This window comes from Camellia sinensis, chromosome 12 (assembly GCF_055761805.1).
Source record: "Camellia sinensis isolate YWXY chromosome 12, ASM5576180v1, whole genome shotgun sequence".
NCBI classification, from domain to species: domain Eukaryota; kingdom Viridiplantae; phylum Streptophyta; class Magnoliopsida; order Ericales; family Theaceae; genus Camellia; species Camellia sinensis.
Genome location: NC_138972.1, coordinates 60,908,802 through 60,980,890, shown reverse-complemented (window position 1 = coordinate 60,980,890; position 72,089 = coordinate 60,908,802). Strand labels below are relative to the sequence as shown.

At 37.8% G+C, this 72,089-nt stretch overlaps 2 protein-coding genes across 2 annotated transcripts in view; both read right to left on the bottom strand.

The window, feature by feature from the left end:
• Nucleotides 1–25,509: 25,509 nt before the first annotated feature.
• LOC114313557 ((-)-alpha-terpineol synthase-like) lies at nucleotides 25,510–59,191 on the bottom strand. Its single transcript, XM_082896921.1, has 7 exons — nucleotides 59,156–59,191; nucleotides 59,022–59,073; nucleotides 38,700–39,078; nucleotides 37,312–37,383; nucleotides 37,173–37,201; nucleotides 35,772–36,019; nucleotides 25,510–25,809 (listed from the first exon to the last, which is right to left on the bottom strand). Exons 1-7 carry the CDS (start codon nucleotides 59,189–59,191, stop codon nucleotides 25,510–25,512), a joined length of 1,116 nt encoding a protein of 371 aa, XP_082753047.1.
• Nucleotides 59,192–71,818: 12,627 nt separating this feature from the next.
• LOC145803605 (uncharacterized) overlaps nucleotides 71,819–72,089 on the bottom strand; it is a 5,746-nt gene continuing 5,475 nt past the window's right edge. Inside the window, exon 3 of the mRNA XM_082896920.1 lies at nucleotides 71,819–72,089. This exon is cut by the window's right edge and continues 465 nt beyond it. Coding sequence (XP_082753046.1) covers nucleotides 71,819–72,089 — 271 coding nt within the window.

Below are 72,089 nucleotides of genomic sequence, written 5' to 3'. Positions count from 1 at the left end.
TCGAGTAAAGAAGCAAAAATCTGGGCAATCAACTCTTGGAAAACTAACTTTCCAACATGTTTCAAATGCAACCAAAACTCTTAATAGCCAATGTCAATAAACAATAAGATGGAAATAAGATAAACAACATTTAGGAACACAGGTCCTCGAATTCAAAAGCAAGAAAATGGGCCGGGTCTAAACCAGAATCGTTATAGATTCAATGTTGAGAAAAAAAATTTTGAGGTGAAAATGGTGGTAGAAGAGGCACATTAGGTTCGGTTCAATTCAGGCATGGATTCACTAGGTAATTGAGGGTTCTCATGTGTAATTCTTTTTTGTCTTCTTAGTAGATTATTTTATGGCTTTGGCCCGTGGTTTTTTATCATAATTGGAGGAGTCCAATTGTGGTTTTTTAAAAGTTAAATCGTTGCCGATTTATTGTCGATTGTTAGATTGGGATTGTTATTCATTATTTAAAATTGAATCATAATCCCAAATCAATATCTCAGGGGGGAGGGGGTTTAGATTTTTCAATTGGTATCAAAGCGGGTCGCTCAAACTTTGTTTTTCAAAGCTATAAGTAGCGAGATATTGTTCGATTTGAAATAATGGATTCAATTCGTGAAAGGAATTTTACAGTGCGACCACCCTTACTTGACGGATGCAATTATTCTTTTTGGAAAGCTTGGATGAGGACATTTTTAAAAGCTATTGATAAAAAAAAGTTTGGCAATTCGCCACGTCAGAGTGGACTGAACCTACGATTACCATTGATGGAGTAATATTCCCCAAACCAATTGACAAATGGAACACAATCGATTACCAAAATAGTAGCTAGAATAGCAAAGCTATCAATTCCTTGTTTGCCCCATTACACCCAAAGAGTTTAGTCATATTTGTAATTTTGAAGTCTCAAAAAAGGCATGGGATATCTTAGAAATTATTCATGAGGGCACTTTTTCAGTTAAACGCTCAAAATTTCAAAGGCTCATTTCTAGTTTTGAAAACCCTTTCATGAAAAATAGTGAGACCTTTAATGAATATTATGCGAAGTTGAGTGACATTGTGAATTACAACTTCAATTTAGGCGGGAAAAAAAATGAAATCCAAGATTGTTGACAAATTTTGAGATCCTTACCCGATCAGTTCCAACCAAAAGTTACGGTTATTGAGGAGGCTCAATATGTTGACAACCTCAAGCTGGATCAATTGGTTGGAAATCTCTAAACCTATGAGGCTCATTTGAATTTCAAAAATAAAGAAAATGATGTTTTGGCTTTTAGTAGTACTCTTAGTGTTGGAAAGCATTTCGATGAGGATTGTGAGTTTGATTCCAAGATTACAGATGATTTTGTAAAAAAGATCAAGAAGTCTTTTCAAAAAATGAAACTTAATCTTATAGAATCAACTCAAAAATTCAAAGGAAAAAAAGAAACTAAAAATTGTTCCTACAATGGAGAAGAAAAAAGGAAAAATATAAAGGAATCCTCGAAGAGTCCAACACTATAAATGCCAAGGTTTTGGCCACTTTGCTCAAGAATGCCCTAACTAGTTGAGGGAGAAGAAAGCCTATGCTATCACTTGGGACGATGAATCAGAATCAGATAAGGATGAAAATGACAACGAGGTTCAAGGCAAAGAGGGGTATGAGCAATTTCTTACTTTCATGGCGATTTTTGTAACTGAGGGATGGATGGTTTATGCCGAGGGGCAAGTTGAGTATGCTCATGGTCAGAATGTTTCCACCCTTCCTTACTTTGATGAAGTTGAATAACCGTATTGGAGTGCTCGAATGAGGGTGTATTTATTTGTATTTAATGTAAGCCTGTGAAGGATCGTAGAGAAAGGATTTGAGATGACATATGAACTTGACTTGGCAACAAGCTTGAGAAATTTGAAGCCTCAAGGGCAATGGAGTGAACTTAAGTTGCAACGCTTTGGATACAACTCAAGAGCATTAGAGGTAATACGTGGTACTATCTCGGAAGGTGAGCGGACTCATAATTCTCAATGTGAGATAGCCAAAGAAGCAAGGGATTTGTTGAAGTTTATCTATGAGGATGCAAGTTCTAATGGTGAATCTCATGGTACCTCTATCCCTTATCCATCGAATGTTGATTCTTCAAATAAAAATTCATCTTTGGACAAGGGTGAGAATGAAAGCTTCACTTCAGGGTCTTCAAATGGTAGTAGTGAGTCTTCAAGTGCAGAAGAAGAATTAGATTGTGTAACTCTTTGTGAAGCATATGAGATGTTGTTAAGCGAAGTTTCACCTTCACAAATATGAAAATCAAGTTGTCCACTAAGCTTAGGCTAAGTTGAGTGTGGAAAGAGAAAGTAGAGCAAAAGCTCATGGAAGTTCAAGCGGAAGTTAGTGTTCTCTCAAATGAGTCTTTGATTGCCAAACTTTCCGTATGTGGAATAGAGAGAAATCAATTGCTTCATGCTTATGATGCGTTGAAAGAGAAAAACGGTGATCTTGAAAGAGAGTTAAAGACTTGTTCAATGTTCGGAAAAGAGCTTGAAGCGAAAATTATCTCCTTGGAGTTGGAACTTAAAAGTGTCAAAGCTTCAAGTGCACAAAGTATGGATACGGCTCATTGTACTCAATACATGGCTAATGATAAAGGAGGAGTTGGCATTATCAAAAGACATGTCTTACCATCCAAAGCCTTAACTTCTAAGGATAAGAGCACTCAAGAGTTCATGGCAAGGGGTAATATCATTTTATCTTCTTCTTTGTCTCATAATTGTGTAGCCAAGAGTAAATTCATTTCTATTTGTCATCATTGTGGGCTTAAAGGTCACATTAGACCTCATTGTTTTAAATTGCTTGAGATTAAACATGAAACAAGGTTGTGTTTGCCTAGACCTAGGAATAGGAGGTTAGAAACCAAGTCGAGATAGGTTCCCATCAAAGGGGAAGGAAACAACAACATCAAGACACCACCCAAGAACCGTAATTCGCCCAACATGTTCATACTAAAGCAGTTTGGGTGAGAAAGTCTGACTGTGGTTAATTTGTTCATTTATTTATTTATTCTTTTTGGTTTGAGTTTCTGTTTGTCTTCCTTATTTTTGGGTCATTTGTGTGTATTTGTTCATTTCTTTCTTGCTTTGTTTATAAAAAATCCAAAAAGATTTTCTTTATATGGTTTTGCAAGCTTGAAATTTTCGAGAACTTCTTGGTGCATATTGGTATTAATGAGAATATCCATAACTTGTTAACAAGTGTGTGCTAGATGTGGTTATTACTCATTTCAGATTGTGTGTATTTTGATTAGTATGTCTCATTCTGTACAAACTCTTGGATTAACAAATACCGGCATCTTCTGCATAAGTGATCAAAGTTCTTTATGGACTTCTAGCGGTGTTTCTTGTGTTTTTCTTGAGAAATTGACCAGTGCTAGCATATCTTAGGTAATGTTGAGTCTCTTAACCCCCTACCATCTTTTTACACCTCCATTACTTTCCCCTATGTGTTTATCTCTCATGGCATGAGAAAAAGGCTACCTCAAAGTCACTAACTAGGCTTCACTATCTTTTTCATCCTTGCTTGGTTTGGTTTCCATACTCTTGAGCATGAAAGTAGCCAGTGAGTGCCCAAGAATATGTTGCATTATTTAAGGAAGAGCATTCGCTTTTACTCAATAAATACCCCTTGATCACTAGAGGTTTTACTTTTCTCATTCATTCGCAGATTCTCTTGCTAGAGCTCTAGCCATCAGATTACTACTAGGATTTGAATCTAGTGTTTGTCGAACTCCAATAGACACACACACTTTTCTCATAAGATCTATGCTTTTCACATGTTGCATCTAGAGATTGTACACATTGTGTTGTCAAGTAATTGTGTTTCTTGGATATTCTTGTCTGTTTTGAGGTACAAATATGAAATTCCTTATTTGCTCCACCATATATGATTTTTTTTCTTTCATTTATTTATTTATTCATTTTGGATCTTGTTGTCCTTTGATAAGGAGGTTATTTGTTGAGGGGGAGCTTGTTGAGCATGGACTTATGTTAATTGTTTTGAGAGGGAGTTAGATTCTTGTTGGTTTGCATATTGCTATGTGTTGCTTATTTTATCGCATACTATTGGTTACTACATCATCCTATCCTTGCTTATGTGGCTTTTGTCTTTATTTTTGAAAAATCTAACCCCCCCTCGAGATATTGATATGTGATTATAATTCAATTTTAAATAATGAACAACAATCTCAATCATACATTCAATAATAAATCGGTACAACAATTTAACGTGGAAAAAATCACAATTGGACTCCTCTAATTGTGATAAAAAATCACGGGCCAAGACTAGAAAAGAATCTACTGAGAAGACAAAAAGAAATTACACACGAGAATCTTCAATTACCTAGCTAATTCATGTCCGAATTGAACCGAACCCGATATGCCTCTTCTACCACCGTCTTGACCTCGGAATTGTTTTGCCCAACATTGAATCCACAATGCCAATGTCGAATCCATGACAATGAGCCACTCTAGAATCCACTAAAGTTTGAGGCCTAAGTTTTCTAGAATCCACCGATGAACACCTCTTCTCTTTTTGTGAACGAAAAAATAAAATCAACCCTTGATGTTTGTCAATATATAGTTCGTTGATCAATCAATCATCTTCTATACATCAAGGAAATTCAAATATAAATACCCTCCAATATAGAACACTTTATATTTTACTCCTCTTTGAGAATCTGAAAGGGTTAAACCTTAAAAATAACAAACAACGCACTTTATATCAAACAGAGCTACAAAGACCTCAAGTGCAACATCTACTACTCGAGCAGTAAAACATATTTCCCAGAAATTCAAAATTCAAGTAGAAAGATATTGGATAGACCTTCACCTCTCAAGCACAAGAAAGACCACTCGAGCGGTTAATCAACTTTAACTTCGTTCTTGGCTTTAGGGGCATTGCCCCTCGATCCCACCTGGGCGCTATCCCGGACTCACCAGGGTCTCTGCCTCATGGAGCCCACTAAGTTGACTGGGCAGCTCGATCCTCGTACTTAGTTAGCGAAATGGCAATCAAGGAATACTCAAGTCAAGATATTGAATGTCAACACAAACCCCTTGACACAAGCACATCTTGGGTTGGATTCGTATCTAAACTCCCATAACTCACAAATGTAGTAAAGTGAATAAAAATACAACTGAACAGAGTTTTTTCCAATGGGATTGCCAATTACAAAACTTAACAATCTCCTCCTTTGGAAATTTCATGACAATACACACATAACAAAGAAAATCTTAATCACCCCAATCCATTTCAACCAACAAAGGTCATGATCTGCAAAACAAATATTAATGCCACAACAGTATATGATAGTATGAAATTTGTGACAATATGAAAATTTGAAAAAAAAATAAAAATAATCATGTTATCAAACAACAAAACTTCATAAATCTCCCCCTTAAACACAGATATTTATAAGAAGAAATTTACGTGAGGTGAGATTTTACATGTTAGGCTTTACATGTGAGATGGGTGCACCATTAGGATCTTCGATTTAGAAAATTACAGTACACATCCTTTATGCTATTCAGATATCCATTGGTTTGAATTTTGATTCTTCACATTTGAATCTATATTAACTTTCGCAATTTCTATTTTTAAACATCACTTTCTCTTAGTTCTCATCCTTTGTTTTACTTCGAAAATCAACTTTTGAACAAAACTATTAAGGTCCAAAATCCATTTTCAAAAGCAGACTTATACTTCAACTTACCTTTGGTTTAAAAGTTTATTTCTCAACTACAAAATTTTATTTGAAAGTCAATTTCCAAACCCTATAATTTTGTTCAAAAGTTGGTATCCAAACTAAATTTTTTGAATTAACTAATAAAAAGTAATGTGCTAAAATAGAAGCCATCGAAGAGAACCCAAACAGCCATATGCCACCACGCTAATTCCTAGTGAAGAAACTTCACTGTTAAAAAGAGTAAAAAAACCATATGCCCAAATCACCTAAGACAGTTTGCAATGTCTGTATCTCGAAAAAAAAAATACATAAAATAAATTTTTTTTGGGGGGGGGGGGGAGGTCCAACAAATATATGTATACAAAGTTGTGAACATTAAAAGTTTTGAAGAAAGAAATTTCACCACCAGAACCACAAAACACCGCTGCAACTATCACCACTGCACCACCACCAAGCACCACCACCACTGCCACATCAACCAAATTTACGAAACCTAAAAATTTAACAAAAGAAATGAAAACAGAGAGAGAGAGAGAAAGAGAGAGAGAGAGAGAGATTTCAACTCTGCAACCAAAAAACTATGGCATCTCATTTACAATTTTTTCATTTTTCTTCTGAAAAAGATCGATCATGTCAAGCATAACATATGCATCAAAAACTACAATAATTTGAAATGGAAAACCATTCCACAACCAATTTCTATCTTCCTACCCCAACGACTGTCATGTAAAAATATATCAAAACATCCCCAAAACTTCATGTTAAAACCCCCACGTGAGCAAACAACTCAATTCTCAAAATAAACCTTTGCAATACATAATTTTCTACTTGTTCCTTCTCTTCTCTTTTGGTTGGATAGGTAGGGTTAGGGGAAAGGTGTTATACACATAGGTTTTGGTTGGGTTCTAGGTGAACTTGTCCTTCTTCGTTTCCAAGCTTCGAGAGATGTCTTCCATAAGTTGGTCAAAGCACAATGAAAGATGCTGTTGTTGATCCACTAGCTGTAACAATAATAGACACAATAATTATCTTGTAATAATTATAGATACGAAAGTCTAAGTTACATCTATTGTTAATGATTTATCCAAAGGAGTGACTTCAGCTTTACAATTTATAGCTTTTTCACAAGTTAAAAATTTCCAACAAAGAAATAGTTAAAACCCAATAATTGTGGGTATGTCATAGTGGAATGTTTTAGACACAAGTTTCACTACAGATTTCTTTTTTAACCCCAAATAAGTTTCAATAGAATTTCAAAGTTCTCACTAGATTCAGTTTTAGGAAATTATACGGCTACTTACATTTGAATGCGCATGATGTTAGTTTCATTTGATACCATGTTAAAGCCACCAATTATTCCAAAAGTTTAAGTTCTTACGAATAGGCCTAACAATGTGTATGAAGCTAACATCTCTTCACATGCGACCCCGTCTCATACATAGAGAGACAAACAGGTGGAGAAACAAGGTACAAGGAGACTGTTAGGACCCTTAGTTTTGTCAATCCTACGAACAAATATCGTTTATTGAGTTGTAAGTTTCCTGGTTGTTTTGCCTTGCTTGCTCGAGCGAAGAAGTCCTGGCTCGAGCGAAGAAGTTGTGCTCCCAAAAGTTTCCTTGGTCTGTAAATATACTGGGAAGGAGGATTGTGCGCTCGAGTGAAGGAAGCTTGGCTCGAGCGACGCCACTTAAGGAGTACACGCGTAATTGGTTCATCGCTCGAGTGAGAGAGTCTTCACTCAAGTGACCTCGCGGCCCTTGTTTTCTATAAATATTTGTTTCAGTTCGTTTTAGGGTTTATGCTTCCAGATCTATTTGGAGGGCTCTAGGGTTTCTTTTAGGGAAACTTTACTAGTTTTCCTTTGATGTTTACTTGAGTATTGAACTCACATGGTTTGACAATTCACATCAAAGGGCTGTTTGAGTGATCATCTTCAAGAGTGTTCTTCTTTGGTGGAATCTAGAGATTCAAGCATGGAGTGTTCGAAGGTGTTTGAAGTTGTGTGCAGTCGTTGAGTCGACGTGGATGTTGTGGAATCAACATCAATCTAATCAATTTTGAGATGAATGTTACAGTGGAAGAAACACAAATCGTTGAAGACAAATTGACAGAGTTTGGATAATTTGTTTGGTTGTTTTGTATTCTTTATTTCCTTCATAGTGGATTGATTTGTGGCATTTTGCCCGTGATTTTTTAATCACAATTGGAGGTGCTCCAATTGTGGTTTTTTCACGTAAAAATCGTTTGTGTTAATTTATTGTTTTTTGAAACAACAATCTAAATCACTTTCATACATGCTTGATGATTTAGATTGTTAGTTTTAATTGTTTGGGCACTGGTACAATTAATCTTGAGCCGAATCACGAATCACTTAGGTTTTTCAATTGGTATCAAAGCGGGTCACTCTTTGTTTTTATCAAAACTATAGGAGTGTGATTTTGTGTGATTGGTGATATGGATTCAATTCGTGAAGGTAACTCGACCCATAGACCTCCGTTACTTGATGGTACAAACTATTCTTATTGGAAAGCTCGTATGTGAGCGTTTTTAAAATCTATCGATGAGAAAGTTTGGCACTGTGTGATCTATGGGTGGAGTAAACTTGTTGTCATCATTGATGCTGTTGATATTCCCAAACCTCTTGATAAATGGGACGTATTCGATTATCAAAATTCGAGTTGGAATAGTAGGCTCTCAACTCCCTCTTTTGCTTCATTACACCTGAAGAGTTTCGTCATATTTGCACTTGTGAGATAGCAAAAGAGGTTTGGGGTATTCTTGAAACTATTCACGAGGGTACTACTTCTGTTAAAAGGTCAAAACTTCAACGTCTCACCTCCTCTTTTGGAACTCTTTTTATGCGTGACGATAAGACGTTTGATGATTTTTTACTAACCTTAGTGACATCATGAATTCCTGTTTCACACTCAGTGAAAAAATCCTTGGAGCTAAGGTTGTTGGAAAATTTTTGAGGTCTTTACCCGAGAGGTTCCAATCAAAAGTTACAGCTATTGAGGAGGCTCAGGATGTTGATACCCTCAAGCTTGATCAGTTGGTTGGAAACTTGCAGACTTATGAAGCCCACCAGATTTCTAAGAAAAAACAAAAAGATAGTGTGGCTTTTACTAGTGCTCATGAGACTACTAAGACCTCTGAGATTGAGTTTGATCTAGAGTCCAAAATGACGGCTATGTTTACCAAAAGTTCAAAAAAATTTTAAAGAAAAAGAATATTAATTTCAAGGATCCTAGTTCAAAAGATAAGGGTAATGAAAAACCCAAAACTTTTCCACCAAAAGTTGCTCCAAAAACTATATAAAAAAAAAAGTTTGTGAAGGGGCAAGGTGTCAAGTGTTACGAATGTCAAGGGTTTGGACATATTGCTCTTGAATGTCCATCGAAAAAAAATGGGAAGAAAGTCTATACAGTGACTTGGGATGATGAAAGCAGGTCAGAGCAAGAACCCGAAGAAACCGAATCCGGTGAAGACGGAGATAGTACCTACATGGCATTCTGGTCTACTGTCACTCAATCATCTCCAAAGCCAGTTGAGTTTGCTCGTGGTCAGAATTTGCACCGTGCTCCTACCTTTGACGGGAGTAATTACTTGTTCTGGAAGATCAGAATGAGGGTGTTTCTGAGAGCTCATGACCTTGAGGGCTGGCAAGCCATTGAAGAGGATGTTGAAAGCGTTGACAATCCGAGCAATCACAGAGTTCTGACTACTATCCGTGAAGCAATTTCTGACGAAGAACAGCAACGGGTTGCTCATTGCACAAAGGCTAAAGATGCATAGGACATTCTGAGTCAATTCCATGAAAAAGGAGAGTCATCGTCACCACCATCCACCAACTTTCATGCCTTGGTTGCTCGACTGGATGAGGTCAAAGAGAAAGAGGAGCAAAACAAAGTGAAGATGATGAAACCTTGGAAGATAATGATGAGATCGATGGTGATGATCTATAATAAGCCTATGAAAAGCTTTACAATGAATCTCTGAACTTGTCCAAAATCATTGACAAATTGACTTGCAAGCTCAAAGCATGTAAAAACGAGAATGTCAAGCTAAATGAGAGATTGCAATAGCAAAGCAGAATGTTATCAAGATCTCTAATGACAGGAAAGACCTATGCGGAAAGCTTCTATCTTGTGAGACCAAAAGGAATGAACTTCTAAAAATATATGCCACATATGAAGAGAAGATTGAAAACCTTGAGATGTCAAATGCTGCATTGGAAGAGATGGTTGGTCAGAAAGATGAAGAACTTAGAGATGTTAGAGCAACAATTGCTATGTGGAACAAAGGGTCAAAGACATTAGAAGACATCCTTGGGTCTCAACAACTGGGTTGTGACAAAAGTGGGCTAGGCTATGGTAATGCGATAGTTCACAAGGGACATGCCTTTACATCACATAATATCAAGACTCAAAGAAAGGGAAAGTTGAAGGTGCAACAGGGTGATCCCTCTCTTCATTTGCCTAACGGGGTAAGATCAACAAAAGAGAGGTAAAACCTGTTTTTGTTTGTCATCATTGTGGTAGGTATGGCCCCATTTGTCCTTATTGTTTTGAGTTGTTTGGTAAGGTGTCTCAAAATGGTAGAAATTCTAATACTCTTTGGGTTAGGAGACGACCTTATATATCTCGGCGGGACACCAAAATTCATAAGGGTGTTCATAACGCTAAGACATTTACCAAGACTATCAGTCCTAATTTTGCTAAGACTAAAAAGATATGGGTGAGAAAGGGTGACTTGACTTTTTTTGTTGCTCACACTACTCTGAAAGCACGTGACTCACACATGTGGTATCTTGATAGTGGGTGCTCTTGTCACATGTCTGGTGACAAATCCTGTTTCACTTCTCATGAAAAATATGAAGAAGGAATTGTTACTTTTGGAGATGGTGGCCCTTCTAGATTCATTGGTAAAGGCTCTATAAGTGTGGCTAGTCTTCCCAAGCTTGAAAATACATCACTTGTGGATGGCCTTAAAGCAAATCTTTTGACCATTAGTCAAATGTGTGATTCCCACCATGAAGTATTATTTTCAAAAAATAAATGTGAAATTTTAGATAAGAAGGGAAATACTATCATGCATGGGGTTTGCACATCTGATAATTGCTATGGGATTGTTACAACTAATGATCTCATTTGCCAGTCAGCCATCGTAAGTAATATTGATCTGTGGCATCAAAGATTAGGTCACATGAATTTGAAAGACCTAACTAAGATAGCCAACAAAGAGCTTGTGAGAGGAGTACCTAAAACGGGTGAGAATGTGAACCATGTGTGTGGACCATGTCAACTTAGGAAGCAAACCCGTGCCCCTCATAAAAATGTGAACAGCTTCACAACCAAATGTCCTCTTGAATTGGTTCATATGGATCTTATGGGACCCACTCGCACCGAAAGCATTGGAGGTAAAAGATACATTTTTTTAACTATGAATGATTACACTCATTTTTCATGGGTTAATTTTTTACGAGAAAAATCCGATACGTTTAGTGCTTTCTAGACTTTAGTCCTTAAAATCCAAAATGAACAGGGTGTTTATATTGGACGTGTCATAAGAATCCGAATTGATCATGGTCGTGAGTTTGAAAATAGTTCGTTTTCGAATTTTTGTGATATGCATGGAATTAAGCATGAGTTTTCTGCTCTTATTACTCCACAGCAAAATAGAGTTGTTGAGAGAAAAAACAGAGTTGTTCAAGAGATGGCTAGGGTCATGCTCCTTAGCAAGAAAGTTCCTCCAAAGTTTTGGGATGAAGCCTTAAATACTGTGGTTTATGTTGTTAATTGTGTTTATTTAAGGCCCGACACTTTACAAACTCCATATGAATTGTGGAAGGGATTGAAACCTAATGTAAAATATTTCAAAACTTTTAGGAGTAAATGTTACATTTTTAAAGATAGAGAGCCTTTGGGCAAATTTGACTCCCGAAGTGATGAAGGTGTTTTTCTAGGGTATTCAACCACTAGCAGAGCTTTTCGTGTCTATAACTTGCAAACTTTGTCCTTAATGGAATCGATCAATGTGGTTATAGATGACACAGGTTCTCCTACTTCAGCGATAAATAAGGAAGAAAATGGTGAGTCTCTAATCCTGGATACTCAACCTCAAAGTCAAGGAGAAACAGAGGTCCAAGCTGAAGAAGGTGAGCAACACCAACTTCTAAGGTAAGTCCGAGTCCAAAGAGTGCACAAAGAGACACCACTTCTAATGCTCCTGTCACTACAAGTCCAAAGTTCAAACCATCAGCAAGGATAAAACTAATTCATCTGGCTCAACAGGTGATTGGAAGTGTCTTAGATCGAATGAAAATCCGAAGACAAATTCGGGAGGAGGTATCTAATATGTGTTATGTTTCATTAATTGAACCTAAGAATATAAAAGAGGCCTTGCTAGATGATAGTTGGGTCAATGCTATGCATGAAGAGTTAGGTCAATTTGAACGTAACAAAGTTTGGACTCTTGTTCCCAGACCTAGAGACATGAATGTGATAGGTACCAAGTGGATATTTAAAAATAAATCTGATGAGAATGGTACTGTGGTTAAAAGTAAAGCTAGGTTGGTCGCTCAAGGCTATACACAAGTAGAGGGTGTTGATTGCGATGAGATGTTTGCCCCTGTTGCACGTCTCGAATCTATTCGTATTTTACTTGGTGTTGCATGTTTTCTTGGGTTCAAATTGTTCCAAATGGATGTGAAAAGTTTCTTTCTGAATGGGTACTTGAAAGAAGAGGCGTGTGTTGAGCAACCAAAAGGATTTGAGGATCCAAAATATCCATAGCATGTCTACAAGTTAGACAAGGCATAATATGGGTTGAAACAAGCTCCTCGAGCTTGGTATGATAGACTTACTACCTTTTTGCTTGATAATGATTTTCAAAGGGGTAGTGTGGACAAGAGCTTATTTGTGAAACATACTAAGTCTCATATACTTGCTGCTCAGATTTATGTTGATGATATTGTGGTCGGGTCCACTGTTGATTTTCTTGTGAAATATTTCTCGGATTGCATGACACATGAGTTTGAAATGAGCATGATGGGGGAGTTGTCTTACTTCTTGGGTCTTCAAATTAAACAGTCTCCTTCGGATGTGTTTGTTTCTCAGACTAAGTATGCCAAAAACCTTGTGTCAAAGTTCGGTCTAGAGTCAACCAAACATGCTCATACTCCCATGAGCACCAGTCTTCACCTTTCCAAAGATTCATCTGGTACTAATGTTGATCATATCCTTTATAGAAGTATGATAGGGAGTCTTCTTTACCTTACAGCCAGTCGACCTGATATTGCATTTAGTGTAGGTGTCTGTGCCTGTTACCAAGCCAATTCTAAAGAGTCTCATTTTCTTGCGGTCAAACACATCATTAAGTATGTTAAAGGGACACTGGGGTATGGGGTTTGATTTTCTACCAACACTATAATCAAAATTACTGGTTTTTCTGATGCTGACTGGGCAGGGTATGCTGATGATAGGAAAAGTACATCCGGGGGGTGTTTTTACCTTGGGAATAATCTGGTTGCATGGCATAGCAAAAAGCAAAATGCTATTTCTCTCACGACCGCTGAGGCCGAGTACATTACTACAGGAAGTTGTTGTGCACAAATGTTGTGGATGAAGCAAATGCTTCGTGATTATGGTATAGACCAGGACACTCTCACCATTTTCTGTGATAATACAAGTGCCATTAACATTTCTAAAAATCCTGTCCAACACTCTCGCACCAAACACATTGACATTCGTTATCATTTCATTCGAGAGTTAGTGGAAGAGGGCCTTGTTGTTTTTGAACATGTACCCACTGAGCATCGAAAGGCTAATATTTTTACAAAACCCCTTGATCTTCTCAGGTTTGAGTTTCTTAGAAAGACCTTAGGTGTAGTGCTCAGTCACTAGGGTGTGACTTGTTATTTGAGTGGGTGAGTGTGATTGGCTTTATGTGTACTTGGATGCTATAATCTCATTGTCATTGATTTATGTCATCTCTGCATTTAGACTCATATGAACACCTCTCATGCTGTTTGCAAGATTTCATTATTCTTTGTTCATAGCTCATTTTGGATGCCCATGCTCATTGACTTTATGATTTCATTCTGCACACATTCTTGAGATAAATTGTTGTAGGGGTTTCCGCACAAGTGATCAAAGTTCTCTATGGATCACTAACAGTGTCTTTTTTACATTTTTAGAGGAATTGTCCTATATTGGCATATCATGGGTGATGTTGAGTCTCTTAACCATCTACAATCGTTTTTACATCCACGGTTCCTTCCTCAGCTCATTGAAGTCCGGGCATTAGGAAAAGGCTACCTCAGAGGCACCAACTAAGCTATCCTTATTGATTTCATGCTTCTCTGGTTTGGTCTCCATACTCTTGAGCGTGTATGCCACCAGTGAGTGCCCACAAGCAAGAATAGTCAAAATATAAATAAAAAAAAGGGGACTGATTAATTGAGGGAGAGCCTCCGCTTTTACTCAACAAATACCCCTTGATTTCTAGTAATTTGACTTTTCTCTGTGATGTTCAGTAACTCTTGTCGGAGGTCCAATCATTCGATCACTACGATGATTAACTCTAGCTCTATGGTCTCTCAAGGATTGTACACACACACATTCATTATGTGAGCTCTCATGATTGTCTTTGAGTTGTGTATTCTCGTGGTTCATGAATATTGTGCTTTATAATGTCAAAATTGTGAGTTTGTGGGCTTCATGGCTTGTGGATTATCTCATCTTAGTATCACATTCTTGCTATTTTGCTAACCTTTTTTTGTTCCAGGTTCCGCTTGACAGTGTGAGTGTCTTTATTCTACTCAGAAGGGTGTTTTTTTTGGGAGCCTTGTTTTTTCTCATTCGCTTAAGCAAGGGAGTTTATGCTCGTACGACAAATTCTTCAATCTAGTACTTTTGCAGGTTTCATAGATTCTAAGAGTTTGCTTTTCTGGCTCAAGCGATCATGTTCTGGCTCGAGCGTGTTCATGCGCTTAAGTGTCTTAGCTCGAGCGAATCACTTCTCGCTCGAGCGACCTGTCATGGTTTAAATACTCCCACCCCGTCCCTTTAGTCCATTTTTTCCCATTTTGCTCGTTTAATTTCTCTCTCCTAGGGCATTTTCCTCCCCATTGTTGCTCGTCCCTTGGTGATCCTTGGATTTGAAGGTTCCTTTCCTCCATCAAGCTTCTCCTTCTCCATTTTCTGGTGAGTTTTTTCTTCTATTTTTTTCTTGTTTCTTCTGTTCTCTCTCTCTCTTCCTCGAATGCTGATTTTTGGGTTCTTCACTCTAACATTAGAGTTTTGTTTGTTTTATTTTGTCTCTATTATTTTGCGCCTGTTTGTCCTTGTCTGTTTGTTTTTTTTTTTGGTGTGCATCCTCCTATTTCTAGGATTTTACAATACAGTCCTGTGTGTTTGCTTGGGTTTGTTTATGACCTTATGGTTTTGCTATGTCTCTTGATTTAAGTATGTTTAGAAGTTTGGTGCATTATTGCTAGGGTTCATGCATAATGTTAGGGTTTTGTTTTTAGGGCTTTAATTTTTGACTTACCCTTGTTTTTTCATGAGTTTCAATTGATGTTTTATGATTTTTTCAGTGCATTGTGTTATTGTTGGCTTCTTTATTCTACTGTCTTCATATCTTTTATCCTGCTGCAACACTTATTTTCTATTGCTACATTTATTTGGTTTTGGGACTTGACCTAGAAATGTATGTATGCTTTCCCTGATCTTACAGTATTTGATACAATACTTTGGTTTTGTGAATTTTGGTTTTTCTAACCCTGTTGCACTAATTTTTTGTGCTTTGCTCTTATATTTCCTTTTGGGGTTACTATTGGGCATTGGGTGTTCCTTGGTTCTGCCTTAGTGTGTTGGGGTGTTGTGGTGGTTTTTCCTTATTGTCGATCAGTCATGGCTGAGTCCTCTAAACGTCGTAAAACCACTGTGTCTTGCCTCACTTTCAATGCCGCCAAATTCCATTCTAGGGAAAAATCCAACCTTTATCAGGATTTGTATGTTTCTCGAAAAGTTCACTTAGAACGTAATGTCCATCTTAGAGCATTTGAATCTATTCCGATCTGGTCTCTGTTTGATGCTTTAGAGTGTGACCAGATCTTTCTTTTCTCCGGTCCACAAAATCTTAGCTGGGTCCAAGAATTCTATTGCAATATGCACTCCATTCGCAAGGGGAGAGCCCCTTCTTTTCACACTTGGGTTCGTAACAAAGCCCTGGTCATTGATGACGAAGTCATTCGGTAGTTTCTTAATCTTTCCGAAGTTCGAGATTGTCATTATCCGTTTCTTACCAGTAGCTTTGCTGATTTTGATATGGTCGCCACTGAACTTTGTGGCACTCCCCAGACTTGGGTCACCAGGGCTCTCATTCAGCAAAATGAGCTTCTTTCCGATTTCCATCTCCTAAATATCATAGTTTGTGCCAACATCCATGTTATCTTTCATTCTTCTCACATTACCCAAGATCAGGGCTATGTATTGTATTGCATTGACCATCACCTTTCCATCGACCTGTCTGAAATGATTGTATCCAAAATGATTAGTGTGTTTGAGGGTCGCAAGTCTTTGGGTCTTCCTTATGGGTGTTTACTCAATCGATTTCTTACATCCCGTGGTGTCCCCACCTTTGATGATGACAAGTTTGCCTCTCCTATTAAACCTGTCATCAAACTGACCATCTCACAGAGTCAAGCCCATGTCAAGGGAGGTTCGTCGGGAGTTGGGGTGTCTGATGCAGGTGATGATCCATTTGCTGAGGAGGCTAAGCTTGATGCAGCCGCTACCGGTGCACCCGAGATACGTCCTTGTTTTCTTCGTGGTCAGCTGCAGTAGTTTAAGCAGTTTGTCACACGTCACCTTGATCAGTTGGATGCCCGGCTCGATACACTTGACGGCTGCCTCGATTAGCAGACTACGATGCTTGCTCATATCCTTTCTCTATTACAGATGCAGCCGCAGCCTCCACCAGTCTCGCAATGATTTTTTTTTTCCTTGTGTTTTTTGGACAGTTTTTTATTGTGTTTGGGGTGTATATTTTTTTTCTTTTGTCTCTCCCGGGAAAAAAAGGGGAGTATCTCTTTTTGCATGATGGTTGGGGTATATAGTCTTGGGGGATACCGTTTTGATATTGGGATATTGGATTTTGATAATGAACTAATCAATTTTTGGGATTTTGATTTAGTTTGGATTCATTATGTCTTGATATGATTTGGTTTTAATTAATTACTCTATCTATTCCCATGGTTTTGATTTTGATTAATTACTCTATCTATTCCTATGGTTTTGTTTATATATTTTTGCAGGATATTTCGTCAAGGTTGTTGTTTTAGATGAGGTGTTTTTGTTTGGTTGGTTGTTTAGTTAGTGCGTGTGTTTGCTAGGAAACTGTGTTAGAATATTTTGTCCGGAAATTGACAAATGGGGAGATTGTTAGGACCCGTAGTTTTGTCAATCCTACGAACAAACATCGTTTATCAAGTTATAAGTTTCTTGGTTGTTTTGCCTTGCTCGTTCGAGCAAAGAAGTCCTAGCTCGAGCGAAGAAGTTGTGCTCCCAGAAATTTTCTTTGTCTGCAAATATATTGGGAAGGAAGATTGTGGGCTCGAGCGAAGGAAGCATGGCTCGAGCGACGCCACTTAAGGAGTACATGCATAATTGGTTCATCGCTCGAGCAAAAGGGTCTTCACTCGAGCAACCTTCGCGGTCCCTGTTTTCTATAAATATTTGTTTTAGTCCATTTTAGGGTTTATGCTTACAGATCTGTTTGGAGGGCTCTAGGGTTTTCTTCTGGGGCAACTTTACTAGTTTTCCTTTGATGTTCGCTTGAGTATTGAACTCACATGGTTTGACAATTCACATCAAAGGGTTGTTTGAGTGATCATCTTCAAGAGTGTTCTTCTTCGGTGAAATCCGGAGATTCAAGCGTGGAGTGTTCAAAGCTTTGCCCAGTCGTTGAGTCAACGTGGATATTGTGGAATCAACGTTAATCTAATCAATTCTGAGACGAAGGTTGAGGTGGAAGAAATACAAATCGTTGAAGACAAATTGATAGAGTTTGGATAATTTGTTTGGTTGTTTTATATTCTTTCTTTGCTTCATAGTGGATTGATTTGTGGTATTTTGCCCGTAGTTTTTTAATCACAATTGAAGGTGCTCCAATTATGGTTTTTTTACGTAAAAATCGTTTGTGTCGATTTATTGTTTTTTGAAACAACAATCTAAATCACTTTTGTACGTGCTTGATGATTTAGATTGTTAGTTTTAATTGTTTGGGGACTGGTACAATTAATCTTGAGCCAAATCACAAATCACTTAGGTTTTTCAGAGACAAACAAAACAAAGAGCACAATGACAGAGATAACGGCGGTGACAAGACTTGAACATAGGATCTCTTGGAACCCTAGAGCTCTGATACCATGTTAGATCACCAATTGTCCCAAATAAGCTGTTAGCTGAATCAAACTACAACTAAGGACAAAATCATAAAACACACAATTAAAGCATTGGTAAATCCTATCATCTTTTATAAGCTATCCAACAAATATTTTAAATAAAATCCTTGCTTTGTTAATGCTTTATTCTATAAAGCCACCTAGCAGAGAAACACTATTTAAATTTAGAAAGTAGCATGCTGGAGAAACAAGATCACTGCTTGGCTAGTAGTCTTTAGTTCATAAGCAAGACCTAATTGGTTTCACCTACAACATGAGCACCTAACACCTTACAGTTGCACAACCCAATGGAAGAAAGAAAAACACTTTATAAACAAATTCCTAGGCAACATCCAACAAATCTTAATCAATAGCAATCATATAGAGGACATCCAACTTACTTGTGAAGCCAAAATATGCACTTTCAAATTGGGTGAGAGTTTAGAGGGAAGGGAGAGAAAAGGGAAGTTAAAGAGAGAGAGATCTAATTTGAGTGAAAAGAGCACAAAAATCGATCTCTAGACGTGCAAATTCCGCTTGTGCGAATTTCAAAACCGCTCGTGTTGATCAACTTAGGGGAAAATGGCCTTCTCGCGAATCTGCACGTGCGGAATTCAAATTTCAGCTCATGCGGATTTGACCAAACAACTTTTTCTAGGTGACTTTAAACAAGCGTATCTCTCTATTTTGGAAACGGAATATGGTCAGTTTTGTGTCTAAATTGAAGCCTCGAAAATAAGCTTTCCAACAGTTCTAGTCTCACATCAAGATTCAAAATGTAGAGAAATAAAAAGGCAAAAGAGTGAACACTACTGTAGACCACCCGAACTCGCTCCATGCGCGAGGGCGCGAATTGTAGTTCTAGCTACTACAGTTCGTACTCCTATCATGGTTCTGAATCTAATCTCACAAAGTGCAATGTAAGACTGATAAATCACCAAAGAGTCCAAATCCGACAAATCGTTTTGGAAAATCGATTTTAATCAAAAAAAGCGCCAAACATGAATTGCTTTGTCAGATTACAGAGTCGCCATCTAAATGTTTTATTTTGGAAAATTTAGGAAATCCTGACTCATGCCAAAGGCCACGTGTCCGTCATTACCAAAGTTGCCTCGGCTCGGGAACTTGGGTACGAGAGGGGAAGTTCATGCAATGAGCACCCCGCTCAACCGATCAAAGATCAGCCTTTACTAATATAATATGTTGTTTTTGAAAACACATGCGCTCTTATTTCGGTTTATTAGCTAACCTACTATGTGATGCGCATAGCATACAAGTATAGACTAAATCACTCGAGTTGGAGCAAAACATTTCATGCTTGTTTGTGAAAATGGTTTAGAATTGCTACTCGCAAGTAGGCTAAGTCGTGGATTTGCCACCTTCAAGTGGGCTTAGAAAAACATGATTTTGCCACTCCGCAAAGTGGGCTTAAAACTCGCATTTTGATGAAATATTCCAATCCAGGCAATGAAGCCTTCATCCACAGGCATTCATGCAGTTATATCAAGTAAGCAAATAGCCTCATGGCAAGCATGCTATCACGGGAACACTTACACATATGCAAGGATGCTAAAGCATAAACACTCACAGTGTACTCCGAGCCAAAACAAAAGCTAGTTAGTAATCATGCATGATCCTAGCTATGTCAAGAATGTCTAATGTAACACATGCAAAAATGCAACTAAAATAGGCTCGGCTATCTAGAATGGCATATGAATGCAACACTTGGTAACATGTATTCAAATTGGAATTGAAATACAATGCAGTTTTTATGATGCGCCGAGGCCGGTGCATGCGAGACAAATGAATGATGCACGCATGCAAGTATAAGGTATGCTAATTGAAATATGCCCTAAAACTAACCACTGAAAGTATATAAGTAAAAGGGAGAAAGAAATGGGGGTTGGAAGACACGCATCACACACACGCACCCTTATTACAACAATACGCCCTCTTGACGGAGGGTCTGAATGAATCAACTAACTAGCTACGCTAAGCTAATTAATTACAAACCAACTAATTAATCAAATTAATTAAATTCAAAACCAATTAAGTATGAGAAACATCTAAATTAGGCTGCCACAGCTCTGCCTTGAACAATGAAGGATGCATGCTTGGTCGTGTCCTCCCGGAAATCCACCACCTTGCCTCAAGATGCCTCTGTTTGCACACTCCCTATACCTCTGAAAGTTCTGACCCTCCTTAGGAACATGGGAGGATGGTCGGCCAGGAGGGATGGCCATTGGCCAGAGTTTATGGCTATCGGCCAATTTTGATAGTCGATCGGTAGCATTTTATGGCCGGTCGGCATCTTTGATGGTTGATCGGCCACTACTTCCTGCAATTTCCTCCTTTTGCTACAACAGAGCACAAACAAGGGCATGGCAGTGTATTTGCAAGGGAATGTGTGTGCAACCACACTCCTTATCATGTTTTAAACTCAAATGAGTGCAGTGTTCGGCTCTCAAGCCACCAATCACGCATTTTGATGCATGATGGCCAAAGAGGCCAAATTGCACAATTCAATGTCAATGAATGCACAAATAGACTCGATGAGCCTCCACCCTATTATGCACGATCAAGGGTGTCGGTGACTAAGAAATGAGGCACGTTTCATCACTTCAAGTATGAAACGTCTCTCATTTCTTGTGTTTGGATTAACGTCCGATCCAAACACATGCAATCGAACATAAACATGTTATCTTGGCATGTTTTACTTTGATTCATTTTGTTTACTCATTTTAGATTACCGATAAGTCCTTTAACCGGTTAAGTCCAAAAGTGAGAGTCCTCTAATGAGAGGAAGGCCAATCAAAAGAATGGTTTAAGGCATAAGAGAAACCATGCCTTTGACTAGGAGGAACCCTCAAAAGAGAGAGTTAAAGCCATTTAAGCACAAGTCTCAATCCCTTGCATTAAACTCAAACTCAAGACTAACCAATCCTCAAAACAAATCAAAAGTGAAGAAATGAGGAGGATGGCAGATTTTAAGTGTTAAAGTGGCATGAAATACAAGACTCTACTATGCAAACACTTCATATACAATATGATAGAAGGCTTAAACATTGAAACTAGTGAAGGACACAACACTAGAACCATGCAACACAATGCTCAATGGACTAAACCAGCCCTAAACAGACCTCATGTATGCCAAGACAGTGGAAAAAATGGACTGAAATGATAGCATGATAAGCAAGAAAAAGCATGCTCAAATGATGGCTCGCAAGCAAGGCACAAAGCTCAACTCTCAAACACAAAGAAAGAGTAGAATATGTGCGAGTGTGACGATGTAATAAGATCTGAAATTACATGCTACATGATGCCAAGGCATGCAAACATCACAAATATAGCATGCTAGTGGTCTCAAAACTCAAGACTAGTCAAGGCATTTGTACTATAGCTATGCAAAACATGAGTCATTTGACCACGGCAGTCCAAAACAGTCCTAAAACAGCCTAAAATATGAATAAAATCATGCTATAGTATAGCTAAAATGAGCTAGAATAATATGCTAAAGAGACAAGCATGCAAGGCTAGCTAGCAAGGATTACACTACAAGTGTATAAAGCATGCAAGAGGTGAGTCCCCCAATCAAAATCAGAGTTATAACATGCCAAAATAGCACCAAAAACATGTTTGAATTAAGCTAATTCAAACCACAAGAGCATGCTTCTTTGTAAGGCTAACAAGGCTAGCAAAGAGGATTTACACTACAAGTGCATGAAGGATGCAACCAATGATCAAACAAGCCAAAAATAGAGTTATGCCATACTGAAATAAGCCCAAAAATTAGCTAAGAACAAGCCAACACATGCTAGAAAAACATGCTCAATAATTAGGCCAACAAGGCATACAATCAAGACAAGAGGAGAAGGGACCACCCCCTCCCATTTTGATCCTCAAAACCACATTTTTACCACTGAAAATCCACTGGATTTCAGTGGTTAAAAGGCCAAACAAATATGGTTTCAAAAGCTTAGGAAATTGGCTCTAAAGGCTTTACAAGCCAAAGAGCAAAGGGAGAGACAACCCCCTAACACAAAATAGGCCTAAACCATCACTTTTAGGACTGAAAAACAAAGATTTTCTCAGTTCAAAACCAAGCCAAAAACAGTTTACAAAGGTGGTAAAACAAGCATACAAAGCAAAGGTTTAAAGGAGCAAGTGCTTACCCAAGGAGCAAGTGCTTACCCTTGAAGCACCTTGAAGCTCAACAGCAAAACCAGCTAAAATCTGAGCCAAAATCATCCTTTGAGAGCTCAAAATAGGCTCCAAGGGACCTCAGCCCAAAGATATACAACTTTGACGAAGGATGCCTAGGCAAAGGAGGGGTGTATCTCCAAGGGTATCTCTTGTTATGCACATAAAGGCAAGAGAATGAGAGAGAGGCAGAGATTTGGCTGTGAAATTTCTAGAGAGAGAGGACTTTTTAGAGAGAGAGGCTCCTAAAATTGCTTCAATGTTCTAACCCTTTGAAAATGAGATATAAGGCTCTCATATATAGCAAAATATCAACTTGGCTCGAAAATATCTGAATTGGGACAACTAGAGCAAGCTGGAAACAGCTGGAGGAGAAATATCTGCAAAAAATCTGAGTTTTGGACATTTCTGGCTGACCGACCATCTTTAGTGCCGACCGTCCACCATTTGTGGCCGATAAGGTTCACTTTTGGCCGACCTATGGCCGATGAGCTCCAATTGTGGCCGATGCACTTCCATAGAGGTCGACGGCAAAAATCAGTCCTAGTCCCTGACTTGAAGCAAGCCTAACTCCTTCATCTGGACTTTTTTCAAGTCATTCTTGAGCCTAAACTATAGCCCCAGAAGTCTTCTTTCCAATTATGGAAGCCTCACATCAAAATTATATGTGTGCTAAGAGATATCCCTCTTTTAGTGAAGGTTGCTCAGTTTTGGTCCAACAAGAATGTTGTCCAACTTCAACCAATCATATCTCCCTCATCCGGACACGGCTTTAGGAGATTCTTAAGTGAAAAATGAAGCCTCGGAAGTCTTCTTTCCAACGGTGAAGGCCTCATAGCTGAAATCCAAGTATACAAATGGATAGGCTTGATTTAGCGAGGGCCACTCGAATCTCTCTGAACGGTTCATGCCCATCTTCTTCTCCAACCTGGTTTCTTCCCTCTTCTCCTCTTTTCTTCAACTTCAAACCTCTAAAAAAAAGGTTTTTTGAAAGATTTTTCAAAGATTTCATCTCTCTTTTATTCATTTCCACTTTGTCCTTGCTCGGTTTACCGAAAAGCGCAACATTTGACAAAATGAGAGCCTCGGAACATCTCAGAAACCTTTTTCAAAATATTTTGAAAGAGAGGGTTTTAAGGTCTAAAAACCATTCAAAATAGATTTGGTCCAAAATGCGGTGTGAGGTTGGGATTTGACTCTCCTCTTGCTGAAGAAATTGACCCTTTGCACTGCATAACTTTCATCACCAAGTAAACCATTAGCGACGCCCAAGTCTTAAGAGCGGTAAAAAATGGGGTGTCTACAACTACTCAAAACAAATATTCAAATATGGCATTCTTGGTCTAATCTTGCTCAACCAACATGTTAATTCATCAATCAAGGCTCTAAACAATAAGAAGGAGGTCCCAATTATAATAACTGAAAGGTCAAATGCAACCCATAACTTTTCAAAAGTCCCACCCAAAAAAAATTGTAAGTACAGAATAACGGTTACCACTTATCATAAACAAGTCAGGATTAAGACCCTAGACACTACATCTGCAACCAAGAAAGTGTTTTTAATTAGTTTTTCATATAGAAACTAATCATAGAACCTAGAATTTATTATTATTATTTTTAATTACTAATTGCATTGATATAAGCACCTAATTAGTAGTATTGACCAGAATATGTCGCAGTGTAGTTGTATATAGAGTATCCAGTGATATGTATCAGGAATCAGGTGATGCAGTCATGAATTTTTAAAAATCATTAACTATGAAAAAATATTTATGTTTGTGATTGTGGATCTTGATTAGTATATTGTATACTTTACCACACACGTTCATGGATCCAACTAAAGGCATTGCTGTCTTAATAAAATTTAAGTGCGTATGCTTGAGGTTGTAATTGCAGAAAAAATATCTTGCAAGGAGGAATAGTGCATTTCAAATGTTGCCAATGTTGCCAACTCCTATATATTATTAGTTGATAGATGTGGTATTAATTTTATATGTTAACATGACTGTTGTATATATTATGTTCTTTCAAGCCTTTAGATTCAATAAGGGTATTTTCATTCAAATAAAACATACCCTTGGAAAACTTACATTAGCATTACTATTTTTGTGTCCTTGCATTTGTAAAGACTTATAATGGAGGAACTGAAAACAAAACCCCTACAAATTTTGAACACTATAATTCTAAATTTGCTAAATTTAAGTATTAAAAGTAAATTAATAATAATGTGATGCTAGCAACAAAATGCTTTCAACTTAGAAACCGAATGATATGACGCCGATCGTAGATGATAGAAGGCAAATCGGTGAAGTCATTTTCAAATTTCAAAGAAATTTGGAGAGTATATGAAGCAATTTTTTCTAATGTGAAGTAGGTTATATTGTTTGAATAACACAATAACCTCCAAGGGTGTTTTAGTAACTATACATCAATTGGGGGTAATTCTATTTCCACATACTAAATTCCCTCAGAGCACACACTTAATGAATACTTTCTCAAAGCACATATCAAAAATAAAAATATTCTCAGTACACATCTCTTCATTCCAACAATGCCCTTATCTTTTATTTTCAAAATTCTAATTTATTTTTTATCTGCCTATTCTTCTTCTTCCAGAAAACTTGAATGTTGCCGCTACTGTTGCTGTTGCCACCACCATTACCACCACCACCACTCCCACTCTTAGCCCTCCATTGAAACCGCTACTCTTAGCCCATCATTGCTTTAGCCTAAACCACCCTAATATACCCTTGCTACCCACCATTTCTTCAAAATCCTAACCACTATGACCTTCTCCGCTACGATCCCAACCTCTACAAATTTTTTTATTGCCGTAAACCCAACATTTGCAAACCCTAAATCCGTTTGAAGGCTGATATCCAACCAAACCCTATATGTTCGAATGTGTGTTGGGAAAATAGAAAAAGATAAAGATTTGTTCTAAATGATAATTTAATTAAAGGATAAAAATGTGATTTTGAAAAAATTCATTAAGTGTGTGCCCTAAGGGGATTTAGTATGTGGAAATAGAATTACTCATCAATGGAATTTATTGGAACATAAGAAAATAATTTGAATTAAGTGAAATATAAGTAGGTGAAGAGAGATTTATGAAAAAATACCCCTATAATTTATTCTTTAACTTAAAGCAAGATTTATCTATTTAAGGGGAATGGGCTCAATGAGCAACAAAGTGACACGTTCTTTGTTCTTCCCTCCAATATCATGTCCATGGCCATCTCCATGTTGGTGCATGAATTGGGAAACCCTAGCCATGTTTGTTACAATCTCAACAAAAGTGTCATCGATGGGAGAGTCCACAACACAAGCTTCATTGATCTTTTTCCATGCCTTACTAATCAAATAGTTTATGTGTTCTTTGGCATCTTCTGTAGAAACACCAATTTCGTGCATGTAAATTTGGATTGATTTAGGAATGTCACCTTGTTTTACCTCATCCTAAACAAATCAAGAAGAAATTGCAGATCAATAGCTGTAACGCCCTCAAAATAACAACATTAAATCCATCAGATAAGACATGCATTTACATATAAACTAACCACATTCTTTTATTCATTAGAGTTCCATTACAAAAAGTATTACATGTTAACAACAAAAGCAAAATGCCTTACAGGCTTACAGCTTTCCAAGTTAACACTTGGTTACAACAAAAGAGTTCTAACTCGTTTACACATAAAGCCCTTGGCTTGAAGTTACATGTAATACATCAAAAAGATAACGACATTAGTATGTCCGCCCCTAGCCTCCCAAGCTATGTCCTTGGAGGTGGCATGCTTCCTGTACCTGAAAGTGATATTCCCATATAGGGTGAGCCACAGCCCAGTAGAAACACACTAAACCAACCATGAACAATGACTAAAATATTAGCAATTGATAGATGGCTAACACAGATACGTTCACATAAATTACACATTTGTGTCTTACAACTTATGAGTCTAAGTTACCTTTCTTTTTCCCTTTTTCCACAGATAAGCATGCTAGCTCTATCATCATTTCCACAGATATGTATAAAAACTATATCCCACATTCAGATAAGCATGTAAGCTATATCCACATTCTTAACAGATATGTATAACAACAATATCCCACAGATAAGCATAAAAGCTATATGCACACATCACAAAGATAAGCATATAAGCTCTATCTTCACTTCTCTAGACAAGCACATGAGCTGTATCTACGGAGTTCATCCCCTATCTTCTCCCAACACTATCCGGTTTAGAGGTACATCCCCTATCTTCCCCTAAACCGCGGAGTACATCCCCTATCTCCTCCTCTACACATAACGTATATAAACGCATTGGTTCTATATACAATCACCCAATACATACAATTAATGTATTCTATCAACCGTCAAGTCCCATGACACATTTCATTGATTAGTTTCAGTTTGCCTAATCATCATGCATTGTCTACAACAATCACGACTATCCTCCACCGATAGCCCAAAGCAGTTATTTCTAAACAGAAAATAAATGCACAATGGATATTCAATCAACATCTCATTTCCTCATTCTTCCCAATTAATTATCCCAATTAATTAAACAATGTAATTAGGCTATTTCCCATAACTAACATTTCAACCCTTAGGTCCCATTTTCATCAATGATTCAACATTTATTCCATTTCTCTATGCCAAACATGCATCTAGGTTTATTATGAATAAAACCCCAACTTTTGTAAAATTACACAAAAGCCCCAAACTTTCACAAAATTACCAAACCAACCCCAACATCTCAAAATACCAAAATTTAAAGACAAAATCCATAGAGAGGAGTAGGATATCCCTACCTCGAAGTTTAAGCCAAAAAGGAGATGAAGACTCGAAGATCAACGTGCTCCAAAACCAAACTTTTTCAGATTAAAACGAAGCTCTCAACGCCCTCTATCTTTTTAACAAAGGCCCTAGGCTAGAATCACACTCTAGGGAGATCAATTCTTAGAGAGAATATAAGTGTAGAGAGAGAGTGTGTCGGATCTAGGTTTTGAAAGAAAAAGGGAGTGAAAAAGTGATGTTTAAAATCGCTACTGTCCGCTGATATAAAACACGCTCGCTCGAGCGAAGACTTGGTCGCTCGAGCGACCAGACACAGAAAACCCTCGCTCGAGCCAAGAAGTTCTCGATCGAGCGAAGAAAAACCCAGACCGCTCGAGCCAAGAAAAGCTCGCTCGAGCCAAGAAAGGCAACTCTCAGGTCCAGAACAAGACGCAACACTCGCTCGAGCGAAGCCACCCTGGCTCGACCCACCGGACACGAACCTCACTCTCGCTCGAGCGACAAACTCCTCGCTCGAGCGAAGGTCCAAAAATCTGGGCAGCAACACTAGGCTCCCAAACACAACCAACCTGAAACAAACCTGCCCAACACATCACATAACTCAAAATACAAAGTAAAAAGGATGCAAACAAGATAATAAACAACTACCAACATCCATGGACACATGTCCGGATCACTGTACAACAAGGGTAAACCCGGGATCGCTATAACCTCCCCCCCTTAAAGTATTTCATCCCCGAAATTAAGCACAAGTTTTCAAAACAAGTTTTTCTCCATTTTAAACAATGTTACACTATAACATTCAACAATCCGACCCATTACCGGCCATCCCCTCCATTTAACAAGAGGTATATCACAATATGTAAACAACATATGTACTTTCAACATGCATCAACATTATGCATTATCTTTCCAATCTCAACAATATAATCAACATATATAATGTTACATTCAACTTCCATATGAGGCAAGTTCCCAAAACATACTTCCAATAAACCAAACATTTTCAATGTTTCACAACTTAAGACATATATAAAAGCTCTTAAGTTCAACAAAATGCAAAATTTAAATACAAGATCACATATCAACAAACAAGTCCGGATATTTCTCTCGGACTTCCAACTCACGTTCCCAAGTGGCTTCCTCCACTCCGTGATGTTTCCACAAGACTTTCACCAAAGGAATGGTCTTGCCACGCAGGACCTGATCCCGCCTATCCAAGACCCGAACCGGTCTCTCCTCATACGAGGCATCGTCATCTACCTCTAAATTGGTCCAATCCAACACATGTGATGGATCTGGCTCATACTTCCGAAGCATACTCACATGAAACACGTCATGCACTCCGGACAACTGCGGCGGTAAGGCTAACCGATAAGCAACCTCACCAATCCTCTCAAGGATCTCAAAAGGACCAATAAACCGATGGGATAACTTCCCACTCTTCCCAAACCTCATCAAGCCTCGCCTAGGTGATATCTTCAGAAAGACATGATCACCTACCTCAAACGCCAAAGGCCTCCTCCTACGGTCAGCATAAGATTTCTGCCGACTCTGGGCTGTAACAAGCCTCCTACGGATAAGCTCAACTTTCTCCGTCGTCTCCTTAACCAACTCCGGACCCAACAAAGGTGCATCGCCCACCTCGGCCCAACAAACTGGAGACCTACACGGTCGGCCATACAAGGCCTCAAACGGTGCCATACCGATGCTAGACTGAAAACTGTTGTTGTAGGCAAACTCTACCAATGGCAAGTGCCTCTCCCACGTCCCATTGAAGTCCAGGACACAACCCCGAAGCATATCCTCGAGGATCTGAATAGTACGCTCGGACTGCCCGTCAGTCTGAGGATGATAAGCCGTACTAAAGGTCAACTTAGTGCCCAAGGCACTCTGCAAACTCTGCCACAACCTAGCAGTAAAACGAGGATCTCTATCTGAGATGATCGCCACTGGGACCCCGTGGAATCTCACTACGTCCCGAATATACAAGTCAGCAAGATGATCCACCGAATCTCTCACGCGCATAGGAACAAAGTGCGCCGACTTAGTCAACCGGTCTACAACCACCCAAATAGCATCACTACCCCGTTGAGTCCTCAGAAGACCTACAACGAAGTCCATAGTGACATGCTCCCACTTCCACTCAGCAATAGGCAAGGGTTGCAACAAACCCGCTGGCCTCTGATGCTCGGCCTTCACTTGCTGGCAAGTAAGGCACTTCGATACGAAAACCGCCACATCTCTCTTCATACCCCGCCACCAAAACTGGCGACCCAAATCCTGATACATCTTAGTACCTCCCGGATGCACCGCAAGGCGCGAATGATGAAACTCTCGGAGTACTTCCTAACGGCAAGACTCCGGTACAAACAAACGGTCTCGGTATCTCACACTCAGGTCAGGATACACCGTCAAACCCTTCTCAACTTTCCCACTGGAGATCTTCTCTCGGAGGGATTCTACCTCGAGGTCACCTCTCTGTGCCTCTAACACTCTAATCACAAGTGTAGGCTGCGCAACAACAGAAAACAAGGCCGCAGCCTCAACAGATTCGCCCAGTAGCAAATCAAACTCGCCAAGTGCTCCCAACATCTCCCATTCCCGGATGGCTATACTAGCTACATCACTAATGGATTTCCTACTAAGGGCATCGGCCACAACATTGGCCTTTCCCGGATGATAGTGCAACTCAAAATCATAATCCTCGATGAACTCCATCCACCTCCTCTGCCTCAAATTCAAGTCTCTCTGTGTAAACAGATACTTCAAACTCTTATGATCCGAGAATACCTCGAACCACTCACCATAAAGGTAGTGCCTCCAGATTTTCAAGGCAAAGATCACTGCTGCTAACTCTAGGTCGTGTGTGGGGTAATTCTTCTCGTGTATTTTCAACTGACGTGAGCCATAAGCTACCACTTTCCCCTCTTGCATCAACACACAACCCAAACCCTCTCGTGAGGCATCACAATAAACCGCATAACCCAACCCTCTCTCCGGAATAATCAATACCGGAGCGGTGGTCAATCTAACTTTCAGCTCTTGGAACGACTTTTCACAAGTCTCACTCCACACAAACTTGACTCCCTTCCGAGTCAGTCTAGTCAACGGTGACGCTAACCTGGAGAAATCTTTCACAAACCGACGGTAATACCCAGCCAATCCTAGAAAACTGCGGATCTCAAACACACTCTTTGGCTGTGCCCAATCCTGCACTGCCTCAACCTTGGATGTATCAACAGACACCCCTTCCCCGGATACCACGTGGCCTAAGAATTTGACTTCCCTCAGCCAGAACTCACACTTCCCAAACTTGGCATACAGCCTATGGGCTCTAAGCAACTCAAGCACCACTCTCAAGTGTTCCTCGTGCTCCTCCTCTGTAGGCGAATAGATAAGGATGTCGTCCACGAAGACGACCACAAATCGGTCTAAGAACTCCCGAAAAATCCGGTTCATCAAGTCCATAAAAACTGCCAGTGCATTGGTAAGCCCAAATGGCATCACCAGAAACTCATAATGGCCATACCGCGTACGGAATGCCGTCTTAGGAATGTCCTCCTCCCTGACCCTCAACTGGTGGTAACCCGATCTCAAGTCTATCTTAGAGAAACAACGGGAACCCTTCAACTGGTCAAACAAATCATCTATACGGGGCATAGGGTACTTATTCTTGACCGTAGCCCGATTCAACTTCCGGTAGTCAATACACAATCTCAAGGCACCATCTTTCTTTTTAACAAAGAGGGCCGGTGCTCCCCACGGCGAAACACTAAGGCGAACAAAGCCCTTATCGAGAAATTCCTGGAGCTGAACTTTCAACTCAACCAACTCTGCTGGTGCAAAACGGTAAGGTGCCATAGAAATCGGCGCCGTACCAGGCACTAAATCAATAGAGAACTCTATCTCTCGGTGAGGTGGCAAACTAACAAGATCTTCGGGAAAGACATCCGAATACTCACAAACCACCCTTGGCAACACAATCTGAATCTCATCACACTCACTACTCTCAAAGCTAGCAAGTAGACCACTAAGCTCACTTCGCCCTCGCGAATCATACCCCGGTGGCAAAACACTACCAACCCGGTCTCCCAAGAAATGGAACCACTCCCCGCTCAAGGTACATAACGTGACCCTCTGGCGGTAGCAATCAATAACAGCCCGGTATGACGATAGCCAGTCCATACCCAAAATAACATCAAAACCCTTCATGGGCATGACAACAAACGGAAAAGGAAGCCTATAATCGGCGACCTCAATATCACATCCTCTAACACCCTGTTTCAGAATCAACTCACCACCCAAAGGCGATACCACACAAATAGGAGATGCTAACTGTGCCAACTCCAATTCCAAAACCGATGCAAATGCAGCAGATACAAAAGAATGAGATGCACCCGTGTCAATCAACACACTAGCAACCGAGTTGCAAAACAGAAAAGTACCTCTTACTACTGATGGAGCTGGTACTAAATCCTGCGCGGTAACAGCATACACGCGCCCCGTAGGCCCCTGGTCTACCTGCTCACCTCTCGGAGTAAAAGACTGCTGCACTGACTGGGATGACGAAGCTCTCGGATTGGCCTTCGAGGCCTGCACAGACTGAGCTGGCTGAAAACCCTGCGTCTGCCTAGAACCAGACGCTCCCGAAGTGGCACTCAACTGCGGGCAAAACCTCTTCAGGTGCCCAGGCTGTCCACACTGATAACAAGTCAAGGGCTGCCCCCTGCCCAAACTCTGACTCTGCAGTCTAGCTGAAGAAGAAGCAGCTCTCTGACCCCCACCCTTCTGCGGGCAAACAGAAACCTTGTGACCCAGCTGGCCACACTTGTAACAGGTGAAATCCCCCTGACCACCTCTCCCGGAGCCTGCACTTGGCACTGGGAAGGTCGATCTAGCAACACCACCCTGCGACTGCTGAGGGTTAGAACCCCTCTGACTCCTGCCATCACCCTGGCCATCTTGGCTCCTCTTGGAGCCTCTCTGCCCCTCATCCTCCTCTTGCATCATGAGCTCCATATGAGCTGCAGCGTCCACTAGGTGTCTATACTCCCGGATGTAAGACCCACCAACCCTCAACTTGAGGCCCCGCCTCAACTTCCGCTCAAACTCATAGCAACGGCGTTCCTCAGACGCCACCAGTTCAGGTGCGAACCTGGACAAACTAGTAAAGATAGCCTCAAACTCGGCCACTGACAAGCCCTGCTGATTAAGCCGGCTAAACTGATCCCTCAGCTTCTCCCTAGCTGCTGCAGACAAAAACCTCTCCTGAAAAGCATTCACAAACACCTCCCAAGTACTACCAACACGAGCCTTCTCGTACTTCCACCATTGACCCGCATCTCCCTTCAGTTGGAAGGATGCCAAGGTCACTTTCAGTGCTCCGTCCTCGATGCCAAGCATCTCGAACGTCTTACTCATTTGCTCTAGCCACTCATCAGCCTTCAGTGGCTCCTTCGGATCCCCGATAAACTCATCCGGATTAGACCGGAAGAACTCCCTCTTCAAGAAAGAAGGCCCTGCCTCAGATGCCTGATTCCCAGCTCTAAGAATACCCAAAGCTCCTGCTATCTCTCTGGCCAAGGCACCCATAGCCTGCTGACCCACTGGCTCAGCCACATTGGCCTGACCAACCCCCTCCTGCACTGCCGTAATCTCACCCTGTAACGGTGCTTCCTGCCTCGCAGGTCTACCACGCCTAGCACCTCTTCCTCGTCCTGACATCCTAATAAAGGTAACACAGAACGTTAGCACATTCACAAATGTGCCGAAACTAAACACTCACGTCCTAATGCATGAACAACTGTAATTCACTCCACGTAAGCACATAAACACATAAGCACTTACGAATTTCATTTCCGGATAATGATAGTCCCGAGGCGTTACTAGAGTTCCGGTTAGAAACAGCATTGATCAAGTGCTTTTCCAACAAGACTCCCAGAAACCCAAGGATCCAATCAACATCCTAGAAATTAAATCCCATACCCACATAATCACATAAGCATGTTATCAAGTAAGCACATAGCATATGATACTACATCTAAGTCTCTATCAAGCGAGACAAACCCATTGTGATACTAATCACTTCCCACGTACCCAAAGTATTCGAACCCGGTACGCTCTGATACCAAGTTGTAACGCCCTCAAAATAACAACATTAAATCCATCAGATAAGACATGCATTTACATATAAACTAACCACATTCTTTTATTCATTAGAGTTCCATTACAAAAAGTATTACATGTTAACAACAAAAGCAAAATGCCTTACAGGCTTACAGCTTTCCAAGTTAACACTTGGTTACAACAAAAGAGTTCTAACTCGTTTACACATAAAGCCCTTCGCTTGAAGTTACATGTAATACATCAAAAAGATAACGACATTAGTATGTCCGCCCCTAGCCTCCCAAGCTATGTCCTTGGAGGTGGCATGCTTCCTGTACCTGAAAGTGATATTCCCATATAGGGTGAGCCACAGCCCAGTAGAAATACACTAAACCAACCATGAACAATGACTAAAATATTAGCAATTGATAGATGGCTAACACAGATACGTTCACATAAATTACACATTTGTGTCTTACAACTTATGAGTCTAAGTTACCTTTCATTTTTCCTTTTTCCACAGATAAGCATGCTAGCTCTATCATCATTTCCACAGATATGTATAAAAACTATATCCCACATTCAGATAAGCATGTAAGCTATATCCACATTCTTAACAGATATGTATAACAACAATATCCCACAGATAAGCATAAAAGCTATATCCACACATCACAAAGATAAGCATATAAGCTCTATCTTCACTTCTCTAGACAAGCACATGAGCTGTATCTACGGAGTTCATCCCCTATCTTCTCCCAACACTATCCGGTTTAGAGGTACATCCCCTATCTTCCCCTAAACCGCGGAGTACATCCCCTATCTCCTCCTCTACACATAACGTATATAAACGCATTGGTTCTATATACAATCACCAAATACATACAATTAATGTATTCTATCAACCGTCAAGTCCCATGACACATTTCATTGATTAGTTTCAGTTTGCCTAATCATCATGCATTGTCTACAACAATCACGACTATCCTCCACCGATAGCCCAAAGCAGTTATTTCTAAACAGAAAATAAATGCACAATGGATATTCAATCAACATTTCATTTCCTCATTCTTCCCAATTAATTATCCCAATTAATTAAACAATGTAATTAGGCCATTTCCCATAACTAACATTTCAACCCTTAGGTCCCATTTTCATCAATGATTCAACATTTATTCCATTTCTCTATGCCAAACATGCATCTAGGTTTATTATGAATAAAACCCCAACTTTTGTAAAATTACACAAAAGCCCCAAACTTTCACAAAATTACCAAACCAACCCCAACATCTCAAAATACCAAAATTTAAAGACAAAATCCATAGAGAGGAGTAGGATATCCCTACCTCGAAGTTTAAGCCAAAAAGGAGATGAAGACTCGAAGATCAACGTGCTCCAAAACCAAACTTTTTCAGATTAAAACGAAGCTCTCAACGCCCTCTATCTTTTTAACAAAAGCCCTAGGCTAGAATCACACTCTAGGGAGATCAATTCTTAGAGAGAATATAAGTGTAAAGAGAGAGTGTGTCGGATCTAGGTTTTGAAAGAAAAAGGGAGTGAAAAAGTGATGTTTAAAATCGCTACTGTCCGCTGATATAAAACACGCTCGCTCGAGCGAAGACTTGGTCGCTCGAGCGACCAGACACAGAAAACCCTCGCTCGAGCCAAGAAGTTCTCGATCGAGCGAAGAAAAACCCAGACCGCTCGAGCCAAGAAAGGCAACTCTCAGGTCCAGAACCAGACGCAACACTCGCTCGAGCGAAGCCACCCTGGCTCGACCCACCAGACACGAACCTCACTCTCGCTCGAGCGACAAACTCCTCGCTCGAGCGAAGGTCCAAAAATCTGGGCAGCAACACTAGGCTCCCAAACACAACCAACCTGAAACAAACCTGCCCAACACATCACATAACTCAAAATACAAAGTAAAAAGGATGCAAACAAGATAATAAACAACTACCAACATCCACGGACACATGTCCGGATCACTGTACAACAAGGGTAAACCCGGGATCGCTATAATAGGTGTTAGTAAAGAAAAAGGAATTGCAAGTAACTTTATGAAGTACTTAGGTCGATATAAGAGATATGTATTACTCTAATTGGACCAGAGGATCCAATTCAGGGCAATTTGGACCCATTTCGGGTGCATCTCGATGATCTGAACCACTTAGTTTTTATACCATCTGAGTAGATCATCCATGCAATAGACAAGTCGAACGAATATTGGTAGTAATATATTTGGATCACATTTGTCTTTTAAAAAAATGGACTGTCTATTTTCAAAATTATACTTGTCATCCATTTCTTTTTAAAGGGAAATGTGATCCAACCATATGGCTAATAATATCTAATTAATTTGATTTTTTACGTTAATAATCTACTCTAAGGACACTAAAAATTAAACAGTCTAAATTATCAAGATGAACTCAAAACGGGTCAAAATTACTCTAAATTAAACCCTCTAGTCTAATTAGGGAACTAGAAAGAAGCCCAATCCAATTAGCTTACAAACCCATGATGTTCCCAAATCATCTGCAAGTCTTGCAACCATTGATGACCACTTAATCATGTAATCGCACTTTTCTATGCATTCCAACTCCTCGTTGGTTATGGCATTTGTACTTAGAAAATAAGCATGTGTTAGTAATGTAGGAACAGAGGATGAAGTCCATGCATGGTCAAGGTACTCTTCAAGTGTTGGCATGTATCCACTGTAAGACCATTTGCTTCGTTCATGTAACATCGACATAAATCTCGCCACTACAACATTTCAAAAAGGGCAAATTATATTCTTTATATTTTTCCTCATGTCAATTTGGTTTGTAATTTAAATTGTATTGATTTTGTTCTTCAATTTTTTTTTTTATATTGTATCGATTTAGTCTTATTAACAACAATCATTAAGAAATTGAATAGAAAAAAAAGGACTAAATGACCCATTTGAAACGAAATAGATCATTTTAAATTAGATGGCAACCCTTCAATCACTTTAAAGAGAATGAATGAACTATTTTGTCCCTTTTCATTCTATTTTTCAAAGGGGCATTATCAATTAGATTTAATTGACACTCTTTGAAAATTTTCAAGATAAAATTGATACCATGAGAACTATAAGAATCAAATTGACACTAGAAGTAAATTTCATAGACTAATGAAAAAAAAAACATTAGAGCACTTCTTTTTTTTTTCTTTTTTTTTCCCAATAAAATTGAGCATGGATTTAGTAAAGCTAATATACAGCATTTGTTTGAATGTGATCAAATAATTATATGGTAGTTTGCTTAAATAAGATATCAAAAAGGATGTGGGTACCTTATTTTTAAGGTATGGGAGGATATGGACACCATGTTCCTTAAGAGTGACATAAGCCGTTTCATTAATGGTATTGAATAAACCAAGTAAGCATATCTTCATATAGTCTGGAAGTTGTTCAGCTGCATTGACATCCCATCCGAGATGCAAAAGTATTTTTAAAATTGTGTTAAAAACTTAAATAATTTTTTTACTTGCACAAAAATTAATTATAGAATCAAATAAATTCTCTCATAAAAGTGTGGAAACTCACAAAAAAGTGAAATCTACCTCAAATGAGAGAAGATTATGTTTAATTTTGTAATCAATTAATGTCTGTTTAGAATTTAAAACTTAGAAAGTCTAGAAATTGTTCCATTGCATTAACATCTCATTTGAGACACATAAGTGTTTTCAAAATTGTGTTAGAAACTTGTATAATTCTTCAACTTATGTATAAACTAATCACAAAATCAAACATAACCTAAATCTCTTATGAGTAGTGAGAAAATTATGTCTGATTTTATGATCGATTTTTATACCATTAGACTTTTTCAAACTTAAAATAATAGTCACCTATGGCAAATATTAAGAAGGAATGACATTCCCTACTTGTACCAACCTGTCAATGGCATTGGTGAAAAGTTGGAGCTGATCCAAGGTACATAAGCATCATAAACATCATCAACACATGTGGCCAATATATTGATCCTTGTTCCCATGCTCCTAAAATTTTGGAATCAAAAGCCTCTCCCAGAGACCATAAATAATTCTCTACCACCCTGTCCCTAACAAAGTGCAACTTTTTCCCCCAACCTGTGCTTTCCCACCACCTATTAATTATTAAGTAAAGTATGTAGAAAGATAAAATCAGTAATAATATATAAATAAATAATTTAATAAAAAAATAATAATGTAACAAATTTTGGTCTTACCATTTTAAACGTCACTTATTATTTTAAAAATGTCGTGACTTGTATTATTTAAAAAATGTCATTGTCATGTATTTTGGTTGAGAATTGTGTATAGAGCTATTTAACAAATCAAATTACTTAAACTTGATCTCGACTTGTGTTCAATTCATAAAAAAACTCATTTAAAATTTTCTTATTACGTAAATAAACAAAACTTGAATACATTTTGAAACTGTTAAGTTTTTAAACCAAGCTTGAACAATGTAGTGCTCAACTTGATAAGTTTAAATGATAAATTACATTTTGCTTCCTTTATGTTTGACCACTTTCTCACTTTGACCCTTAAAGTTTATTTTTTTCCACTTTGGCAGACAGAAAGTGACACATTAATAGTCACATGGTATAAAAATATTTTATTATATATGACTAATACCTCTTACATAAATTTAATCTCCAATATAATAATATATATTTTTATATTATGTGATAGTAATTGTGACTCTTTTTTTTTAATCTAATTTTGAATAGAAGTTAGCTTTAGAAGTAAAGTGAGAAAAGTTTGAAACATAGAGGGTCAAAATAAGAAAAACAAACTTTAAGGACCAAAGTGGGAAAGTGTCCAAATATAAAGGGGGAAAAGTGTAATAACCAAAATTTATATGCATCATAAATAAAATGAAATCAAATTACTAGAGCTCAGTTTGTTGTCAACTCGATTAAAACTCGCTTTGAGATGGGATAAACAAGTTAAATTTAAACACATTTTGGTCATGTTTGTTTGGGTGGACATGAGCTTGGGATTGGACTAATAGTCCAATAAAATTATTAATCTGATGTTTGGTTAAACAATTGAAGTAGGGACTAATTATTTTAAACTTGACTATTAGTTAAGATAGGATACATAATTCAACGGATTCGTAGTCCTAGGACTATTAGTCATGGGAATGCTAATTCAGTCCGCCCAAACAAACATGGCTTTTAAGTCAAATTTTCAAACCAAATTGAAACAACCTATTACTCCACTAATTTGGTGTCCTAATTGTATATAACAATTAAAAAAAATATTTTTTTTTTGGATAAAATAAAATACATTAAGTTGAGTGATAAGCTGTTCCAATTTGGTAATAATATAAATGAAACTACCACATCATTCTGGTGTAAAATTCTATATAAATATTCTAGTGGAATAGCATTTTCCTATGGTTTAATTCTATTTGATGGAAGTGATCTTTTACCTTGGTGCATGCTTTAGGTCTTCTTGGTGAATTGCTTGTAACATGTTGAAATCCAATTTGGCAAACTCAAGCAACTTGGCATTCATGTCCAATCTCCTCTCATATGCATCAATGAACCACCTTGCCTCCATTCTTGGCATTGCCCAATGTAATGGGAGCTCCAAGGAATGACTCACAAGCATGCCAAGATTTGGATCTATTCTCTCCTTCTTGAGCCATTCTTTGAGATGTTTAGCTGTGAAATCTCTAGCTTCTTCCAATATACTTTCATCCTCCATTAAAAGATATGAAGCTTCATACAATGAAAGAAGTCCCTTAGTATCCTCACATAAAGACTTCTTGAAGTTCCCAAACTTGTCCCTGAAACTATTAAAAACCTCTGCAAGCAAGGAAGTGTTTGTAATCAGTTTTTCAATTTGTACAGAAATTGATCATAGAACCTAGAATTTTTCTTATTGTTTTTAATTAGTAATTGCATTGATATAAGCAGCAACATTTTAAGTAGTACTATTGGGAAAAAATTGGTATATGTCATGTAGTTGTATGCAGAGTATATATCCAATGATAAGTATTAGAAATTGGACAATGCGGTCGTAAGTTTTTAAAAATCATTGACCATGAAACATATTTACATTGAGATTGTAGAGCTTGATTAGTATGGTATACTTTATAACAACCATTCATGGATCTAACTAAAGTTATTATAATAATTTTTTGACATTAAACCTAACACACACATACGGGGGCGAGGCAGCATAGGGCCGGGTCACGTGCCCCACCTCAGTTTTACAAATATTTCTTTTGTTTTGTTATTGTCATGTATAAAATGTATTTTTTTTTCTTAGCATGTTTTTTGGCTAATGATTTATTATATTGTTCACAACAAGTAGTTATTTGATAATTTGGGAACACTATGTGGTATTATTTATGTACTCCCTCCGTCCCAAAATAATGGTCCCTTTTGGGGAATCCAACTTTTTTTGGTAGTACAATTATTGCATTTGAAAAAAGTTGATTTTCCAAAATTATCCTTTTGATAGTACATTTTTTGAGAATATCAATGCATAATTGTACTTTTTATGTTGTTTATTAATTTAAAAGAAGGGTAAAATAGGAAATTTATATTATTTTTGTACTTGATTTTTGAAGAGGGACTAATATTTTGGGACAATGAAAAATGGAATAAGGGACTAATATTTTGGGACGGAGGGAGTAGTAGTTTAAATCAATAGTGTAGCGAAAAATATTATAGACTGAATATAATGAATTCATTATTTTCAAGTAATTGACATACCGCTTAGTGTGATTTGTGATTTTCTATGCTTTGAACATCACATAGGTAACGCTATATGGTACTCTAAGACTGTTTAATCATTTTCATTCAAAACACATCATTTATAAGAATGTCATCTTTTTAATATTTTTCTGTCAAATAAAAATTAAATTGATTTTATAATAATTTGTGCTATAAATGATGTGTTTTTATTTTTTTAAATTAGGACTTTTGATCCATAATTTTTTGTGCTAAAATTGCAAACTTACATCATCATCCCACACCGAGCTATTTCACACTATTATAGAATTTTGATTTGTTCTTATTAATAATGAATATGTAATTTTTTATGTTTAAATTTATCTCATAAAATGATTATTATCTTAATGTTGCTCATGAAGTTTTTTTAAATAAAAAATTATAATTAATAAATGCCCCCTCTAGCCTAATTTTCTAACTCCGCCACTGCACAGATACATATAATTTATTAGAATTATGTTGTTTACTTTACCACACAAATATTCACGGATCTAACTAAAGTTATTATATTAATTTATTGACGTCAACCTAATAATTTATCAGCCCTTAAATATTTTTTTTTCCCTTCATGTTTCAAAATTTTCTCAATTTACTTCAAAAGTTAATTTATGTCTAAAATTAGACAAAAATAATACATTGATAATCATGTGCATAAAAATAATTTATTATATATATATTAATCTTATGGTTTGATTTTCATAATGTCTAAAATATTATAAGATAAATTATAATTTTTAATATACATAGTTTATAACAATTTAATACAAAATATGAAAATGAATTTTATGATATTAATACAAGTTGCACCAATTGAAAAATATTTTGCACCAATTGAAAAATATTTAAGTCTACTATACATCTTAGGAAAATATTTGAGACTCCCACTATTTTTGACCCCACAACTTCTAATTAATTGTGGCCACACATTATATATATTGAAAGGGCTAAATATGGAATGGGTCGGATCCAAGTCTTGGGCCGGTCCAATCTTCTAAACCCAAATCCAAATGGGTCAGATGAACGTGTGGGCAAGCCAACTAAGCCCAACTCCATTACCAACAGTCCACCCAAGTCCTCAAGAACTTGGGCCCAACTCGTAGTGGAAAGGCCAATCCAGCCGCGATACTGGGCTGGGACGAGCTGCAGGACTCAATCTATGGGCCGAACCCACCATCAGAACCAAAGTGGGCCAAGTCCATACAAAGATATCCGAATGGGCCAGCCCATCTCTAAAATAGTTTCACAAAGGGCCGAGCCAAGGCACAACAGTACCAAGCTGAGAGAACCTCTTAGAGAAATGTGGAAGCTGTGAGTATATGCATGTGCAAGTTGCCATCTCAGGTGGTTCCCTAAGCCTAGAATCACAGAAGCAGTTAAACCAGAAGAATGTGGTTTGTTATCGACATGACTACAATGAATATATACACCCCTTGACAACTATCAGATGGTCCCCTACCTTGGGCAATGTTAAAAGTAAAGCTGGCAGCACCACAGCTTCGTGAAACCATCTTGGGTAACAAGCAAGGAGATATATATAAACTATATTGGCTTCACAAGAGAGGTAACTGATCTAAGCTGAACCATACTTACTGAAACTCAACTCTCTACACTTAGGGAGAACTTTACTTCTTCTCCGATTACTCATTCCCACACCAGAGGGGTTATCCGACCAACCCCGGCTGGGTAGTTTTTACCTTGCTCCTTGCTGCAGGGCCTTAATTCTTGGATAGTCCAGTCGAGTCCGGAGCTCCGATCCACTTTTATCTAGTGCGGTATTCGGTATGCATATATATATATATATATTTTTCTCCACTCTCTCCTCCCCCTCTATCACAAAATGTATGGAAGTGCTGGGGTCTAGATCATTTCCCATACATCTTATATATATATATATATATATTAAATATATTTATATATTATATAATAATAACAGGAAAGGATCGACAAAACCACGTGGTGGCTTGTATATCATGTATATCATTTACATTATTTTTCCTTTCCTTTTTTTGTAGTACTTTCCTTTTTTTGGGACAAAACTACGTGGTGGCTTGTACATCATTTCAAATTCACTTCCATCTTATTTTTCCTTTCCTTTTTTTTTTTTGATAAATTATATTGACATCCCTTGAGGTTTATATTTATTACAATTTTCTTCCTTACCTTTTGAAAATTACATTCTCCTCCCTGAGGTTAAAGTTTCATTACAGGTTGCTCCCTTTAACAATTTAATTTTTTTAAATACCAGTTTTGACCTAATTGGGTAAATTACATTGATACCCCTCACATTTTAGAAATTACAATCCTCTCTCCAAGGTTTAAAGTAGTATTACCAATTACCCTCTCGGTTAAAATTAGTTGAAAAAAATATTCATTGAAAAAACAAATTAATTGGAAAAAAAATTATTTGGAAGAAAAAAATTAATTGAAAAAAAATTTTGTTAGTCAAAATTTTAAATTTCTGTTTAAAAATCAACATAAGATAAAAATTACACTAACACCCCTTGCGGTTTATGTTTATTACACTCGAAAGATAAAAATTATATAAAAATGATAATTATTTTTATTTTTTATTTTTTAACCAAATTAATTTTTAATTTTTAAAAAAAAAATTCTAAAAATCGAACTATACATAGCCTAAGAATCTTTTGATAAGTCGCTTCTTACGTTGATAACTTATTTAATTATTTGTTAATTTTACGTCATTTTTACCATCTGAGGCCTGTTTGGTAACCATTTCGTTTTCAGTTTTCAACTTATATTTATAAAATTTTAAAAACTGTCATAAAAACTTGTTTGATAATTTTTTTTTTGTTTATAAATGGTTGTCTCAATTTGTAAAATTGAGGAAAAAATGTAAATTGGAAAAATGAGTTTACGTTGATTTTTAAACAAAAATTTAAAAATTTGACTAACAAAATTTTTTTTCAAATAATTTTTTTTCCAATGAACTTTTTTTTCAATGATTTTTTTTTTCAACTAATACTAATCGAGAGGGCAATTGGTAATGTTATTTTAAATCTTGTGAAGGGACCGTAATTTCTAAAATGTGAGGGGTGTCAATGTAATTTACCCAATGAGGGCAAATTGGTATTTAAAAAAATTAAATTGCCAGAAGGAGTAATCTGTAATAAAACTTGAAATCTCAGGGAGAGAGATGTAATTTCTAAAAGGTGAGGGGGAAACTGTAATATATATAAATCTCAGGGGGTGTCAATGTAATTTATCTTTTTTTTTTTTTTGTGGTAAACCTAGCCTTGTGTTGTATTATTTATTTATTTATTTTTTATTTTTGTCAAGAATGGAAGAGTGCAATAGTTAGTAAATTCAACAGCAATGATTCATCCCACTAAAAACATCACCACTAATAGCACTAATGCATTAAAAAAGTAAAAAAAAAAAAAAAAAATACAACTCCAAGACCAAAACATCACATCATTAATGGCGGGATCCACTGCCACCTAATTAGTGGTAGCACTAATTAGTGCTCCCAAGCATTTTTCTAAATTCAAATGGAAGCAGGAATAAGGAAAGAGGTTCAACGGAGATATCTTTTGATAAGAAAAAGAATTGCAGAGAAAAAATTTGTGATATTAATTTGTTCTAAAAAATATTATTGTGCTTCATTATGTAATATTTTTTAAGAGAAATTTGTTGAGCGTTGGAGCGTAGTTGTAAAAGGATATTCTAGTCTGTACTCTATTCTTGTAATCAGAGATATTTTTGTGAGTAATTTTTTATAATAAAATTATTTGAGTTAGGTGTGACAAAGTACAGAATTCTAAACTAATCATTGGAGTGGTTGGGGGTGATCACTTGCTTAGATGTGACTAGTACCGAATTTAAAACTAGCTGGTGTAATACTATTCGATTAATAGTGGAGAAATCTCAAAAAAAATCTTGAGAAGTAGACGTATGCTTTATTATCCCTTTGCTCGTTTTACTTTTGTATATTGTTGCACAAATTTATTTGTTTATATATTGGGTTAATAATTTTAATTTAACAATTTAATTAGAAACTCAATTTACTCCTTCTCTTGGGTTGTCTTTTGAGTAACAATATATAACCCACTCATCTAACCCAAACCCAAACCCAAATATAATAATATAATTTTTATACTATGTGGCAGTTGACGTGACATTTTTTGTCTAGTTTTGAACAAAAATTAAATGTAAGAGTAAATTGAGAAAAACTTGAAATATAAAGAGTCAAAGTATAAAAAAAAAAAAAATCCAAAAAAAGAAAATGACTAAACATATATATATATATTATTGTACTCAAAGCAACTGCATATACTCTTCTTTTCTTTTAGCTAATGAAACTAGTATGAGCTATAAACATGAGCAATTTTATTGAACTGCACAAATTTATACTATATTTTCTTATTTATGATTGATTCTTTTTGTTATTATTTGTGTATGTGGTTTATTTCACAACAATTTATTACCACCTATTGGAAAAAGCCATCACCCAACACTGCCAAACAGGGCTTATCTGTTGTGATCATTATTTCTTCTTTTGGTACCTTCTCTAAAAATTTTGATACTTTATCCAATATAATACTTATATATTTTATTAGTAAGGGTGTGATGCACTTAAACATTAAAGAATGAAACAAATCCATGAACAAAATGGATGTAAAATGACATATATGTAATAAAAAAAAAACTTATATATTTTCCAATGTACCAAATGTTGAGGATCGGGGGCACACCAGGGAACTCAAACAAGCAATAACACACAAGTTTTAACGTGGTTCGGCAAGTCGCCTACGTCCACGGGCAGCGGATTCACTATATTGAACAAAATGGTGAATTACAACACTCTCTGTAATTCTCTCTCTCTTTGCTCTCAACTCACACCTCTCAGCTCCACATCTGATATCTATATCCTCTCCCTCCCGTCTCTATTTATACACAAAGGAGTAGGTGGGAGAGCCCTCATTCTTTGACTTTTGACATGGTTGGTGGCCTTCCATTGTTGACATGAGGTTGGTGGCCTTCCATTGTTGACATGAGGATCACCCCTTTCACATGGGGTGACCTCCAGAATCTGTAGCCAATTCAACAAATCTCCACCTTGGCGAGGATTCTCTTATCCAACATAGTGATCGATCAACACTGCCATGCACCCGAAGGTGCTCAGTTCCGAGAGATGTTGACCAAGTCCAAACAATGTTGGAACTTGATCCCAGAAACTACCTTTGTGAGCATATCGGCCGGATTATCTGCAGTACCAATCTTTTGAAGCAGAATATCCCCTTCATTCACAATTTCTCGGATGAAATGGAAACGGACATCAATGTGCTTGGTGCGGGCATGATGAACCTGGTTCTTTGCCAAACAAATGGCACTCTGACTGTCACAAAACACCTCAACGTGCTTCTGAACAATTCCCAAGTCTTTAATCAACCCATGTAGCCAAATAGCTTCCTTAAAGGCTTCCGTTACTGCCATGTACTCTGCCTCTGTAGTAGACAAAGCCACCGTTGACTGAAGCGTTGACCTCCAACTTACCGGCCCTTTAGCAAGCGTAAATAAATACCCTGTTGTTGACCGGCGTTTGTCTAAGTCACCAGCATAATCTGAGTCCACATATCCTTCCAAATTCTGCCCGAGTCGGTTATCTCTCTCGAACTTCAATCCCAGATTGACCGTGCCATGTATGTACCTTAGGATCCATTTCACTGCCTGCCAGTGATCTTTTCCTGGATCATGCATATACCTGCTTACCATACTCACAGCATGCGAGATGTCAGGCCGTGTACAAACCATAGCATACATTAATGCACCAACTGCATTTGCATATGGAACCTGTGCCATATGCTTCCGTTCTTCTTCTGTGCGTGGAGACAACGAGGCACTAAGCTTGAAATGAGAGGCCAATGGTGTACTTACAGCTTTGGTTTTCCCATTGATGCCAAATCTGTCTAACACCTTTTTCAGATACTGGGTTTGTGTCAGACAAACCGTGCCCTTCTTCCTGTCTCTCTTGATCTCCATGCCAAGAACTTTCTTTGCTTCTCCCAAATCCTTCATTTCAAACTCCCTTGCTAACTGTGCCTTGAGTTTGTCAATCTCCACCTTGCTCGTAGATGCAATCAGCATATCATCTACATATAAGAGCAAATAGATGAAGGAACCGTCGGGAAGCTTACGGAAATATACACAATGATCAAATTGACTTCTTGTGTATTCTGTCTCCATCATGAACCGATCAAATCGCTTGTACCACTGTCTCGGGGATTGCTTCAATCCGTACAACGATTTGTTCAGCTTACAGGCCCAATTCTCTTTTCCAGCAATTTTGAAACCATCTGGCTGGGACATGTATATCTCCTCTTCAAGATCTCCATGTAAGAAGGCAGTTTTGACGTCGAGTTGGGCGAGCTCGAGATCAAACTGTGCAACCAAAGCTAACAAGATGCGAATAGACGTGTGCTTCACAACAGGTGAGAATACCTCATTGTAGTCTATTCCTTCCTTCTGAGCATAGCCTTTAGCTACCAATCTAGCTTTGAATCTGATGTTGTCTCTGCCTGGAATGCCTTCCTTCTTGGTGTAAACCCACTTACACCCAATTGCTTTCTTGCCTTTTGGAAGTTGCACCAACTCCCAAGTCTGGTTCTTGTGAAGTGACCCGATCTCTTCTTCCATAGCCTCCTTCCATTTGACACTTTCTACATTATGCACGGCTTCTTTGAAAGTGCAAGGAATATTGTCTTCAATGATTGGAAGTGCATAGGCTACCATATCGGTCATCCAACTGGGTTTCTTAGTCACCCTTTTCCCTTTCCTGATTGCAATGGGTTCTGATTGATGCGGAGCCTCTGGATCTTCATTTTCATCTGAACTCTCTTCAGAGCTATCCTCTGAGACTTCTTCAGGATGGTTGATTGGCTGACTAGTCTTTGTTGGAGTCTCAAACTCCACCTGCACTGACTTCTTCAATGCTTCCTCATTCTGTTGAGGATCTGATTGCTTCAGCATTACAGACTCATCAAAGGTAACGTCTCTTCTGATGAGAACTTTCTTTGATTCAGGGCACCACAGTCTGTATCCCTTGACACCGTCACCGAAACCCAATAAGATGGCTTTCTTGGCTCTTGGATCCAACTTAGATTCTGTAACATGAAAATATGCTGGACATCCAAAGATACGTAACTGATCATAATCAGTAACTGGGACTCCTGACCATACCTCCATGGGAGTCTTCCCATCTAATACTGCAGTAGGTAGTCTGTTGACAAGATGACGAGCATAGTTCAATGCCTCGCCCCAAAATGCCTTGCTCAATCCAGACTGTGACAGCATACACCGGACTTTCTCCACCAAAGTGCGGTTCATGCGTTCTGCAACTCCATTCTGCTGCGGTGTTCCAGGAACTGTGAAATGTCTCACTATCCCTGCATTCTGGCAAACCTCAAAGAAGGGATCTGATGTATATTCTCCACCATTGTCAGATCTGAGCTTCTTGATCCGTCTGCCTGTCTGGGTCTCAATCATCTTCTTCCACGTAAGAAAGATGTTTAAGACTTCATCTTTGTGTTTCATTGTATAAATCCAAACTCTTCTAGAGAAATCATCAATGAACGACACAAAGTAGTGTTTACCTCCCAACGAAGCAGTCTTGGAAGGACCCCATACGTCGGTGTGGACGTAGTCTAGAATCCCTTTGGTACGGTGAATTGCAGTACCAAACTTGATTCTTGTTTGCTTGCCCAATACACAATGCTTGCAGAACTCAAGCTTCCCCGTCTTGGCGCCTTTCAACAGGCCTTGCTTTACCAATCCTTGTAAAGCCTTCTCACCGACATGCCCTAGGCGCATGTGCCAAAGTTTGGAAGTGTCTGATGCATCATCTTCTGAGCTGGAACTGGTGGAGACAGCCACTCTCCCTGTGACTGTAGAGCCATCTAGGAAATATAAATTTCCCTGTCGAGTACCCTTCATTACAACCAATGCTCCTCGAACAACTTTAAGGACTCCACCTTCCATGGTTATTCTGTAACCTTTGGAGTCTAAAACTCCCACTGAGATGAGATTCTTGGTTAGATCTGGTACATACCGTACATCTTCAAGAATTCTGATTGTTCCATCATGGCTCTTCAGTTTAATTGTTCCAATCCCCTTTGTCTGGCAAGCTTGGTCGTTGCCCATCAGCACAACTCCTCCATCGAACTCTCGTAAGCTCGAGAACCACTGCTTGTTAGGACACATATGGAATGAACATCCGGAATCTATTATCCATTCATCCGACTGGCCATATGATGAAACTGTGAAGGCTCCTCCTTCATCATTATCTCCATCTCGTGCAATATTCACCTTCTCTTCTGTCTTGTCTTTATTTGGACAATCTTTTGCCCAATGCCCCTTCTGGCGACAAGCTGCACACTCGTCTTTTGCAAGACGTCTTTTGTCTGAAGGTTTCCCCCTGGATTTTGAGCGAGACTTTCCTCGCCCTGTATTTCTTCTGTTATTTGTTCTGCCTCTGACTGTTAATGCCTCGGATGTTGAGTCCCTGTTTGCAGACTTATCTTTCCTTCTGAACTCATTGTTCACCAAGGCGTTTGCAACATCAATATACTTGATCTTCTCTTTACCGTACAGTAAAGTAGTAGTGAGATGATCATACGAGTCAGGCAAGGAATTTAACAATAACAGTGCTTTATCTTCATCACCAACATGATCATCCAAATTCTTCAAATCCGTAATAATTTTGTTGAAGTTATTTAGGTGTTCGTTCATCGAAATACCTTTAACGTAGTCGAAACGAAACAACCTCTTCCTCAAGTAGAGCCGGTTCTCAATGCTCTTTGTCATGAACTTATCTTCCAGCGCCTTCCAAAGCTTCTTCGCAATATCATATTCTGTAAAGGCATACTTCTCCTCTTTTGCAAGGCAAAGTCGGATGGAACTACAGGCCAGGAGATTCACCCTCTCCCATTCTATCTCGTCCATGTCATCTGGTTTGTCTCCCAGAGTGAAGTGCAGGTTCATTTGGACAAGCATATCCTTAACTTCGCATCTCCACATGCCGAAGTTGCTGCTTCCATCGAACTTCTCTACCTCGAACTTGGCATGGGACACCGGGGTCCAATGCCTAGAAGTGCTTGTACTGGCTGGATTACTTACGGACTCGGATGCTCTAGATTCTGCCATTTTTTAGAAACTTCAATTCAAAAAACTGACCGTACAGATGTGTCCGGAATACTCCAAATAGTTGGGAAGCACTATTGGATCGTCAAAAACGGACTCCGAATGGCTCCGATCTGGCAAAAATACTTTGGACAGGTCAGATCTGCAGAATCTGGTGCGCTGAGATGCACCGGATAATTTCTCCCGTCAACGGCTGGTCAACGGCTCGGTCAACGGCGCAGGCGGCGCGGTCAACGGAGGATCGGCGGCGCGGTCAACGGCTGGTCAACGCGGCTGGTCAGCGGCTCAGGCTGACTGGGCTGACACGTGGCTGACACGTGGCTGACACGTGGCCTGACTGTCGGACGCGTGGCGATGACGTGGCGGATGACGTGGCGATGATGCGGCACTGACGTGGCGCCACGTGGCTCGTCTTCTCCCTGGAGACGCGCGTGTGGCGCGTGGATGAGACTGGGATCACGCGCCGGTTGCCTGAACGGCGCGTGGTGGCGCGTGGTGCGACTGGGGCTGACGCGCTTTGTTCAGAGAGCGCGTGAGGGCGCGTGTGAAGGCTTCTGGGCTCTGTTTTTGCTGTTTTGGACTCCTCTCGGGGAGTTCTTCCTCCTGGTATGGTCAAAAGTGGATTTTGAGCACTTCGAAATCTGGGCACTTTCGGGAAAAATTCGATTTTTCGCAACCCGAGCTCTGATACCAATTGTTGAGGATCGGGGGCACACCAGGGAACTCAAACAAGCAATAACACACAAGTTTTAACGTGGTTCGGCAAGTCGCCTACGTCCACGGGCAGCGGATTCACTATATTGAACAAAATGGTGAATTACAACACTCTCTGTAATTCTCTCTCTCTTTGCTCTCAACTCACACCTCTCAGCTCCACATCTGATATCTATATCCTCTCCCTCCCGTCTCTATTTATACACAAAGGAGTAGGTGGGAGAGCCCTCATTCTTTGACTTTTGACATGGTTGGTGGCCTTCCATTGTTGACATGAGGTTGGTGGCCTTCCATTGTTGACATGAGGATCACCCCTTTCACATGGGGTGACCTCCAGAATCTGTAGCCAATTCAACACCAAACACGTGGTAATAAAACCATAATTCAATTAGTAAACATAAACACTATCTAAAAATAAATTTAAGAAGAACATATGTGAATCAGTTACTCCAATTAATCTCATGAACTTTCTAATACATTGATATGTCCTATTTATTTTGACAATCTTACGTGAGATCCTATTTTGAATTTTGGTATGATTTGATAGACGTTTCTACCCTCTAAAAAAAATTTTTACTGTACTTTTTTTGAACGAAAAAAACGTACACTCTAAAAAAAATTTCTTAGTATTTTTTTTTCCAAACATAATACTTCAATGTAACACACTCCAATGTAACACTCAAATATAATACTTTAAAAAAAACTCTTTAGTGTACTTTTTCTAAACGTAACAATGTAACAATCTAAAAAAATTTCTTAGTATATTTTCCCCAAGCATAGCACTTCAATGTAGCACTCAAATATAATACTTACAAAAACTCTTTAGTGTACTTTTTCCAAACGTAACAACGTAACACTTCAAAAAAAATTTCTTAGTTTATTTTTTTCAAACATAGCACTCCAATGTAACATATAAAAAATTACCAAAAAAAAAGAAATTTACTTAGTATACTTTTTCCAAACGTAACACTCAAATGTAAGTGTACTTTTTCTAAACGTAACACTTTAAAAATATAACAATACAATGTAACACACTAAAAACTCCTTAATGTGTTTTTCCCAAACAGAACACTCCAATGTAACAATCCAATCTAACAAAAACTTCTTAGTACACTTTTCCCAAATATAACACTCTAATGTAACACTCAAAAAACATAACAATCCAATATAACAGCCTAAAAACTCCTTAATGTATTTTTCTCAAACGTAACACTCTAGCAAACAACAACAATTAAGGAGATTATAATAACAAATGAGTCATTATACACTCAAAATAACTAAATAGATTACAAAAAAAAAAAAAAAAATTATGAAACTAAATGAAATATAACTCCAACATATAGGATTTATCGACAACTTTCCCTTTAAAAAAATGTGTAAACATCACCAGCTGAAAATCATGCAATAGTTACATTTGTAACAGGTTATAGATAAGATAAGAGGGTAAATTAACCAGTGAAAACCTTATATCTTTTCCAACATTCCAAACAGGTGTTAATAAAATAGTAATAATTCAATGTGTAACCATCACCAGCTGAAAATCATGCAATTATAACATTAGTAACAGGTTATAAATAATAAGATAAGTTACACTTTGTTCCCTTAATTTTTCTGTTTTGACTCATAAAATATTTATTCCCCACATTTTGCCTCTAACATTTGTATTTTTTTTTTTTAAATTTACTTTCAAAACTAACTTCGGTCTAATTTGAAATGAAAAATGCCACATTGGCATAAAAATATGTAAATAACACTTACCCCTCACTTAAGTTTCATATTTTTTTAACTTTGGCCCTTGAAGTATTTTTTTTTCTCACTTTACCCCTTAACATTTGTAATTTTTCTCAATTTACTCCCAAAACCATCTTATGTCCAATTTTGGGACCAAAAACTCAAAATTTCAAATCCAAACCCAAATTCCAATCCCCTCTCTTCTGTAAAAAATATATATATATATATATATTGTTAATTTTTTTTCCAAACTAGTTTCTAATTTTTTTTATTTAAAAAAAAAGTCACGCCCCAAATAATTAATACAAAACAAATTCACCAACTTCTAATTACATTATCCAGTTTCCAAATCAACCACTCCAATGCTTAATATATGTAAAGAATATAAAGCTTCGACATAGACGTCATCATCAATCTCTAACATGTGTATTCATTAAACATCTAGAGATTTACAAAAAAATTTCCACATACGAGTATATATTCAACTTTCCTAGAATATGAATCTATAGCATGTGACATAATATGTCAAGTACAAATTAATGCCCTCAAGGGTTACAAATTCCAAGACTTAAACCCGGTTACACAAAAGTGGTTTTCAAACCCATATATATAAAGTCCTTAGCTTGTCAAAATAATTACAACAAAAAGGAAAGAGCCTTGTGCTCTCAAACCATATTCCATGTCTTTAACTCGGCAGAATCACCACATCATTTCCTGCACAAAATCTCATAGGGTCAACACAAAGCCCAATAAGAAAATCATAACAAAGTATATACATTTTATACAATCTCTTGAGATGAATGCATATGCCATGCTATGTTCAAAAACATATATATCTATCTTTTGAAACTTTTGTGCACAATGCAATTTGAGAATTTAACAATTCAATATAGTTTAAAGGGAGCGGTAACTACAACTTAGGTAATCTCTAGGTTGGTATTTACAAGTAGGCATAACAAGCACTAGTAATACCCACTTTACCGGTTGCTAACCGAAAGGCACATAGTACCTCCTCCGTGTGTGTTTTCAATCTTTTACCATGGACACTCAGACCAACTTAACCATTACCAATTACACCCCATATCCAAACTTACCAATGTATTTACCCCATGACAAATCCAGTATGATTCTTGTTTCACAAACAATTTCCTTTCTCAAAATAATATTTTTCCAATGCAAGATTCAAAATCAATTGCATTAATGATAAAATGGAATGGGAATGCAATAATAAAACAATGCAGTAATATAGTCTGTTAGGTTTTATTCTTGGCAATCCCGTTTGACAAAATTCCTTTGAGTTGTAATTTTATTCGCATTTTTATTTTAGTGAGGCTATGAGTTGTTAGATGTAAATCCAACCCGAATCAAGCCTTTGAGAGAAGTTTGTGATGTTAATGCTTTCAAGATTGCCACTTCGCTGATTATGACGGGGATCAAGCTGCTCGGTCAGCTCGCGGGGGTCTAGGGGGCAGCGCCCCTTGGCGGGTCCGGGGCAGCGCCACGGCGGGGTTGAGGGGCAGCGCCCCCGAAGCAAAATGCAAAAATGCATTCCAAGTTGCCTGTCCGCTCGAGCGAACATTCCCTTGCTCGAGCGGAGAATCCCTGGTTCCAGAAGTTTTGGTCGCCTGTAAAAGTACTAAGCTGTGTGATTTCGCGCTCGAGCGGGTTCTCTAGCGCTCGAGCGGACCTCTGTTATATCACGCGCATATTTTGTTGAAGCCGCTCGAGCGGGCTGTTGGGCGCTCGAGCGGAGATCACGGGATAGATTATATAAATTCGCGTGTTGGGTCAGATTTTAGGATTACTACTCCAGATCTTCTTTTTGGGTTCTAGGGTTTATATCTGGGGATACTTTGTGAATTTTCTTTGATGTTTTGATTGAGTATTCAACTCATGTTTTAAAGAGTATACATCAAAGGTCTTGTTTGTTCTACAAAAGAGAGGGTTGTTCTTCGGTGGATTCTGAAGAATTCGAGCTTGAAGCTTTGGTGGATTCCGGGGTGGCTCATCGTAAAGACAATTCCGAGGTGAAGACGGGTTGGAAGAGGCACATAGAGGTTGGTTCAATTAGGCGTGGATTCGCTAGGTAATTGAGAGTATACCTGTGTAATTCCTTTAAATCTTCTTAGTGGATTGTTTTGTGGCTGTTGCCCGTGGTTTTTTTAATCACAGTTGGACGTGTCCAATTGTGGTTTTTTCCACGTTAAAATTGTTGTGTTGATTTGTCTTGATTGTTTGATTGGGATTGTTATATACTGCTTAAAATTGTTACATAATCACAAATCAATATCTAGGGGATTTCTAGATTTTTCATAGTCTATTTTCAATTTCACCACACAATTTTTCATTGTGATCAAATTCCCACACTACAAGAATTTACACTTTTAGCGACTAAAGGTTTAGTCGTCATCGCCGAAACTATTTAGTAACTAAATTTTTTAATTACAAGAGTAGTCGCCAAATGTATTGAAATGCCGGCTAATTTTTTAGTCGCCAAAAGTATTGGAAAAAAAATTAAATATCACCTTTTCAGCGACTACAAATATTTTGTCGCAAAAAACCTTACTTATATCTAGCTACTAAAAATTTAGTCGCCAAAATTTTTTTGGTTCCACCTATTATTTTTTTTAGCTACTAAATATATTAGTTGCCTAAAGCATGATTGTATTTTTAGCTACTAAAAGTTTAGTCGCCTAAAGTCGGATATTTTTTGCTACAAAACTTTTAGTCAGAAAAAGTGTTGTTGTTGTTCATCAAAAAAATTTTGGCTACAAAATATTTTAGTCACCAAATGTCGGATTGTTTTTTGCTATGAAGGTTTTAGTCCGCTAAAGTCTGGTTTTCTTTTTGACTACTAATGTTTTAGTCACTAAAAGTCTGACTTTTTTAGCTACTAAGCTTTTAGTAGGCAAATAATTTGTGTTTTGCCTACTAAACATTTAGTGGGCAAATGTCTGACATTTTTCACTACTAAACTTGTAGTCGACAAATGTTTTTGTTTTTTGGCTACAAAATATTTCAGTCGCCAAATGTCTGATTATTTTTTAAGTTTTAGTCATCTAATGTCTGCTTTTTGTTGGCACTAAGCTTTGTAATCGCCATAATTGTGTTCTGAAAATTTTTATTTGGTTTTAGCTACTAACATTTTAGTCACTAAAATAAGTACTTCCCTTTTTACTACAAATTTTTTAGTTGCCAAAAAAATGTTCTTATGTTTTATCACAAAGTTTTAATTTCTCCACAACCTGTCTGTATTCTGTGCAACCTGTAGTATGGACCCGTTTGGTGTAGCGATTAAAACAAATTATAGATTATAGCTTAATAGATTATAGATTATGACTTTAATCAGAAGCTGTTAATTTGTTTAGTGTAACTGTTGAATTATAGATTTAAGTTGCTGAGTAGTGTTTGTTAAATAAGCTATGAAGTATCTTTTTCAATTAACTTTTATTTTTTGTTATTCACTACTCGTCTACAAGTAAAATCATACTTGTCTACATGTTAATTTATAGTCCATTTGGGTCTTTTTTTATTTTTAAAAAAATAAAAATAAAAAAAAATCTAAGAGTAAAATCATAAATTAACATGTCCACAGCAGAAGCTGATAATCAGAAGTAAGAGGTGAGCAGCTTCTCAAAATCACATTTTTTAAGTTAAAATAAGTTATTAGAATTAGAAGCTGTTTGAAATAAGTTTAACCAAACAGTCCAAAATAACTTTTCTAAAATTAGAAGCTATAAGTTGGCTCAAAAAAGCCCAAACAAATACCCTCTATGTATATAATCAAAACAATACATATTTTTATCAATCATTCCACAATGTAAAATTATTAATCATTCCACAATCCATATTACTTCCAACCATCCAAAAATGATTAACTTTAAATGTATATATTCCATACAAACCAACTATTGTCCAAACTAAAATTATATTTCCATACAAAAATTCAACCCTCCATATACAAAAAATATATTTACTACCATGCAATATGGTCATTTGGCGTGGTACAAATTACCATCGTAGTCTGTGCCATGACAAAAGGTGATCTATGTGCCACGCCAGCAACTATCAGTTGGATTACAAAAGTTATATGCATCAGCAATACTAATCTACACAAAAGCAGAGGACTACATAGTTAGCAGGATTATATAAAAGTATATAAACTATCCACAAGTCCACGTTAAAAGCCATCTACAAAAAATAAAAACAAAATTGCACCCATTACAAAATATCAATTGATTCAAACATAAAAAAAAATGTTGTAATAACATGCATTTAAGATAGAACAATATATAAAAGCCTTTTTCAAAATACAATCATATTTACGTATCATGAAAGATTTATTCCAAACTTGATTTCAATTTACAAAAAATACAATTTTTAGGAGCATACCTCTTCATAAAATAAATGCTTATTGCTAGAATGTTTTTGTTATAAATTTGTTTTAACTCTTCTTCATTTCCATTTTCCTAGTCAAAGTAACATAACTGAGTAATCTACGGGGTTATCTCCATAACTATATCATGCTTTCTTAATACATTTACCACCCAAATGACCACCGTATATGACGAAACAATGACATCATGTACAATCAAAATGTTGAACATTTATTGGATGTCAAACTTTCTCTTTTTAGAATAAGTTTATGGCGTTTTGGCAGCAACTCACAACCTACTCGTTCTAATTACATTTTGTCTATTTTCACAGGTCCTATTTGTCATGGGAAAGCTGGCCATGATATTCCTATGGTGGTTCTGAGGTTGTTTTGCATTTTCGCCCCCTCAACGTCATTTTTCAGTTAAGTTTTAGGCATTTTCGGCTCTAACTCCCAACCTACGTGTGCTAATGACATTCCGACAATTGTAACAGGTCCTATATGTCACGGGGAAGCTGTCTGTGGCATCCACATGATGGTTCTGGGCTGTTTCACTTTTTCACTTTTTCGCACCCTTAACGCCTTTTTTTTGTTAAGTCATTTTCGGCTATAACTCCCAACCTACATGTGTTAGTTACATTCTATCAATTGTCACAAGCCCTATTTGTCATGGCGAAGGTGGCCATGACATCCGTACGGTGGTTTGGGGGCTGTTTTGCATTTTTGCCCTTTTAATACCCTTTTTCGGTTAAGTTTAATGCATTTTTGGCTCTAACTCCCAACCTACGTGTGCTAATTGCATTCCATTTATTGTCATAGGTCCTATATATCACTAGAAAGCTAGCCGTAACATCCATATGGTGGTTCTGGGGCTGTTTCACATTTTCGCACCCTTAATGCCTTTTTTCGGTTAAGTTTAAGGTGTTTTCGGCTCTAACTCCTAACCTACACGTGCTAATTACATTATGTCAGTTGTCACATGTCTTATTTGTCACGGGGAAGTTGGTCGTGACAACCGTATAGTGGTTCAGGGGCCGTTTCGCAGTTTCGCCCCCTTATTGACTTTTTTCAGTTAAGTTTAATGCGTTTTCGGCTCTAACTCCTAACCTACGCCTGCTAATGACATTCCGTTTATTTTCACAGGTCCTACATGTCATGGGGAAGCTGGCCGTGACATCCATACTATGGTTCTAGGACTATTTCACATTTTCGCACCCTTAATGCCCTTGTTCGGTTAAGTTTAAGGTGTTTTCGGCTCTAACTCCCAACCTACACGTGCTAATTACATTCTATCTATTGCCACAGGTCCTATGTGTCATGGGAAAGTTGGCCATGACATTCATACGGTGGTTCAGGAGCTGTTTCGCAATTTTGAACCCTTAACACCCTTTTTCGGTTAAGTTTAATGCGTTTTCGGCTCTAACTCCCAACCTACACGTGCTAATTACATTCCGTCTATTGTCACAGGTCCTATTTGTCATGAGAAAGCTGGCCGTGACATTCGTTCAGTGGTTCGGGGGCTGTTTCATAGTTTCGTTCCCTTAACGCCCTTTTTTGGTTAAGTTTGATGCGTTTTCGGCTCTAACTCCCAACCTACACGTGCTAATTACATACGTCTATTGTCATAGGTCCTACTTGTCACCGGGAAGTTTTCCATGACATCCGTATGGTGGTTCGGGAGCTGTTTTGCAGTTTCACCCCCTTCATGCTCTTTTTTGGTTAAGTTTAAGGCACGCTAATTAAGGTGTTTTGCCACAGGTCCAACGTATTTTTTTTTAAATTTTTTTTATAGGTTTATCATTTAACGGAATTCCATCATTGTGATAACATGGGAAATTTACATCATTAAATATTCTCTCTGCTCCTCTCCTTTTTTACATAATTAATGATTTAGTTAACAAATTAATGTCACATTTCTTTTCTCCTCTTATTTGTATAATGTCAAAACAATTCCAAGTTCTCCAAAACAATATTGTCAATATGTGTAGTATTTTTGTAGAACGTTTACTATCATATGAATGAAATTCTTCTTACCAAATAGGACGATGAATCAAGTGCAGCCATACTACTTCTCGCCTATGTTTTGTGCCGTTCAAGCAATTGACACACGGACAACGAATGTCATCCTATGGACCTAAATTCTTTGCACCAAAGTCAATAAATGACTTAACACCTTGTTGATACTCTTTATTTTTCAACCTATCTTTTATCATCATCCAACTCTTGTCCATCTTTTGAACCCTATAAATCAAGCAAAGATTAACGTAGAAATGGACACCAAATAAACAAAAATACTCAACAATAGAATTGAGTGTCTTTTATCATCATCCAACTGTTGTCCATCTTTTCAACCTATCTTTTAGTTTTCACTTATTTGCTACATATATTACAATTTGAAAACACATGCTTTAGGAATTGTATTCAAAAGTTAGGGTGAAACAACTAACTATTTGGACTATACAAGTAGAACATAAACAAGGAGGGCTAAAAAAGAATGAGAAAATTCACCAAACACAACCATCATAAGTAGAAGAAACAACCAAGCTATCATCAAACGTAGAACCATAATCGATAAATATGAATTTTAAAACCAACACTTAACTGAAGAGCATGATTCTCAAAAGAACAAATAAGGTAGCAAATTTCAATTTGCAGGCCAAATCAAATATTTACACAAGAAGAACGATGGCTTGATTGCAAACCTTAAAGGTTCCAATGGTATATTTACATTAATATAAATAGACGTAGAATTTATGCTCTAATCACTCAGATATTTACCACACTTCAGTACTCTCACAAATTTACACACTCAAAAAATATCAATTGAACTTTTCACAACCAGCAGAATTTCAGTCCAACCCACTATAACATGATAAGGTTTTGGATTTTTAGTTTTGAGCTTGAATTTTGGGATTTATGTCTAGAAATCAAACCCTATAACAAGTGTGAGAAATCAACATAAAATCATAGAGCAAGTGTGAGAAATCAACACAAAATGAACACAAAATTTGGCATTTTGAGTTAAGAAATCAACCCTTAATTTCCTTCTCTGCTTTCTTTATGCCGGTAGAGTAAGGACCCAAACCCTGCATAAATCATAACAATAGAGCCAATTTAATAGACACCCAACAACATACTAAGAATAACAGAAGGGAAAGAACAAGCTACAAGCAATTGGTAATGCTCAATGAGCATAATTTCCATATATTTCCCTACTTAATTTCACACATTTCCTTACTTTTAAATGATTGATTCAAGTTGCCTTGTCTTTCAGTTGGTGTTTTGTTGACAAGCCAACTTGGATCCATTTTGTGCCCATGCAGTATGAGTTTTTCTCTTTTCATATGGAGTTCTTCTTTCTACATATTTTTCTCAAGATAGCAAATCAAGAGTTATTTCCCCTCCAATCATATGGAGTTCTTCTTCCTACATATTTTTCTCAAACTACTCTTCCATTTTTCCTTATTGTTGTCATCACTACTAAATCTCTTTCACTTTCGTCATAGATATATTAAATCTGATCCCATTTTCTATTTCTCATTTCTACTTATACTACTAAGTTCGCGTATGTATTTCTTCCATATCCATAAAATGTATCAACCAAATGAGTTGACAATTTTAAGTAATTAGGTATCAACAATAGCAATATTTAAGTCTAAAAAGTCACCAACAACAAGTTGAGAATTCAGGATCCGTTACAGAGGAACATATATTTTTCAAAGCTAGAAACAAGAGCTAATTTGTTCATGGCCTCAAACTGTTACACTCTCCACATTTCAAATCACAAAATTAAAAAATAAATCTAGAAAGAAAAAGCAACAACCTCCATAGTTACCCCAAATGACTGAACCCATCTAAGATTCAATCTAAAAGACCAGAACAACGATTAACAAGATATTGTTAATACAATGAACAATTTGAACAAAACCTAAATGAGACTATTTTATGAACAAAATAAAATTAGGACACCACTTTGTTCCTCATAATCAAATGCAAAATATCAGTAGGCTATTTCATAAGTTTAGATTATTCATGAACACTCCAATAGAATTGGCCACCTACAGAGGGTTGATGAGTAATTACAAGTTTCATAGAGAAGTTAATGAAATGAAAAATGAAAATGAAATGAGAAACACTCATACTGCAAGGGCACAAAATGGATCCAAGATAGCTTGTCAAAGACAAAGCACCAACTGAAAGACAAGGCAACTTGAATCAATAATTTGAATATGGGGAAACATTTGACAGCATAAGGGGAAACAAACAAGCCTTACTATTGATGGAAAAGCATATTAAGATCTGAAGGCCTATTATTGAATAACAAACAGGTAATAACATAACACAAACATCTACCAAAAATTGAACCATTAATCACTGTGAAACAATTTGCCTCAAAATCTATTGCTTTTATATATTTCAGATGGCAACATTAGGGCAAAGAAAAAAGTCCCACAATTAATAGAAAAGCATATGAAGATCTGAATAAATAAGAAATACCACACAAAAATCTACGAAAAATTTGAATAATAATCACTCTGAAATAATAGGTACGATTTCTTATGTATATTTTAGTACTTGAGAACAAATCCAAATAAAACAATGAGATCCAAATACATATTTCATTCTCTTAATTCAGTTTTCTATTTAACCAAACAAATGATAAGAAAATAACAGACATCGAGATATGAAGTGAAATTAGGGTTTCAAAAGGGGGGAGACTGTATATAAGTTTTGAGAAAAGCGATGTTGTCTTCATCGAGAGGATGAGGGAAGACGAGAGGATAATATAAGTTTTGAGATTGAAATACAGATTTTGAGTTAAGAAATCAACCCACAATTAAACAAAAAAAAGTCATATAAAACCCTAGAGCGAGTGTGAGAAATGGGAAAATAGGAGAAGAGAGAGAGAGAGAAAGAGAGAAAAACAGAGAGAGAAAAATACTTGTGATTCAGTGGCAGTGGTGATTTATAGCAGTGGCGGTGGCAATGTGTGATGGTGGTGAGCGAGGGTGAGGTTTGGTAGTGTCAACAGAGAGCCAAAGTGTTTGATACAAAACAGAGTGTATATCGTGTGTATGTGTGTGTGTGTGTGTGTGTGTTGGATCGGTGGACCCTAATAAATACTGTTCACTTTTTGGGTACTTTCATAATTCTCATGTGCTTCCATGTGACGCTAATTCTATACTTACAAATAGATGAGGGGGCACCCCTTTTAGGTTAAGAGAGAGTTGTATTTTTCTGATCATAGTGAAAAATTGCAGCAGCCATGGACGTAGCCCTATTCTGGGGTGAACCACGTAAAACCTTGTGTTCTTGTGTGTGTGATTTGTTTAATTCATTTTTCTTCTTTGTTTGTTATTTTGTGTCTCACTAATCTTGGTTAGGAAAGGTCAATTTCCTAACAACTAGTACCAAAGCATTGGTTCGAGTGGGACCGATGGCTACAGACAAAAATGTTAGAATCGATAAATTCAATGGCACAAATTTTGGATTTTGGAAGATGTAGATTGAAGACTATTTGTATTAGAAAAAAAAAATGTATGAGCCCTTTTCAGGGACGAAACCAAAAAAGATGAAGGATGATGAGTGGACTCTTCTTGATCGCCAAGTGCTAGGTGTTATTCGGTGAACGTTGTCTCATAACGTTGCGTTTAACATAGCGAAGGAGAAGACTATAGCAGGTCTCATGGAAACACTCTCAAACATGTACAGAAAACCCTCTGCCTTAAATAAAGTTTATTTGATGCGTAGATTGTTTAATCTAAGGATGAGAGAAGGTGCTTCGGTGGATGAGCATCTGAACGAATTCAATATTGTGGTAACACAATTAAGTTCTGTATCTATCGAATTTGGTGATGAGGTTAGGGCTTTGATTCTTCTATCTAGTTTGCAAGAAAGTTGGAATGGTACTATAACGGCAATAAGTAATTCTTCGAGAAAAGAAAAGTTGAATTACAATGATATTTGAGGTTTAATTCTGAGTGAAGAAATTCGCAGGAGGGAATTAGGAGAAACATCAGGTTCTGCCTTGAATACAGAAGCAAGAGGAAGATCAGTAGAAAAACACCCGAACCACAACAGATCAAAATCCAAACATAGAAGCAAGTCAAGAACTGGAGAGGGACGAAGTTGCTGGAACTGTAGAAAGAAGGGACATCTAAAAAGAGATTGCCTGACATTGAATAAGAATAAAAGTGATCAAAATTAGAAGTCTACTAATGCTGCAACGGAGGAAATGTATGATGCTTTGATCTTAAGTATTGACAGCCTTCTTAAATCTTGGATTTTAAATTCTGGGGCATCATTCCATTCTACTTCACAGAGGGAAATCATGGACAATTACATTGGTGGTGATTTCGAGAAGGTATATTTGGCTGATAATGAACCTTTGAAGATTGTGGATAAATGGGATTTAACAATCAAGTTGCCAAACGGATCTGTTTGGGAGATACAGAATGTCAGACATGTGCCTGGTTTGAAAAGAAACTTGATTTCTGTTGGACAACTTGATGATAAAGGTCATGTTGTAACCTTCATGCGTGGTTTGTGGAAAATCACCAAAGGAGCCATGGTTGTTGCTTGTGGTAAAAAAGAAGGCACCTTTTACATGACTATGAATAATAGGGATGTAGTGGCAGTTGCTGGTGAGAAGAAAGACTCAAATCTATGGCACTAAAGGCTTGGGCATATGATTAAAAAAAAGGATGAAGGTACTTGCATCTAAGGGGAAACTGTCAGATTTGAAATTGGTGGACATTGATTTTTGTGAGGATTGTATCTTTGGCAAACAAAAGAGGGTCAGTTTTTCAAAGGATGGTAGGAAACCGAAGTCAGAAAAATTGGAGTTGGCTCATACAGATGTGTGGAGACCTGCACCAGTTTCTTCTTTTAGAGGTTCATCATACTATGTTACCTTTATTGATGACTCAACGAGAAAGGTATGGGTTTATTTTCTGAAACATAAATATGAAGTTTATACTACTTTTAAGAAGTGGAAAGCCTTGGTGGAGACTGAAACATGTCTGAAAATTAAGTGCTTGAGATCAGATAATGGAGGGGAATATGAGGACAATGAGTTCAAGAAATATTGTGTAGAAAGTGGAATTAGAATGGAGAAGATTGTTTGAAAGACACCTCAACAGAATGGCGTTGCAGAACACATGAATAGAACTTTGAATGAACGTGCTAGAAGTATAAGGATACAGGCCGGACTACCATACATGTTTTGGGCAGATGCAGTTAACAATGCAACATATCTGATTAATCGTGGTCCATCTGTTCCATTGTATAGAGAGTTACCAGAAGAAGCGTGGAGTGGTCAAGAGGTAAATCTTTCTTTTTTGAAGATATTTGGCTGTGTTTCGTATAGGCATATAGATTCTGCTAATAAAAGTAAACTTGATTCGAAATCTGTTAAATGAACTTTTATTGGTTACGACATTGATCAATTTGGTTATCCGTTTTGAGATGATAAAAACCGGAAAATAATCAGAAGTAGAGATGTCATATTTAATGAGAAAGTAATGTATAAAGATAGGGATAAGTCTGCATATGAATCTGAATCTGTTACTTGTCATGAGCATGTTGAGTTAAAGGAGATTAGTGAGAATGATTTGACTAGTAGGATTCAGAATAATCCTGAAAATCTTATTCCAAAAACTGAGTCACATACTCCTACTCCTAAGTTGAGATGATAAGAAAGAGAGTCTAAACCTACACAGCGTTGGTCTCCATCTTTACATTATTTGTTGTTGTCTGATGGGAGTGAACCCGAAAGTTATGATGAGGCTTTGCAGGTTGATGATTCAATTAAGTAGGAGTCAACTATGCGTGATGAATTGGATTCACTCATGGAAAACCAGACACGGAAGTTGACTGAATTACCAGTGGGTAAGAAAGCTTTGCACAACAAATGGGTTTACAGGGTCAAACAGGAACATGATGGGAGTAAACGCTACAAGACCAGATTGGTTGCAAAAGGATTTTAACAAAAGGAAGGGGTTGACTACACTGGAATTTTCTCTCCAGTTGTGAAGTTGACCACTATTAGTTTGGTGCTGGGAATTGTGGCTACTGAAGATTTGTATCTTGAGCAGATGGATGTGAAGACAACTTTTCTCCATGGTGATTTGGAGGAGGAAATTTACATGAAGCAACCACAAGGTTTCTTGACACGTGGCAAAGAGGAGTTTATATGCAAACTTTGAAAAAGGTTGTATGGTTTGAAACAAGCCCTAAGGCAGTGGTATAAGAAGTTTGATGGGTTTATATGTAGCAACGGTTTTACAAGATGTCAAGTAGATCATTGCTGTTATTTCAAGAGGTTTGACAAAGGTTATACTATTTTGCTCTTATATGTTGATGATATGCTTATTGCAAGATCTAGCATTGAAGAGATAAAAAGATTGAAGAAATTTTTGTCCAACCAATTTGAGATAAACGATCTTGGAGTTGCAAACAAAATGCTTGGTATGAGGATTCACAGGGATAAGGCAAATGGTACTTTGAAGTTGTCACAGGCTGAGTATGTCAAGAAAGTTCTCAAGAGGTTTAGCATGGATGGTGCAAAACCAATGAGCACTCCATTGGCTAGCCACTTTAGACTTACCAAAGAATAGTCTCCGAAGACCGAAGACAAGCAGGCTTTTATGGAACATGTTCCATATACTTCAGATATCGGTAGCATAATGTATGTTATGGTTTGTAATAGACCAGACATTGCACATGTAGTGAGAGTGGTTAGTAGGTACATAAGTAATCCTGGCAAGCAACATTGGGAGGCAGTGAAGTGAATCCTTAGATACTTGAGTGGTACTAAAGACATGACACTTTGTTTCAGACGAACCAGCATCGGGTTACATGGTTATGTTGATGCAAACTTGGCTGGGGATATGGATAACAGAAAGAGTACTACTGGTTATGTTTACACATTAGGTGGTACAGCAGTGAGTTGGATTTCACAATTATAGAAGATTGTGACCCTTTCTACAATAGAGGCTGAGTATGTTGCTATTACTGAAGCTGGGAAGGAGATGACTTGGCTATAGAATTTCCTAATAGAGTTGGGTAAAATGCAAGAGATAAGTATTTTGCATAGTGACAGTCAGAGTGCTATTCATCTTGCAAAGAATCTAGCTTTTCATTCTAGGACGAAACACATTCAGCTACGATACCATTTCATTCGATCACTTGTAGATGATGGAGTCTTGTCTCTTGAGAAGATCTAAGGCAGTAAAAATCCAACAGATATGTTGACCAAGACAGTCACCATTGACAAACTAAAGTTGTGTGCAACTTTAGTTGGCCTTCAAGATTGATGAAGGAAGATCGAGTTGTTGCGGCGTTCCTCTATGTGATGAAGATGATGGAGAGCTTGTGTTATCATGTTCCAAGTGGAAGATTGTTGGGTCGGTGGACCTTGATAAGTATTGTTCACTTTTTGGGTACTTTCGTAATTCCCATGTGCTTTTATGTAATCCTAATTTTATACTTATAAATAGATGAGGGGGCATCCCTTTTAGGTTAAGAGAGAATTGTATTTTTCTGATCACAGTGACAAATCGTAGCAGTCGTGAACGTAGCCCTATTTTGGGGTGAATCACGTAAATCCTTGTGTTCTTGTGTGTGTGATTTGTTTGATTTGTTTTTCTTCTTTGTTTGTTATTTCATGACTCACCGATCTTGGTTAGGAAGGGTCATTTTCCTAACAGTGTGTGTGTGTGTGATAGAGACATAATAGAGAGCCAAAAGTGTGTGTCAACAAAGTGTATATCGGGCGCCAAAGTTAATTTGTTTCCCTCTAAAAAAAATATTCAACCTTCAGCGACTATACTTTTTTTTTTTTTTTGTCGCCAAATAACAATGAATAATGACTAAATGTTTTGTAGCCAAAGATTGAGTAATAGCGACTAACATATTGGTAGCCAAAAGTATCATTTGGCTATTATTTTTCTTTTTTCTTCGGTAAAAATTTATTATACAGCAACTAAATTTTTTAGTCACCAAAAGGTCTAAAAATGTCCCTATAAGTTGGCGACTAAACTACCATTTTGTCGGCAAATAACTGTATACGGCAACTAAGCCTAGAATTAGTAGCCTAAAATATAGACTTTTGGCGACTACTATTATTGTAGTCGCCTATTATTATATATTTAGTGACTAACTTTTTTTTTAGTCACCAAAAAACAATATATCTAGACTAAAATAACATGGTAGCTAAATCGTCAACCTTTGGTGTCACGCCCCGAAAATAAACTCACATAACTATTACATCAACCCATTCCCAAATGAGATATTGATCAAATTCATTTGCATGGTTCCAATGTTTACCAAAGTATTCTCACATGTCAGTACACATTTATTTACAAACTAGTACATGAACCGGTAGCATGCAAAAGAAATCATTAAATCATAACAAATAAGGCCCTTAAGGGCATACAAGTTCCAAGGCAATAGCCCGGTTACACATAATGGTCTCTCGAACCCAAACACATTAGCCCTTGGCTTACAACAAATATCACAACAAAATAAGAGTCAAACTACTCTTCTTCAAACATCTCCACACCCTTAGCTTGGTGGGGTCACCACATCTTTACCTGCACCAATTCCCATAGGGGTGAGCATAAAGCCCAGTAGAGATTCCTCACAAAGTATATACAGTTTTGCCAATTCCATCAACGTTAAAAATGCATATGTAATGCCATGCAATTGCCAATAATGAAGGAAAATCTTATTTTGATGCACTATTTCAAAATCATCATGTTCTCAATAATATTCAATGCACAATTTTAAATTCACCATATTCTCAATATATTTAGCAATCTCATCAATTTCAAACTTTCAATATTTAAATCAACAGGGGCGGTAAATACGACACTGGTAATCCCTAGCCTGGTGTCTGCAAGTAGACTCTACGAGTACTACCAAACTGTCATTTTTATCGATATTAACCGGAAGGCTCAACACCTATCCGCTCGGCTTTCGGGTCTTTCGCCCTGCACACTCAGGCCAACTTATCAAATTCATCTACACCTCCTATCCGGACTTACCAACGTATTTACCCCATACACATTTCCATTAGTTCTCATTACAATGATCTTTCCCAAAATGAACGCTTTTCCAACTCATGTCATGATGTGCAATAATGACATTAAAACAATTGAGAATATGATGCAATAATTACTAACTCATAGCATTCTTTTATATTCAAAAACATGTCTACAACAATATTCAACATCACATTTTAATTTCCCCCTTACCTTGTTCTTCCACAAGATACCCATACGTCTTCAACGCATGATTATAATTTCTCATTTCACACAATAGTCATGTGTCCTCGACACACCACAACAATTCCTCAACATTAATTCATCACGACCAAACTTTCAATATGGCTAACATGCCATCATTCATTTCACTTTTCCATTACACTACGATTAAGCATTTTCACATCACATATGGCACTCAACAACTTGCCATCTTACCACTTTACACAAATATACAATTATCAATGGATTTTAGAAGAGGACTTAGTCTCCAACACACACACACACACACACACATATACAAATATATCATGAAGTTGCTATTTTGTTAGACATTTGGTGAGATTAGCTCTCACATTTCCTCTTGATACCAGAAAATAAATAATTCCAAGGCATCTTCATTATTTTTCAAAAAAGCCCCAATTTCTAGGGTTTCCATTGAAAGCAAAATTTCATCATTTTCTAAGAGAAACTACATCATAATCATTCATCATGAGTTTTATAGAGGGAAACCCCCATGAAGTAGTAAAAAGATAGAGATTTCAAACCCATTTTCAAGACTTTCAACATTTTGAAACCAAAATCTAAAATTTAGCACAAAACTACAAGAACATTTTTAAATCAACACCCAAATAGCAAAACTATATATATAACTCAAGAAATCCCTACCTGAAGGTCTTTGAGAAGATGGAGAAGAGAAACCCTATCTTAGATGGATGAGAGAGCTTTGATTTCTACCCACCAAGTGAAGCCCTAGCCTTGGATCTTCAAGATTTTAGGGAAAATGTTGATGATCTTGCTCCATGAATCACAAAATTCAAAGAGTTTTGGGTGATTGAGGTGTTTTCTAGAGAGAATGAGAAGAGAAATTAGGTTTAGAATGAGAGAAAAATGAGTTAGAGGTGATATATATTCGGACCAAAACGTTATAAGAAAACAGGGCATGGACTGCCCAGTTGGCCACTCGTGCGGCCTTCTTCACCGCTCGAGCGCCCCATCTTGACCGCTCGTGCGGTCCATTTTCTCCGCTCGTGCGCTCTAGGCAGAATCGAATTTTCTAGGTCTAAGCCTCCATCGCTCAAGTGGCCTATCCCACCGCTCGTGCGGCCTAGGGCCCTGCACGTGTGGCCCAAGCCCAGCCACCAAAAATTTCTGCTTCGCTCCCGGCACTCCGGACTCACCCGTACGCCCTTCGGAACTAGCGAAATTCAACATTGACAAAAACAAGAACTAGAATATTAACCTGGGGAAGCATTTACGGATGCTTCAAACCCAATGAAGGAAAATGGAGAATGAAGCGAAGAAAGAAAGAGAAGGGGAAGGAATCCGGCCGTCACAACCTCCCCACCCTCGGAAATTTCGTCCCCAAAATTTGAATAGACTCCCCAAAATAAAAAAGACTCACCAAAACCAAGTGCTCTAGCAACAACAATCATTTTAACAACATTTAACATCCATTCATCATCAACTCATCAAAACACCATTGTTCAAACTTACAATGAAATGAACTATCTATAACCATATATCATGCCCTTTATCATCATTCTCCAAAATAATAGCTCCTCATATCAAGCTTTCGAAATAAAACGTTTATAGCAATTATCTTTCTTTCCTAATCTCTAGCTTAGACTTACAATACATACAACAACATACGATCAACAATTCATCATTTTTTTCCTCAACACTAGGAAACATTACAACTAAAACAAAACAACCAAGCATGCTCAAACAAATCAGGGTGCTTGGGGCGGACCCCCGCTTCCCGTCCCCAAGTCGCTTCCTTAATCCCATGGTGTCTCTACAACGCCTTCACTAACGGTATGGTCTTGGATCACATGATGAACCCCCGAAAGTTGTGGCAGTAAAGCTAACCGGTACGCCACTTCCTCGATCCTCTCCAATAACTTGAAGGCCCAAAGGACCTCGAAGACCACTGACTACTCTTACCGAACCTCATCAAACCTTGCCTAGGTGAGATCTTAAGGAACATACGATCACCCACTTCAAAGAACAAAGGTCGCCTCCTCCTATCGGCATAACTTTCTATCGGCTTTGGGCCGTACTACCCTCTTTCGGGTGAAAGCAACTTTCTCGGTTGCCTCCCTACCAAACTCTAGACCCAACAATGGTGCATCCCCTACCTTGGCCCAACAAACTGATGGCCTACAAGGTCGGCCATATAAGACCTCAAATGGTGCCAAGAAAGACCTCACAACCAACCAAGGAACCCAACACCAATTTTCGACCACAATCAAATTTGGAGTACTACCCCGACTCTAAGAACATCAAGGATACCAAATTGGTCAAGAACACAAGGAAATGGTCACTGACTTCAGCTCAGTTCACACCACTCACTGGGTCTATGAGATAAGACCAACGAACGACCACGACAACCATTAGCCCAAACACTCTCCACGCTTAGCACTCTAACAAGATGGAAACTAGATCTCTACCACAAGATCCTTGATTACCTCATTTAAGGAAAAGGTCACAACAAAACTCGGCTCGAGACAAGACTCCGATCTAACAAGTTCTTACAACGCCCAACCACCCACATAACCGAATGCACAAAACTCGAGATTTAGAAATACAATCAAAGTGGTTACACCATTACAACCATAAGGGTACAATAATTAACAACTCAATTCCAAAAGAAGGTTTTCATCTTTTTCTCAATTATGTGTAAAAGTCATCTCTTTACATACAAAACATTTCTCAAAAGTGTTTCAAATTCACACCGATCACAAGTCAGAATGCATTTTCTTCCTTTCAAGTAACAATCCAAAATTCGTTCATTTTAATTTCCGCTCCACTGTAACAACTGGCTAATCCCTGCCTTTAACCAACAACACCCATCACCCACATGGTGATGCCACAACCGCAACAACATAACATAGCTTTTCCACGATATTAATTAACATAATACAACAATTATACCATTCCGTTCAGTCAATAACATTATTCTTACCACATAAACCAGTTAAAATAGGAATTGTTCTTGTCATCTTGAAAGAAAGAATATTTTATTTTTTTTATTTTTTTATTTTTTTGAATTCGTGCTGTTTTTCCAAGGAAGGATTCGTGTTATAAACTTCGAGTAAAAGCAATTCATTTTGTAATTTTATTTTATTTTTCCAAAATAAGCTTTAAAATTTTACCCCAGGGGTTTTAGTTGAAGTAGAAATGCCAAGAAAGTTTTCAAAGTCCAACAATCACATATCAATTTATCTTCTCAACAACACCCGGTGAATCCCCACCATCACCCAATCACCTCCTTCACACTCTCAGTGTTGTCACAATGAGACAACCACATCTTCCAATACAACAACAAATATAAATAATCATGGTGTTAAATGGAACAATGCAACACACATAACTTTCCAAACTCCGAAAGTTCCATACCAACACAAACATTAACTAAAAAGAGCAACGGTATCCAAAAGCCTATGAGTATTCCCAACCCAGAAGCTAACACTCTACCTCGATTCACAGCTTCAATAACTCACACAGAGATGCGCGCACCGATAACCACAAACAAACGCAAGGCCTATGGCCCTAGGCACAGGTACCATGCCGCCCTCTAGCCAAATTTGTACAAATTTTCCAAAAACTCAACTTTACAACCCACATCTAACCATTCTAAAGTGACTACTTGTCACCCTCCTTGATACCACTCAACTTAACTAATCACCCGAGAATTTCCGCTCCCGGTCTTCAAACACCTACATACCATTCCCAAAGGAATTCTATTCACATGCCCAGATGGCCAACACACTCTTATGCCCAACACAAGACCGAGTAGGTCAACGGTGATCAGGCGATCCAGGTTACTCAAGATAACCCTTACCAACGGTACACTCGTTACCTAAAACACCAACCACTCATCGCTCTAGTAATACTTCAAGTATCTACCCACGAAATTCTTTTCCCCACTCAAATCTCCACCAAAATCTAACAACACTACAAGCTCATTCCACACACCTTTATTAACTCACAATTAGCCCTGACATAGCACTAGCCCTATTCATGGTCGATAGGACCCCAATGAACTCACAAATCAAAAATTTTAAAACACTAAGCAGCACACACAAACGCCATTCTCACTACCCGAGGTGTAAACCTCATACCCTCTTAGACATTCCTACATCACTTCCACTAATCTTCACAAAACTCTAGGGTCTCACACTTCCTCAAGCTTAATACTACGCTTGTCAAAAATTTCTCACAGACTTCTCAATCCCCATCAACAATTTTTAAATTAAACAAAAATCAAAGGCCATCACGAGACCATCACAAAATTGAACAGTTGATACACGATAGTACTAGGATCACCCATTCCATTCACACATTTCATTTTACAGGCATAACAAGGAATTTAAGTTTCATTAGCAAGCCCCAACACGTAAGGGTAACAAACAACAATACTTATGCAACACTTAACCACGGTGCCTTAGCATCCTACAACACACCGATCAATCACAAAAGTTTCACAATTTATAACATAGATTTCTTAAAACAAAAATCCCTCTCAAGGGTAATACTACCGCGCTGGTTTAAAAGTCGACCCTCACAAAGCTTTCGAAGCCTGGCCTCTTCGGGTCTGACACCGATAACGCCCCCGATGGAACAAGGTCTGACTAGATTCTAAAACACCGAAAGGATCTACACGGAAAGGGCAAAAACGTCTAGCACGGCCCCGCTGGCCAAAATCAAAACAAACAACGACCTCCGAACACTGAACCTGGTTTGGAGCCTGAACCTTAGTGGATCCCGCAACGAACGAGCTCGAAACCCCTGATGAAAACAGGGACCGAGTTTGGGAGTCAGCATGCGCTCGC

Excerpts from the sequence above, each read along its gene's own strand:
- LOC114313557 (XM_082896921.1), bottom strand. The coding sequence starts at position 59,191 with ATGGAAATTATGCTCATTGAGCATTACCAATTGCTT. Across the intron at positions 39,079-59,021 it reads AGCAGAGAAGGAAATTAAGG|AGGTTTTTAATAGTTTCAGG; the intron begins GTTGATTTCTTA and ends CCTTGCTTGCAG. Across the intron at positions 37,202-37,311 it reads GTGGTAGAGAATTATTTATG|CTCCAACTTTTCACCAATGC; the intron begins GTCTCTGGGAGA and ends ACCTTGGATCAG.